This window comes from Bubalus bubalis, chromosome 1 (assembly GCF_019923935.1).
Source record: "Bubalus bubalis isolate 160015118507 breed Murrah chromosome 1, NDDB_SH_1, whole genome shotgun sequence".
NCBI classification, from domain to species: domain Eukaryota; kingdom Metazoa; phylum Chordata; class Mammalia; order Artiodactyla; family Bovidae; genus Bubalus; species Bubalus bubalis.
The window spans coordinates 89173165-89234112 of record NC_059157.1 but is presented as its reverse complement, the minus strand read 5'-3'; the positions used below and the strand labels follow the sequence as shown (position 1 = coordinate 89234112).

Here is a 60948-nt window from a genome sequence, read left to right as displayed (position 1 = left end):
CTCTGGATTCTGTTAACACTTCCTCCCTTTTATCCTCAGTCTCACTGGTGAGACTGTCCCAGCTGCTTTCAAGTTATCACACTCGCCTTTGTGGCTCTCCTAAACCCACGCGTTTGTTAACCTTGCCTCTGGAATACAGCCTTGCTCTGAATTACTCTATTTTGGATATGTCTCCATTTGTTTGTGGGGACCGCCAACTTATTTTAGTCCCTCTTTCTTCAACCTTATACCTTTCCTCTGTGAAATATGAGCACTTTATGTTATTTTAATTAAAAAACAAGCTTTTAAATGGCAGTGGTAGTTTAGTCGCTAAGTCATATCCGACTCTTGTGATCCCTTGGACTGTAGCCTGCCAGGCTCCTCTGTCCATGGAGATTCTCCAGGCAAGAATACTGGAGTCAGTTGCCATTTCCTGCTCAAGGGGATCTTCCCGACCCAGGAATTGAACCCAAGTCTCCTGCATTGCAGGCAGATTCTTTACTGCCTGAGCTACAAGGGAAGCCCTCTTTAGGGAAGATGAAAAAAAAAGGTGGTGAAGTAGTCCTATATTTGGAATCTGGCACCGAGATAGTTGGTTTGATTTAAGAAAAACATACAAGCTCTTTTGAAGAAAACTGTGTTTGTAAACAACCATGCTGAGCCTTATTATTAAGGACAAGATATCCCTAATGACTGAAGCCCTGGCTGGCTTAGGGTGTATCCCTTACTCTCTCTGACCTTTAAATCAGAATGTAGGCAAATGTGTGGCTGGGATTATTTTGGCTGTAGTAATACTGGCCAACAAAACATTGTCTATGAAGGGAGATTTCATCTTTTGATCTTGGAAGAATGCTTTCAAATTCTTGGTCAAAGGACAAATGTATTGGGGCACATAATTTTGCTTCAATGTGAACTTGAATTTCACTTGGAAGGATCATCTAGCTGTGGGCATTGCCGGGCAAGATCATAGTCATTGCTGTTGATCCCATGGTGGGTGGTGGGTGGGTGGGTGGGTGGGGGAAGCCTGGTGTCCGGGGGGGGGGGGGGGAGGGTTTCCTGTTTTACCAGCTGGTATGGTATGTAGGGATGTGAGAGTTGGACTGTGAAGAAGGCTGAGTGCCGAAGAATTGATGCTTTTGAACTGTGGTGTTGGAGAAGACTCTTGAGAGTCCCTTGGACTGCAAGGAGATCCAATCATGCAAAAAGTTGACTCATTGGAAAGACTCTGATGCTGGGAGGGATTGGGGGCAGGAGGAGAAGGGGACGACAGAGGATGAGATGGCTGGATGGCATCACTGACTCGATGGATGTGAGTCTGAGTGAACTCCAGGAGTTGGTGATGGACAGGTAGGCCTGGCGTGATGCGATTCATGGGGTTGCAAAGAGTCGGACACGACTGAGCGACTGATCTGATCTGATCTGATCTGATGAGTCTTTACAGCTCTAGAATAAAATAATTTGAAATCAACAGCCCCAGGTAGAAAAACATAATTAAAGAAAAGAATGGAAAATCAGACACCACTGGTGTGAATGTGAAAATAGACAATTTCAAACAGATTCAGCCAATAGACAATTTCAAACAGATTCACAGAGGATTTTTCAAGAGCTACTTAGATGAAATTCTGTGTGTTCTTGGACTTCAAAGACCAGACATGGGTTTTATGTGATATCTATGGATTTAAGTCAAATGACCTGTTCGCGTTCTGCTTTCTGGCATTGAGAACAAGCAAAGGGAGCTTTCTTTTTCTCCCTGAGAGACAGAAGTTTTCCTAATGGTTACAGGGAAAGTTTTGGCCCCAGGTTAGATGGGGTATGACCACACACCACCCTGATTAATTATATTTTAAAGGATGTGAGTGAAACTATGTAACTGAAGAGAAATTGGATTGGCCTTGCTTTTTTTTTCTTAGGGAAGACCCTCAAAAGTGCTCAGCAGCTGAAACAATAGATGCCAGGAATTAGAGAAGCAAAGCCTAACAATATAACCTAACCCTTAGAGCCCTGAATGCAATGAGGTCTTCCTTACTTCTTTATACACCCCTGGCCTGCTTCATCCCCTGCTGTCTTTACTTCATGCTGCTATTGGTCTCCTTTTTGAAAGAAAAGACAAGCAATAAATGCTGGAGAGGGTGTGGAGAAAAGGGAACCCTCTTACACTGTTGGTGGGAATGCAAACTAGTACAGCCACTATGGAGAACAGTGTGGAGATTCCTTAAAAAACTGGAAATAGAACTGCCTTATGATCCAGCAATCCCACTGCTGGACATACACACTGAGGAAACCAGAAGGGAAAGAGACACGTGTACCCCAATGTTCATCGCAGCACTGTTTATAATAGCCAGGACATGGAAGCAACCTAGATGTCCATCAGCAGATGAATGGATAAGAAAGCTATGGTACATATACACAATGGAGTATTACTCAGCCATTAAAAAGAATACATTTGAATCAGTTCTAATGAGATGGATGAAACTGGAGCCTATTATACAGAGTGCAGTAAGCCAGAAAGAAAAACACCAATACAATATACTAACGCATATATATGGAATTTAGAAAGATGGTAACAATAACCCTGGGTACGAGACAGCAAAAGAGACACTGATGTATAGAACAGTCTTATGGACTCCGTGGGAGAGGGAAAGGGTGGGAAGATTTGGGAGAATGGCATTGAAACATGTAAAATATCATGTATGAAACGAGTTGCCAGTCCAGGTTCAGTGCACAATACTGGATGCTTGGGGCTGGTGCACTGGGACGACCCAGAGGGATGGTATGGGGAGGGAGGAGGGAGGAGGGTTCAGGATGGGGAACACATGTATACCTGTGGCGGATTCATTTTGATATTTGGCAAAACTAATACAATTTTGTAAAGTTTAAAAATAAAATAAAATTTTTAAAAAAATTAAAAAAAAAAAAAAAAGAAAAGACAGATTGCCAGAGCACAGCACACTTCCTCATTACCAGTCTCTCTCTTTAATCTCAGGCTCCAAAAACATTTTCCAGATAAATAAGAGACCAAGTAGGGAGGGGACCCACCTTTTCAAGGAGGTTGTGTTCAGAAGAAGAAGAAATAGAGAACTTAGATCAAATATTCTTGTTCAGTGAGTACTAGCCATACTGTTTTGGGTAAGAGTCTACCTCTCAGAGGCTCATCTGTAAAATGGGGCTGTTGCTAACTTATTTTGCATGATCGTTTTAATAAGGAAATGAAATGATATATGCAGACATACTTTGTAAACTGTAACTTACAATGTAAATATTAGTTGTAATTAAAATAATCCATATAAGCAAAACACTTCTATTCATTTTCAATCTGTCTGTTTCCACTTTGTCTTTTAAATAGTAAGCACTTGTGGGGGGTGGGGGTGGGGGGTTGGGACTACTTTTGTGAAATCACCCCTCAGGTTGTTAAACATCTGTGTTGTGCAAGGCCTTGCACTATGTGCTATGGAAGATATAAAGGTGACTAGAGCAGAGTTCTTGCTCTCCTGGATCATACAAACTAGTCAAGGATTTAAGACACTCAAAAGTAACCACTTTTCCCATCACAACCATTTTCTCTACTCCATGTGGCTTCCCAGGTGGGGCTAGTGTTAAAGAGCTGATCTGCCAATGCAGGAGAAATGAGACATGAATCCAAATCCCAGATTGAGAAGATCCCCTTGAAGAGAAAATGGCAACTCACTCTAGTGTTCTTGTCTGCAGAATCCCATGGACAGAGGAGCCTGGCGGGCTACAGTCCATGGGGTCGTACAGAGTTGGACATGACTGAAGCCACTTAGCACTTGTGGCTTTAGTGGGGTTGTCATTGTGAAACTCTCCCCTTTCCTCTTCATCTTTTCTCAGAATAGTAGTTGGAGTTCCTGGATTTTAAGCAAAAGGAATGAATTCTGAGGGGAAGAAAAACTGGACTTTGGGTGGGACATTAGGCAATCAGCAGAGTTAACAGGAAGTATCTTAGTATCTACTTCCCTAAAAGCAGAGTCCAAGACAGAGATTGTGGAGCCCATGTTTCACTGAGGGTTTGCTCTTCAGGAAAATTTGTAAGGAAGGAGAGAATCAGTACAGGTAGGAGCAAGGAACTAAGTGAGGATGTGGTCTCAGATGTCTCCTCTTTGGAGCTGTGTATTTTAAGGCAAAGAGGATGAAATTTCATACCTCCCTTAACTCGTACAATCAGTGCAATCACTTGTTTGTTGCCTTGGGGTAGGGGAGACTGAAACCTCCCAGACATCTCTGAGTGAGGTGTCCCAGTCAGCCGTAGGTGATGTTCTGGAGAAAGATGCAGATATCCATATAAGCTGCTAGATGCAGTACACACAGCAGCTGGGTAATGAATACACTGGCTGGTAAAGAGGGAATGGTTAGGGGACCACAACATCTACTAGGGAAGGTAAGGAGGTAAGACTCAGAAAAGATCAAAACCCAGACTGCTGTAGAGGACATAGTGGGTCTCAGTGTCAAAGATGAATTATTATGGTATTTGAATGAATGAGCACGAATCATTCCCCCATTATTGGAACACTCTGCTCACAACCAAAATCCAAAAAGAGGGGCTCTACTTGGACATTGAAATAGAGAAGTTCCCTTTTTCTGCAGGTCAGTAATCTGAGGACATACAAAATTAGAACTGAAGAAGATCAATCTGCAGTGGGAGAGAATGAAGCCACACTTGAGAGGGTATACAGCTGAGAGATGGAGTCAGAGGTCCAATATCTTCAGGCATGGTTTATCTATGATGAAGATCACATCACTTCTAACTTCCCAGTTAGCCAATAACTTTCCTTTTGGCTTAAACTACTTGGGACAAATTCATGCAATCAAATGAATTGTGCTAGGCAGACTCTTGGTCCTCTGATGGCACTGCTATTAGTATGTGATATTACATGGCACGATGGGTTTTGCACATGTATAATATTAAGGCTACTCATCAGTTGACCTTAAAATAAGATCATCTTCAATTATGTTGTCAGACCTAATCAAATTATGTAACTCCTGAAAAAGTGGAGATCTTTCTCCAGCTGGTAGCAGAAGGGGAAAACAGAGATTAGAGGTATGTTGTTGGATTGAAGGGCTTCCCTGGTGACTCAGATGGTAAAGAATCTGCCTGAAATGTGGGAGACTTGGGTTTGATCCCTGGGTTGGGAAGATACCCTGGAGAAGGGAATGGCAACTCACTCTAGTATTCTTGCCTGCAGAATCCTATGGATAGAAGAGCCTGGTGAGCTAGAGTCCACGGGGTTGCATAGAGTCCAACACTACTGAGTGACTGATGAAGGGGCCACATGCCAAGAAAAATGGGAACTGAATTTGACTATGAAGTGGGGATCTTCCCCAGGCTTCCAGATAAGATCCCAGCCCAGTTAACACCATGATTTCTGTTTTGTGATCCCTGAGTAGAAATTCCTTGAGACATGTAGTGCCCAATTTTTGACCCACAGAACTGTGAGATAGTAAGTGGGTATTTTTATAAGCCACTAAATTTGTCATTATTTAAGAAGCTAATACATGAATCAGATTAATGGTACTTTTTCATTCAATAACACTTATTGAGCTCTTGCCTTGTGTCCAAATATCTAGAGTCACATGCACACAAACACTACATAAATACTAAAAATAAATGACTATACAATGTTCCTCTGGAGACTTTATGGCCTCTGTATAAAGAATGTTTGCTCCAATGACTGGACCGTGTCTTATTTATCTCTCTGCCTCATGAAACCTTCCTGGCAGACAATTGGTACCAATTCCTATTTGTCCTACTAAACTGAATAGCTTTAAAATACACTTGGCTCAACAATACACAGTGCTAGGTAGCAAAGACTAGAGATTTAAGTGCAGGCTGGAAGTTATGCTTTAGGGAATACTTTCTGATTCTTGGTTTGACCTTCAATTTATATTATAAATGAAGATTTAAAAATCCTTTAAATGTCTAGGGTTTTTTTCTTCATTACCTTAAAATATAGAGCCCCTATTTTGGTTCTAGAACTAAGATTAATTATGAATCTTTATGGCTCATGGTTCAAATACCCCAACCATCAGCAGATGCTCGAGGTGTAAGGCTTGGAGTAGATTCAAAAATCAGCAGACTCAGCAGTTATTTTATATTTGTTTCTCCAAAATTTAATGCAATCATTCTTAACTAGTGCTTTTTTTCCTTATGTGTATGTATGTGTGTATATATATATTTAATACTCTGGGTTATATACATATGTATGTATGTATATATTTATGTTTAATACTCTGGGGTGTATGTATATATATGTGTGAGTGTGTGTGTGTGTATGTGCGTGTGTATTTTTGATACTCTGGGATGAAGTCCCACCATATGCCAGGCAGGTGTCTAAAGCCTGCCTCCTCACTCCTTTGATCCCCACTGGTCTCAGTTATCAGTTTCTCTCCTGGGACTAGTGCTAGAACTTTCCAAATGGTCCTGTACACTTTGCACTGACTCTAAACTGTCTCCTGACTGGCTTACTTCCCTTCCTCTTACTACTTATCTCTAGGTTGGGGATGAGCATTCACCTTAAATGACCCCAAGCTTCGCTTCCCTTATGAATCCTATACTTGTGAGGAAATATCCAAGTACTCTTAAATTTTGATAGTCTTTATTGGTTAGCTAATGACCATTCCACATGTCAGAACTAGGAGAATTTAGGGTTTAGTAACCTTGATCCATATAACATATTTGTGTGTTAAGTTGCTTCAGTTGTGTCCAACTCTTTGCGACTCTATGAATCATAGCCTGTCAGGCTCCTCTATGTAGGGGATTATCCAGGTGAGAATACTGGAATAGGTTGCCATTTCCTCCTCCAGGGGATCTTCCTAACTCAGGGATCAAACCTGAGTCTCATGTCTCCTTCACTGGCGGGCGGATTCTTTACCACTAGCCACCTTGGAACCACTGCTTCATATCTGAAAGAGGACAATGGTATTAAGTAACAGCTTGGGTCTCTCTTAGACTTCTTCCTTTGAGAAGTGTTAAATGTTGCCATTATTCTGACAGTTCAAAAGCTAGTTCTGTGGTTGATAGTTTATCAATGAGATAAATGTGGAAAAATGTCACTTTCCCTCTAACTAGTTCTGTCAGTACAAACTTGGCAAGAGATAATAAGTAAGGAGATATTGGCATTCAGGCATGTTCATATTTACTTTTTGTGATTTAGGATTATGACGACTTTCATGTATCCTTACAGTGACCCTGTCTGGTTTAGAAGTTCTGAAAAATTGTAATGTCAAACCTCTTTCCTATTCCTGCAGACAAAGGCAGTAACATTCACTAAACACTGGAGATTTGATCAGAGGCAGCCACACAGCAATGAAAAACATTTTATTTTATATTAACCAGTTGATGTTTGTGATTTATGTAGAAAAATGCCTGTTTCATTTTCTTTTTCTGGAAAAGATTTTGATGCATAATTTGATCTGCTTTTTTTTTTTTTTTTTTACTAATTCTTCATTGTATTTTGCATGATCAAAGATATTGTTTTCAAACCTAAATAAATAGAGCTTGTTCTCTTTTCCTGTCTTATGATTAGAGAGCCCTGGAACACATGTATGGCCATGGCTTTTTACTTTTCTGGTTCATATTACTAGAATTCAGGACTTAGCCTTGGCATTCTATTAATAGAAAAAAACAATGAACAGTTAGTTTCTTACTGATTTAAAAACATCTACTTTTTTTTTTTTTAATATATGATGCTTCCATGAGGGAAACAAGATAACAGACATACTGGTTAGGCTAGGAGAATAAACTGTAACAATAATTAATAATAGCTACTATTTATTGAGTGCCTAGTCTATGCCTGATAATTACATGAACAATATCTCCTTCTATTTCTGATAATATGGTGGGCCAGGTACACAGTCCAACCCTTCTATTGAAAACTACTAAAAATGCTATGTAAGGGTACTTAAAAGCATCTGTGAATAAGCAACAAAGGAAGGAATTATCAGGCTAAAATCTTGGTAAGTGAAGACAGAGACCCAGAGAGCTAAGCTAGCTCTAAATTTCACTTTCATTCTGAAGACAGTCATTGAACCTAGTAACCTTCAGCTTCAATTTCCTCATTGAGTTATGAGACAGGAAACAAAACTCAGGTGTGGAATCTAATAACGGGGCCTCCTTCCCAAAGCTGAGACAAGAGCACTGTACTCTCATCATAAAGATGAACTGTAGATGCTACCCCTTTACTTGGAGAGACAAATATAGGGAACATATGAAAAAGATTAAGAGACACAAAGGAGTGAGATATCACACATAAAAGTATTTTAGTTTCATAAAGAAATAATAAAGAGAATGAGAAGCAGTATCCAAAGAGATGATGGCTGAGAATTTTCCAGAATTATTGAAAGACATAAATCTTCAGATGCATAAACCCCAAAGAATCCAAGGCAGATATTAAAAAAGAAATCCTAACCAAAACACCTGAAACTAGAGAGCATGAAAGATGAAAAAAAAAAAAAAATCTTTAAAGCAGTCAGAAGGAATAAACTGGCCACCTACAAAGGAATAGTTGACAGCTGGTTTCTTACAGCAGTAATGGAAGCCAGAAGCCAGTATAGTGATATCTTTAGCACAGTAAGCAAAAATAGCTGCTAATTAGGAATTCTTAACTTAGTGAAAATATCCTATAAAATCAAAGGAAAAATGACATTTTCAGGCAGGCCTGAACTGAGTTTACTTTCAAAATATTATCATAAACTAAAATGTAAAGGACATATTTCTAAACAGTATATTTCAGAAAGGATGAAAGTGATCCTAGATGAAAAAAATCTGAGCTTCAATAAGAAATGGTTATCAAAGATAATGGTAAATTTAAATAAAAAGGGGAATGTGGAGTAGGTTAAAATACTGAAAGGGCAAAACTAAAATATTGGAACTCAATAGAACTTACATTGGGAAGAAAGTAACTGAAGTTGAAATTGTGCTCTTTGTAGCAGGTGAAAACCAGCCTGGCACACAACTTTTGGCGTGAATATTTTTTTTTACAACTTTATTAAAATATACCTTCAGCAAAATAAAACAAAAAGAAATTATTTTGTTTGAGAGGGAGGGAAAGATGCTGATTTTTATGGTATACATGCTATAGTTTATAGGAAGACCACTATAAGTATAAAAATAGATTATATAACTTCAAAACTTGCAAAGGAAAATGAAAGTGAAAAAAATAATTTTAAAAAGTCAAGAAATGAGAAGAAAAAGAGTACAGAAAAGGCAGAATAAATAGAAAATGCCAATCAAGATAGTAGATGTAAGTATAAATGTCAGTAATTACAAAAGATGTAAATGGAATAAATGCTTTAGCTGAAATATAAAGATTGTTAAACTGAATGACAATACAAAGGGAGGATTGAAAAATGTATCAGGCAAGTGTAGTCAAGAGAAAAATGCTGTAACTATTTTAATATCAGACAAATTATGCTTTAAAACAAAAAGTATAATTAGATAATCTCTTCTGAGTGATAGAATATTTAATTCACCAGGAAAATATAATTTAACATTTGTGTGTGTAAATATCTCAAAACAAATAAAAGTTGACAAAACTAAGAGAAATGAGTCCACAATTATAAAAGGAAGTTTTAAGATACCTCTCAGAAACTGAGTAATGGGACAAAAAGAAATCAGTAAGGAAAGTGAAGAATTAATGATCAATAATCATGCCCTAACGGGCATGTATAGTAACATGCCTCCACAACAGAATATGCATTCTATGTAAGAACACAAAGGATATTTGAAAAATTGACCGTACAGCAGTCTCAATAACTTTTAAAGTCCTGTATTGTTCTTTGAGCACAGTCCAGTTTAGCTAGAAATCAATAATCAAAAGGTAATCAACAAAACTCCACATATTGAAAAATGAAGAAATATATTCCTAAGAAAATTATGAATCAAATATAATAAAAGTAGAAAATATTTAGAATGGAACAATTCTAAAACACTACTATCAAAACTTACGCAAATAGAGCAGCATTTAGAAATTTTAGGTTTTAGTGATTGTATCAAAACAGAAACAAAGATTGAAAATCAATGAGTGATACATTCAACTTCAGAGGATAGGGAAAGAACAACAAAGTAAACCTTAAGAATATGGAAGGAGGGAAATAATAAAAACGGGCTAAAATTACATAATAGAAAATGAGCATTGAGTAAAAAGAATGAACAAAAACAAAATTTGGTTGTTTGTAAAGACTAATAAAATTGAAAAATCTTAGGCAAGATTAATCAAGAAAAATGAGCTGTCCCAAGTAAACAATATGAGGAATGAAAAGGGGGATAAAGCTGTAAGCATTAAGGAAATAAAGGTTGGTATGAACATCTTCATGCCAGTTAATTTGGAAATTTGTTTGAAGTGAACAAATTCCTAGCAAAATATAGCTTAAGCAAAACTGATTCAAGAAGAAATAGAACACATGCTACATCATCTAACCTTTAAGAAAACTTGTCAAAAAAATGTCAAAGATCTTTCCACAGAGAAAACTCTAGGCCTTACGTGGTTTTACCACAGAGTCCAACCAAACATAGAAGGAAAAATGCTTTCAATTTTATGGAAACTATTCCAAAGCAGAGTAAAAGAGGGAATATTTCTCAACTCATTTTATGAAGCCTGTATAACTTTGCTACCAAAAACCTGATATGGACAAAACAAGAAAGGAAAATTGTGGGTGAACCTCATTCAGGAGCACATGTAAAATGGGGCTTCCTTGGTAGCTCAGACGGTAAAGCATCTGCCTGCAATGTGGGAGACCCAGGTAGTCTTGGACAAATACTAGCAGAGCTAATCCAGCAAAGTCTTTAAAAAAATTACATCATATCCAAGTTTTGTTTATCTCAGAAAGCGCAGTATTTTAAAAGCAGTACGGAAATGGCAAACCTCTCCAGCATTCTGGTGGTCTACAGTTCATGGGGTCACAAAGAGTCAGACACAACTGAGTGACGGAGCACAGAAAAATCAACCTTATTTTCCACATGAACAAACAGATCAAGAAAAAAATATTATTGTCAATAGATACCAAAAAATTATTTGATAGAACTCAATATCTGTTGATGAAAAAATTTTAGCACACTAGAAGTAAAAGAGAGTTCGTTAACTTGATAAAGAATAACTAAAAAGGCCTACTGCTGCTACTGCTGCTGCTAGGTTGCTTCAGTTGTGTCCGACTCTGTGCGACCCCATAGACGGCAGCCCACCAGGCTGCCCCGTCCCTGGGATTCTCCAGGCAAGAACACTGGAGTGGGTTGCCATTTCCTTCTCCAGTGCTTGAAAGTGAAAAGTGAAAGGGAAGTCGCTCAGTTGACAGAAGATACCAAATTTAAAGATGAAACAATGTTTTCTCTTCAATATTAAGAGTAAGACAAGAGTGCCCATTTTTACAATTCTAGTCAATGTTATATTGAAGACTCTAAAGGAAATCAGTCCTGAATATTAGTTTGAAGGACTGATGTTGAAGCTGAAACTCCAATACTTTGGCCACTTGATGCAAAAGACTGACTCATTTGAAAAGACCCTGATGCTGGGAAAGATTGAAGGCAGGAGGAGAAGGGGACGACAGAGGATGAGATGGTTGGATGGCATCACCGACTCAATGAACATCAGTTTGAGTAAACTCTGGGAGTTGGCGATGAACAGGGAGGCCTGGTGTGCTGCAGTCCATGGGGTCGCAAAGAGTCAGACACAACTGAGCGACTGAACTGAACTGAACTGAAAAAAGTATAGTTGGGAAAAAAGTGAAATGTATTAGGATTAAAAAGTAAGTACTTTTAACAGTAAGTAGAAAAGTATAAAGAGCACATATGATTCTTTGGATAGAGGATTTTAAAAACTACAGATAAAATATTAGCATTAATGAAAACTTAGCAGGTTTGCTGTATTTTTCAGCTGCACTAATCAACAAAAATAAAGTTTAAAGATACCATTTATAGTATCATCCAAAATATAATAATATCTAGGAATAAGTCTAATAAAAATGAGAAAGGTGACATTTTTAGAGGAAACTATTGTTCACTTAGGAAGGCTTTCTTATCTTTCCTTGCTATTCTTTGGAACTCTGCATTCAAATGGGTATATCTTTCCTTTTATCCTTTGCCTTTTGCTTCTCTTCTTTTCTCAGCCATTTGTAAGGCCTGCTCAGACAACCATTTTGACTTTTGGCATTTCTTTTTCTTGGGGATGGTTTTGATCACTACCTTCTATACAATGTTATGAAACCTCTGTTCATAGTTTTACAGGTACTCTGTCTATCAGATCTAATCCCTTGAATCTATTTGTCACTTCCACTGTATAATGGTAAGGCATCTGATTTAGGTCATACCTGAATGGCTTAGTAGTTTTCCCTACTTCAATTTCAGTCTGAATTTGGCAATAAGGAGTTCAGTTCGTGATCTGAGTCACAGTCAGCTCCCAGTCTTGTTTTTGCTGACTGTATAGAGCTTCTCCATCTTTGGCTGCAAAGAACACAATCAATCTGATTTCAGTATTGACCATGTGGTGATGTACATGTGTAGAGTCATCTCTTGTGTTGTTTGAAGAGGGTGTTTACTATGACCAGTGCATTCTCTTGGCAAAACTCTGTTAGCCTTTGCCCTGCTTCATTTTGTACTCCAAGGCCAAACTTGCCTGTTACTCCAGGTATCTCTTGAACTTTATACTTTTGTATTCCAGTACCCTATAATGAAAAGGACATCTTTTTTTGGTGTTAGTTCTAGGAGGTCTTGTAGGTCTTCATAGAACTACTCAACTTCAGCTTCTTCAGCATTAGTGGTTGGGGCATAGACTTGGATTACTGTCATATTGAATGGTTTGCCTGGGAAACGAATAGATATCATTCTATCATTTTTGAGATTGCATCCAAGAACTACATTTAGAACTCTTTTGTTGACTATGAGGGCTACTTCATTTCTTCTGTGGGATTCTTGCCCACAGTAGTAGATATAATGGTCATCTGAATTAAATGCACCCATTCTGACCCATGTTAGTCCAATTTAGAGGAAATTCAGTTCAGTTCAGTCGCTCAGTCATGTCCGACTCTTTGCGACCCCATGAACTGCAGCACGCCAGGCCTCTCTGTCCAACACCAACTCCCGGAGCCCATCCAAACTCATGTCCATTGAGTAGGTGATACCATCCAACCATCTCATGCTCTGTCATCCCCTTCGCCTCTTCCCTCAGTCTTTCCCAACATCAGGGTTTTTTTCAAATGAGGCAGCTCTTTGCAACAGGTGGCCAAAGTATTGCAGTTTCAGCTTCAACATCAGTCCTTCCAATGAACACCCAGGACTGATCTCCTTTAGGACTGGTTGGATCTTCTTGCAGTCCAAGGGACTCTCAAGAGTCTTCTCCAACACCACAGTTCAAAAGCATCAATTCTTCAGTGCTCAGCTTTCTTTATAGTCCAACTCTCACATCCATACATGACTACTGGAAAAACCATAGCCTTGACTAGACGGACCTTTGTTGGCAAAGTAATGTTTCTGCTTTTGAATATGCTATCTAGGTTGGTCATAACTTTCCTTCCAAGGAGTAAGTGTCTTTATAAGCATGTTATTATACTTCATCAAAAAGGTAAAGCAACTTACATAGATACTATATGCTGAAAGTGGAGATGGGTATGTAGGAACCTGGGCCTTTCCCAACTCCAAGATCTGTGTTTTCCCCAACATAGTGACCCTGATTTGGGGGCATCCCAGGTGTGCTCAGTTCTACATGACTCCTGGGACTTGGTCCTACTTTCTGGCTAAACAACAGTGACAACTTGTGTCATCTCCAGGGTTAAAGACTGGTTGCCATGGCCATCTCTTCATCTCAGCTTTTCAGGTTCCCTTGGAGATGAGATACGGGCACCGGCCTTTGGACCATGGGCGGGTACCCCTTCCAGCTGCCTTAATATATGATCTTAACACTGGTTTTGCCCAGATGAACTGGACAATATAATCTAGAAATGTAAGGGAGTTGAAATGGATCTTGAAATGGGGTGAATTTTGGCCAGTGAGAGACTACATATGGGAAAGAGCTTACAGTCAATAGCTTACCTTCCTCCTTCACCCTCTACAAAGGGCTCTTCCATGTAGGAGATGTTTCTCTTCTGTTACTGAGCAACCAGCTGTGTTTTCTTATGAAGTGGTGGCCATATCAGGAATGTTCCACTTTATACGTGTTCCTCCTTTTTCACTGACTCACTGTTTTTTCCTCTCACTCTTGCTTTCCTGAGAGAAAAACTCTCAAAGCACTAATGCTTTGTCTTGGGGTCTGGTTTCCAGGGAACCTGGACTTTGATATCCACTAAAGTTGGTGTTAGTGGTAAAGAGCCTTCCTGCCAATGCAGGAGACATAAGAGACATGGATTTGATCCCTGGGTGGGAAGATCCCTTGGAGGAGGGCATGGAAACCCACTCCAACATTCTTGCCTGGAGAATCCCATGGACAGGGGAGTCAGGCAGGCTACAGTCCATAGGGTCACACAGCGTCAGACACGACTGAAGCGACTTAGCACGAACACATTGACAAGGTTCAAGCTTTCCAAAATTCAGATAGGGATCACAACCTATTAGCAGGCTATAAAATCACTTAGAGCACATGACTATTAGCAATCAAAAACACATTAAAACATAAGAGGAACAAATCATTGGAGTGTACCCTATGTAATGAGAGTAAGTACAGATTTTCTAAACCTGTTACTCCAGTTATTGTGTGTATGTTTGAGGATGTGAATGTGTGTATTGTATTGTGATGTTAAATGATGTTTTACTGGGTGCCAAAAAAGTTCAAAAGCTAGTGGTTTAGGCAGCAGTTACGTGAAGTAAAAAGCTTATAACTGTGACTTCAGTTTGCATGTTCACAAATGTTCCTATCTGTGGGAGTTTTGGGTCATCTAACTTTACTTCAACAAGTACCAAGATGTCGAAAGAACTCTCATATGATTTCCTCATTTATGGTCGACTTACACTTGTAGTTGCCATATTAGAAAAAGAGTGTTTTGAAATACTACTCTTGGAAGCTAGATGGCATGCCTTATTTAGAAAAATAAAAGGGATTATCTAGAGAGGGAAATTTTATTTAATGTTGCTAGATGTCTTTGTGAGACTATGGTTATACAGGCAGATCTATTTTTCTAGTCATTGATAATCCAAGTAACTACCACAGTATCCATTGTATTTTTCCTTAATGATGTTTTTATCTTTGAAAATTATACCCAGCCTTTCAAGTGCAATGACCTATTTGATCTCCTTGGAACATCCTGATTTGGAGAATCCAGTGGAGAAAATGCAAGTCTCAGAGCTATGCATGTGCTTTCTGACTTTAAAAGCAAACACCCAAAGCAGGTTTTCATTTGCATTGTATGTACTGACTTAATCTATTAACTGAGAACAGCTGCTGAGTTGCACTTGGTGAAGTATTCTGAGATAAAACTCCCTGGCAAGACACATAAAAGAGAAAAAGAAGAAAGTTTGTTAAGACACAGAACAGTCTCTAAGGTATGATCCAAAAATCAAAGAAATGGAAAGTGATGTCTTAAATCCTCTGTGATTCTATGAAATCTACAGAAAGGCAATTTGAATGGATTCATACTCTATTCAGAATTCAAGGATATGGTTAATTTTCAAGACCCAGTTGAGTTGCTTTTAATTTTATACTAATCCTGAGTAGCCAACTGATAGACTTAGCTTTCTCATTTGGTAGTCATAACACAATTATTTTTACAATTACTGCCAAACCTACTGAGAATTTAATTCATTTGGAAGTCTCTGAAGAGAGATTTTGAAGTTTATTCTATCCACACCCAGATGGCTGATCATTAAAGCCTGGCAAAGACAGAGAGGTTGTTTATTCCTTCTTCACAAAATTATTGTAAAATAAGTAGTGAGCCGCACTCTATGTCCAGATAATACTGACTTGTTATTCAAAGTATTAGTGATATGCTAATTCACAAGTATTAATGATATGTTACGGAGAAGGCAATGGCACCCCTCTCCAGTACTCTTGCCTAGAAAATCCCATGGACGGAGGAGCCTGGTAGGCTGCAGTCCATGGGGTCGCTAAGAGTCAGACACGACTGAGCGACTTCACTTTGACTTTTCACTTTCATGCATTGGAGAAGGAAATGGCAACCCACTCCAGTGTTCTTGCCTGGAGAATCCCAGGGACAGGAAAGCCTGATGGGCTGCCATCTATGGGGTCACACAGAGTCAGACACAACTGAAGTGACTTAGCAGCAGCAGCAGCAGCAGCAATGATATGTTGAATGAATTTATACAGTAATGTTTAAGGGGAAGAATGAACACTGGTTTCATTCTTGTAAAGCTATTTCAGGAGGTACATAATGACCAGAGGAGATATGATTCAATATTCATTATTCTTACTCTGGAGTCAGTAGTATTAATAACAAAGGTCAGGTATCATGTGAGGGGAATGCATTTTGCCGAAGAAGTCTGATCTAGGATGATAGGTCATTTGGTCACCCTCACATCTGTGCAGAAGTCCATTCATGGTCTGCTTTTCATCTGATATGCTTGTTGATCACCTTTGTGGCAGATCACATTACCTTTCATGCATTCATCTGATTTGCCATATGGCTGTTCAGTTTCTCCCATTAGTTTACTAATGTTCAGTTTACTTTCCCACCCCTTGACTTTGGAATTGGCCATGAGACTTGTTTTGGCCGATATTATCAGGTACAAATTCACTGTGCCAGTTCTGAGCTTAGGTCTTAAGAGACTTTGTGTGTATCCATTTGCTCTCTTGTATTTCTGCTATATTCATGAGAAGAACATTCCCAGACTAATCCTAGTCTCAGGAGAGGGTTGAGAGGCATGTGGAATAAACCGTCCAGCCAAGTTCAGTCTGGATTAGCTAATCCAGTCAACCTGCACTGAATGAACTAAATAAGTGCTTATTATTGCCACTGATGTTCTGTAGATGTTTTTTATGCAGCATTATTTCAGTAGGGGCTTCCCTTGTAACTCAGTCAGTAAAGAACCTGCCTGCAGTGCAGGAGACCTGGGTTCGATTCCTGGGTCAGGAAGATCCCCTGGAGAAGGAAATGGTAACCCATTCCAGTATTCTTGCCTGGAGAATCCCCATGGACAGAGGAACCTGACAGGCTACAGTCCAAGGTGTCGCAAGAGTCGGACATGACTTAGCAACTAAACCACCACCACCACATTATTGCAGTAATAGCTGACTGACAGACCTTCCAAATTTACTTGTGGTTTTTTAGTGAAATTCTTGGCTTTGTCAGATTTCATTTTTTTTCTTCGTATAATACCTATTTCTTTTATTCTAGGCTCTGTCAGATTTTAGAAGCTAATTTTTGTCCTGTGAATTAAACAAGGAATTAGGTGGAAGCTCTGGCTTTCTTCTTGAGCTCCAAATCCATGTGTACACTCTTTCTGGGGTTTACAGGAAATTCAGAGAGGCCGATTCTGGCAGAGGATCACTTTACCTTTACACACTAATAATTCTGAAGTATATGTGTTCAGCTGATTTGGCCAAGATTTGGCCTGTAGCCAATCAGTTTCTGAGGATCATACCTGTACTAGTGCTCTTCCTTCCTCATCAGGCCTGAAGTTATAGAAAGTTTCATTTAGAACCCAGGTGAGCTCGAAGAGGATTCAAAGACATCATTACCACAGGTAATTTTGACATGTGTAGAAGTTACCATTGGGTAAATGAAAAATGTTAAAATGATTAATACAGTTCTTATAGGAAAACTTTTTTTTCCCCCCTAGACATTCTTTCTGGAATTATCTGGAAGTTTCATGAGTAAAAATCTAGCATCACAATCACTGTGCTGTACAGTCCCTGCCTTGTAATAAGTTCATGACTTCTTACCAAAGGAACTCACATGTGAACGTGCCATATCTTATTCAGCCACAAATACGATACTTCAGCAAAAATGCCTGGAAAGATCCTTCTCTATCTCCTAAGATCGATGTTGCTGACAAGCTGCTCCCAACATTTTTCTAGAACATGGTTCACCTCTGCTCTCCCATCAGAGAAAGAAGTGAGTTTAGTGGTGGGATAGGATATGTCCTACAACCACAAAGGCACCTCTTGAACATTTGGAAAGCATCTACATTTCAGTTTGATTTGGTATCTTGGAGCCCAGAACAAGCTCTCATCATCTAGACAGTGTAAAGGTATGAAACCATGGTAATGTTAGTATTATGGATGTCTTGGAATTCTAGGAAAATCTGTTCCTTCAACTTAAGGTGGAAAAGGCACTGGTATACTCACCTTTCAGATGACTGCCCGAGATGGACAGGTTCATAAAAATTCACATTCCCTACCAGTACTTGAAGCCCTCCCTTGAATCTAGGCTTTCTAAGGTTTTTAGTTGTGTTCAGACAGGCTTTGGGTGTTCTCAGGAAAAGAGGTTATTCTAGAGATGGCCTAAAGAAAGCTAAGCCATGCCCTGTTCTCCTTTCCCATGGAGACCAATCTAATCATCCTCCTCACTCTAGGACTAGAGACCAGCTCAGTTATACCTCTGGAGGTTTTAGTGAAGTGGTTCTCAAACCACAGACTACAAACCACCTCACATGGTGCATGATAAAAAGAAAGTTCTAACGTGCAATTCAAAGAGATGTATTGAATCAGAATATTGGGGTAGAGGCTCTAGAACATGCATTTTAACAAACAACCAGAATGATCTTGATGCTCAGAAAATACCAAGTCACAGGTCTTATTTACCTGGGTTTCCTGAGGCTTTAAGCCTCCTTTGAACATATCTGTTAAGCTTATGGGGCCTTTGAATTGCATTCTGGATTGTCATGTCAATCATCAACAAACATTTCTGGGCATTTACTGTGTTCTGGCATATTCTACTGCTGCTGCTACTGCTAAGTCGCTTCAGTGGTGTCCGACTCTATGCAACCCCATAGACGGCAGCCCATCAGGCTCCACCGTCCCTGGGATTCTCCAGGCAAGAACACTGCCATTTCCTTCTCCAATGCATGAAAGTGAAGAGTGAAAGTAAAGTTGCTCAGTCGTGTCCGACTCTTAGCGACCCCACGGACTGCAGCCTACCAGGCTCCTCCATCCATGGGATTTTCCAGGCAAGAGTACTGGAGTGGGGTGCCATTGCCTTCTCTGCTGGCATATTCTAGGATCCAGTAAATAGCTAAGGTATACCCTCCATCCCCCAAGGAACTTTATGCACTGTCCCTGAAAAATGCCTTGATCCACCAGTAGCAGTAATTCCTAAATCCAGATCCAGAGCTTCCTTGGAATCCCTGAAACTGATAAAATGTGCCTCCTCATCTCATCTAGAGATGGCCGAATAAGGCTCCTTCTTTTAGCTGGACTCATATCACTGAGTCCAGTCCTTAAACTGTAACTACAAACTCACTTTACAGTCTTGCTCTGATAGATTCTCATTTTCTAAATTCCACTAAAAGATTCTTAACTGAATCCTGAATTCTTCTAAATGATTCTTAACTGAATCCACTATTATACTTGAGAGTAAGCATCAATTTGCCCACTTAGCACTGTCTGGCTAAGTCTCAGCTGAACACATTGGATCTGAAAAAGTCATTTGTTATTGAAAGTGTTTTTAGCCTAGGAAGTCCTACCAGCTGTTCTCTTGCTTACTTCTCCTTAAAAATACATACAAAGATGTGCTAGACCCAAACATGAGAATCTGCCAATAATCTTCAAGTGTTTTATTATTCTGGCAGCAAAGTTGAAATATACACTTATGAATCTGTTTTTATGTGTACTAAATTTCTCAGTGAGGAAGGACAGGTATTTGGAGGAATGTAGTGGCTGTTCTACAACAACATAATGTTCTGTGTTATACCTGGAGAAACCAGTGTTCCCAAATGAGAATATCTTTTGAAGCCCTTTCCAGTACCTGTAGAGTCTTAACTGTCTCCCTAAGTTTTCCCACCACACATGGACTCTGCAAAATGTAACATTCCTTGATTCTGAACCGCATTCCAACTCAGTCCTCTGGATGCCCACAAAGGACTTTTAAACCTGAGATGGTAATCCAGGACAGAGTCTAAGTATCTCAAAGAATATGGGGATATGTCCTGAAACATACTCAAATAAGCTAGAATTGCTAGCTCAAGCTTCCAAGGTCTGTCCAAATAGTGCTGGGACAGTCTGTCCTCTTGGAAGTTTCAGGAAGCTTCTACAGAACTTGCTGAGGACCTAAAGGCAGTGAGGTATTCCAGGAGTCCAGCCTAGCAAGGTCAGCTTAGATCAGCATGAGTTCTGAAATGCTGATGTGGAGTTGTTTATTCCTTCTCACTCTATGATTCTAAGTGTACTCAGCATCTGAGATTTATTAGATTAACAAATGTCAGCGAATTCAATTTACGAATGCTAAGACTGGATGTTTCCTGAGAATCTCTACTGACTTCACAACTGGGAACACGGCTGGGAAGCCCCAGGGAAAGGAGCTGTCCCAAGTGTTGGTGCTGACTGCCCATAGCTCCTTTGCCCTACAAGGAACAGGAAGAAGTATGTGGTAATAGGCTGGTGGTCTTGGTGTGTCCCATTTAGAGACATCTGAGGAGAGACGAGACCAGGAAGGGAGGGGAAGAGAGAAGAAAGAAGTGAATAGGAACAATATAAAGGTACCAATCTGACCTGGGTAAAGATGCCCAGTTTGGCTACTATTTTTTTAACTCCTTTGTAGGTAATTAGGAGAAAATCGTAAAACTTATTTGAGTATATGATGGAAATCAGATACTACCTGATTCTGGGAGGGTTTTTTTTTTTTTGGTCATTTATCCAGTAACCCATTGCAGAAAACAACCGTTTGAGAAGTCAGAACCATGGTAAAACAAGTCTAGTTACTACTCCACAACCTCAAACTACTGTCTGGTTTAAGAAGAGGAGTGAATGTTGTGCAAAAAGAGCAGGCCTTCAGCGGTCTAGAAAAAGGAAACTCCAAAGAAACATAATCTTTTGTGTCTTAATTGGAGCTACACGTCATGCTTCTAATAAGCAAACTCAGCCAAGCATAGCCAGATGAATATCTTATATCTGAAACCATCGTAAGGTGCTAATCAGTGGAAAGAAAGTATAAAATCTTCTGCTATTGATAGAGGGTAGTTTCAACAAATCCTATGGATGGTGTCCTGGAATGGATGATACCAGTCCTTACTTTGATTTCTCTTTCTTTAAGGTCTATAGCAGTCTTCTATGTATTAAGTCACTTTCCTCACCAACCAGACTTAGGATTCAGGGCAATATGGAGCCATCCCGTCCCACGCATCCAGTAATTGAAGCCTTAGCTGCCTGGCTATACCCTGCTTTGAAGCTTCACTCTATGAGCACTGGACACCAGACAGAGGTAGATCTCCCCAGAGAGTCTTCCAGTCTTTCCTGCCTCTTGACCTTCTTTCTGGTGTCTATCTTTGTATGGACACCTCACCCATAACAGCAAGTACTGCCTGTCTGGATCCTTATGTTGACTTCTGCCCGGCATCACTGTTGCTATATCCTCTTCTTTTCCCCCGCTGGCTAATTCCTGTCACAGATTTAATTCCCATTTCAAAACACCTTTCAAAATAGAGAACCACGCAAGGTAGATTTTTGTAGTGGTTAGGAGGACAGACTCCAGAGCTAGACTGCTTGGGTTTAGATTTTTGTCTCTTTCTTTGATTAGCTGTGCATCTTTGAGCAAGTTACTCAAACTCTCTGTGCTTCAATTTATTTGTCTATAAAATAGAAATGGTAATAACAGAGCTTACCTCATAAAATTGTTTTGAATATTAACTGAGATCCATATCCTTCTTATAAACTAGGCCAGCAAAAGCATAACACATGTTTTTATATGCTAATTGCCTTAGGTCTATTTGATTCTTTCTGAGGTATGGCCATTTTTATCCCCATTTCATTGTTAAGGTCAGAGAAATTGAATAGCGTTTTAAAGATTAAACATCCATCACATTGTGTAGCTAGGACTTGAACATAAGCTTGACTCCAAAGACTGAGCTTTTATCTTTGTTGCATGACTTTTATTGGCTAATTGTCCCTGTCCTGGCCCATTTTTGCATCTCAGTTGGACTCCAAGCCTTTATGTCACCTGGGTCCCGGTTTCCTCAGATTCCTGATCAGCATCCATATTGTGTGACTAACTTGGTTACAGTAGCTCTGATGCAGGGCATTGATCAAGGAAGAGTTAATTTATAGAACAATATTCCCTTTGTCTGTTTTTCCTGCTGAATTCAGCTCATTCAAAAGAGTAGTTACTTAGATGTAATCTTTGTTGTATTGGAGAATAGGGCTTCTGTTTCACCCAAAGAAATCCAAATGGGTTCAGGAAGCTGCCATCTTGAGTGTGTAATGAAATTCCTCCAGAAAGCCAATGGAAGTGTGAATCAGCAAAAAGGGTAAAAGAAATTAAGCAGGGGGGGGGGGGATGAAGGAGACTTTTTATTTTGAAAGTCAGAAAAGAGTTTTAGCTAGGTAGAATGTATTGAACCACTTTGAAAACATTCTATTAAGACCTGAATTAGCAGAATACGTGTTTTATTTTACGTTCATTCTGAATTTAGAATTAAAAAAATAATTGTGAGGACACTTCCTTGCAATAAAATCTAAAGGATAGGCAAAGACTTGTCTTAAATCCCTGTGAATTTGGAAAAAGCTGCAAAATGTGTGTGTTTGTGTGTTACAGACTGAATGACTGTGTGTCTCCTGCCCTTCCAATTCATGTGTTGAAACCCTACCCTCCAATACGGTGCTACTAGGGAGGTAGGGTCTTGGGAAGTAATTAGGATTAGTGACGAGGTCATGAGGATGGAGCCTTCATGAGTGGGATTATAATAGAGACCCCAAAGAACTCCCTTGCCCCTTCCACCGCATGGGGACCCTGCCGGGAGTCAGCAGTCTTACTAGTCCCTGGCCCTACTGCCACCCTGCTCTGAGACTTCTCAGTCTCCAGAGCGCTGAGAAATAAATGTTTGTTTTTTAAGCCCCTAGTTTAACTTTTGTAAAAGCAGCCTCAAAGGCACTACGACTGTGTGTGCCTGTGTCTGTGTGTGTGAGTGTGGTTTGTTTTTTAATCCCCTCCCTCACAAAATAGTGTGAGAAGCCAGTTTGAAAATGACAATGTGGTGGTTCCTTTACCCAAGGGAGGTCAAAAATTGCCAAGCTATTTATATTGCTTTTTTTGGACCTTACATTGGAACTTGAGTGCTTTTAAAGTGTTGAAGGAAAAAGGAAACCTTCAAGCTACTCAAAGATTTGAATTGCTCTGCTATCTAAAACTGTACTTAAGAGGGACATTTATAATACAGTAAGGGGAATTAATCAAAACCTTCCATTAAGAAAAGAAGCAGGTAGCTAAAAATATAGCTACATTGAGAATAAATAGAATTCTTCGGATTAAATGAATCTTTCTGGTTCCTACCCACTGAAGCACTCAGAGAACCTATAATTCTGTCATTATTATTGCTGCTATTATTATTATTATATTAGGTAATTGCTTCAACTTAACAAGTTATTTATCTTTTTGCCTATGTAAGATGTATTACTACATAATTAAATAGCGTAATACTCACAGATCCATGGTTGCTGGTTTGTAGTGTGGCCTTATATTACTTCATGATTCAAGTGAAAGAACTAATGCCTTTAAGTGACACATGTTTTCCTCCTAAATTCACAAAAATATACTTGTTACTTTTTAATATTTGCATCTCCACAAAGAGCAACATTGATCTATTCTATCTTGATGTTCTCTTCCAAATTTTTGAGGTAGATCACTGTCTCAGATACTCCTGCTTCCTCTTTCTGGACCTTTTTCTTATTTGGAGCTACCCCTTTCTCCTTAGCTGCCCACCCCTGGCTCCTGAAGTGTCCCTCATTGTCTGGCAACTCGGTGACTGAGTTTGATTCCTTCAAAGCTATTCTACTCTTCAGTTCCCCATCTACACTTATCCTTTGGGTGACCATATGGTGTTCAATAGTGTTATGTGCTATCTACTTCTATCTCTAACCTTAATCTCTTCCATGAGCTCTAAACATTCTATTCAACTGCTTACTCATTATTTCCCTTTGAAAGACCAGTATACAATTCAAATGTAACATGGTGAAGAGAATTTTAAAATTTTCTTCACTAAATCTGTTTCTCCCTGGGAAGTTACCACTGTCTACCTGGAGGGTTTCAGACAAAAACTTAAAAGTCATTCTTGAGTTCTTTCTTACTAAATATACTTATCCAATCTTGAAACTTTTCTTGTCACTTCTACTTTTGAAACATCACCTAAATCCATTCATTTTTCACTGTCTCTATTGCTATTATCTTAGTCCAACCCACTGTCAACTTTCTTCTTGGTCTTACCTTTCAGGCATCCATTCATTTAGCAAATACCTCTAACACTCCAACATGTGTCCATCACTATTCTTGGTACTTATTTTGTAACAATGAACAAGCCAAATAAAAGCCCCTTCTCAAGAAATTTAAGTTCTGTCTTAAGGAGATGCCTCCTTATTGGCTTCTCTGATCTTCTCTTTCTCTCTACCCTCTCTTTAGTCTATTCATCACCTAACAGCCAGAATAATCTGTTAAAAAAAAAATCTAAGATCAGCCCTCTAGTGGCCCCTTGGACCTCATCTCCGTTGTTCCCCTTCACTTAGTTCATGCATCCCCCCAACCTCTGCCAAAGCACACTAAATTCATTCCAGCTCCCTGGATTTTGTACTCACTGTTCTCTGCCTGGAAAGTTCTTCCCTCAGCTATTTGTGTGGTTTGCAACCTCACTTTATGCAGACTCTGATCAAATGTCACCCCAGAGAGCTGCCCTTATCACCCTCTGTTAAATAGTTGCCCTTTATCACTCTGTTTTTTGACCTTTGTTTATTTTCTTTGGAGCATTTACCACTACCTGACATACTCTGTATTTATTTCCTTATCTGAATTTTATTTTCTCCTCCTAGAATGTAAACTATTTAAGGTAAAGCTTTTGTTTTCTTGTTCCTTGTTTTTTTCCCAGCACTCAGAATATTCTTTGCAGTATGCTGGACGTTGAAAAAGATATTTGATGTATGAATGAATTAGTGAGTGAAAAAATTATGTGTTAACAGGGGGAGAAAACCCACTAAACTTGGAATCAAGAGAGCTGGGTTAATAACCCTGGTTCTGTCATTGACTAGTTATGAGACAGTTGGCACGCCATTTTGACCTCCTTGCCACTCAGACTCTGCATAATGAAAAGTCTGGACTGGGAGCCTGAAGATCCCAGTTCTAACATTCTCAAGTTCTGTGCGCGTGGTGTCTTCACTCTAGAGACCAACTCCCACGCCTCATTTGGCCCAAACAAGATAGAGGGCTTTTTTTTTTTTTTTCCAAGAGCTGCTGGGAAGTAGACATGGCTTTTACTTTTCCCTGTATTCTGTCAGGGTTGAGATCCCTGCCAGGAGGGAAGTCACAGCACTTGCATCTGCACAAACATTTCAGTCAAGAACCTCCCCAAGTTGCCTACTGAAGGGAAGGAGCCAGAGTGGGGAATATCACAAGGGAAGAGATTCAATGGAGCTTTGATCAGAAAATTCATTACATTTGCTCTCGATCACTATGCATACTCACTCAGGTCTGCAATCACTTACTCTGTTAGGCAAAATTCCTAGTGGGGAAAAAATAGCATGTGTGCACGACTCCATCTGTGTAAGACCCTGCCAGAAACATTTATGAATCACTCGTCTCCTGATAGACAACTTGCTTTCCTAGTTTGCAATCATATTTCCCACAGATGTTGCTTTTGAATTAACCATTGTCTCATTTTGAATGTTTTCTCCTATCGGAGACTGTCATGTGGGCAAATCTCCCCTACCGTCAAACTTGGCAACACTTACTCATCTAAAGGAAGGAAGACAAGCCAGGGAGCTGGAATCCAGAATCAGGGATAGACACTTCTTCACAAGTTCGGAGTTTGGTATTTCTCAAGTTCTGGCATCTGGGATGTTTACTCTCAGGTTATGCAAAGTCCCAGCTTGGGTTCTGGAAAAAATGAACTGACTACTTTGCCTGAAAGGAGTTTCTTTCTAGTTCCTGGGGACATCTTGCTTTTATTAGGCCGTATCTATTGTTATGTTGTCTATGCTGAGAGATGAGGATGTCACTCACTGTGGAACCCGTTGCTGTTGTGGCCTTGGTTGTCTGGTGATTTGTATTCTGTTTTACATCAGACTTGTTTATAGCCATCCTGTCTGCATCTCAAATGTTACTGAGGAAATTTGGAAGGTAAACAGGTTTTCTTTGGGGCATATTTAGAAGTTAGCCTCCTGTGTTTACAGAAACATATTAACTTCACTTTTCAGTCCCTTTGCCATTCAGCCTCTGTTGATTCTTCATAAACTTTGATCAGGTTTTCCTTCTCTTTTCTTTTTAGAGATGAAATATTAAACAAAACCCTATAAAGCAAATTTTATTCTTTTTAAAATACCATGTCTGAATGTGCCAATGGTGGGTCCAGTTTCGGATACATGAGCTTAAAGTTAAATGCAAATTTTAATTTCCTTTATAAAGGAGCTGATGAAAATCCATTGTAAAAAGGTTATGAGAAAAATCTTATCTTATAATTGCAGCCAAGATTCAAGTCATTATTTAAGACGTGAAGCATTTGGCAACAAAAAGATTGTTGTCATTAAAAAGGAAGCCTAACACATTACTCCTGGGCTGAGAAAAAAATAATTCAGCTGTCATTGTTACTGCAGGAACAACACAGGAAGATGGCAGAAATGAAAATGAGCAGCTTTACCTCAAGTAGTGTGATATATATTTTTTCACCTAAGAAGCAGAGATAAACATTTGACGATTGGTTTAAACCTCTCAGAGAGATTTACTTATTGGTTAGTATCTGACATTTAGCTAAGTCTGTATACCCCTAATGAATGTAGCTCAGAGAAAGCCAGTAGAACTTCACCACAGTGGTAGCGAGAGACAAGAAGTTCTTTTTCTCTATATTATTAGCAGCCTGAAGTCTGTAATTTAATAAAACTGTGGCCAAATTGCTAGGTGTCCTTATAAATTATTTATTTTTGGAAAGAAGGGTTAGAATGAAGCCACTGATGTCATCCTGGCTGGGCTTACCTTAGCCTGGATGAAGCAGAAAACAGGCACTGGGGATTTGCATAGGTAAGTATTTGAAAGGCTTTACTAGTTTTGGATGCTACAGAAAAGTCCAGTGTACTTCTCATCAACTCCTTCCAAATAGTTCCTCCAGACATTCTGTCCCTTGTTGGTTATCCTGAAAAACACTGTCTAAAATGATTGTCTCTTCTGTCATCTTCTCCCAATGCAGTGTTATTTCTCTGCTTGATATGAGGGAAAATTTGATGGACATAACTCCAAAGATGTTTTCAATTAGGCTTCTTGTTCTAACATACTATCTCATAAATAAACCTTTTCCTTGTCAATCATGCTTGCCCTGAGCCTGCATCGCACTTCTGTGTAACTAGACTGACTTTTTCCATTGGGGTAGTGGAGAAGAAGGAGATGGCATGTTGCACTTAGGCCATCAAGAAGCAATGAATGAAGGAGCTATTTTAGAGGTTGTGGGCAAGGTTAATGGAAACCAACCAGGGATGGAGAAGCACCTCCATCTCACTGGTCTTCCCTCCTCTGATCGTCTACACATACCTCCTATCGACCACAGTCAGTTGAAAACCCAAGGGAATGCCTTGATGCAGGTCAGCCTCTTCAGCGCAGAGAAAAGTGGAGAAGATTAATGTTTGTATCTGGATAGACATATAGAGAATATTTAGAACATGAATTACCTCTGGAAAACTGTCATTTTCCTCCTTTCCTAGTACTCTTTGAGGTGCTTTCTTATCCTGTGAGTTGGTGTCCTTAGCAATCCCAACCTAAGACTCATGTGAGTGTTAAAATAAATCAGGGAGCTAACTCATGAAGTGAAGGAAAAGAATCAAGAATTCAAGTGTAAATTCACTTTTTGTTCACAAGCTTAACAAACCTAAGCAGAACATAGGAAAGTAAATCTGTTGCACTCCATAGTCTTCTCTTGCACTATTGAGTGTGGTATAAATTGGAAATAATGAATAAGAAGCTGTGGAATTTTTAGGCCAGGTGAAGGTAACTGAAAACTCATCTAATTGAAATTTTTAATTTTCATTACTTTGATTCTATTTCATTTAGGGTACTCCTCCTATATTTACATACCTACCCAAGTCATCTTTCTTTTTTCTATTTCCTTTATCTTCTCACATCCATTTAAGTGAATACCCTATTTTTTTTACTGACTTCAATAAAACCACTATTGTAATTAGCTGGGTAACTATTAGTGTGTTTCCTTTGTCCTCCTTCCATAGTAAGGGAGTTACAGGTTAGTTTCATGAGGGTGCGGGGATTCTTGAACAAGTGAGGGAACTATTTTAAAGATGGACTATATATATTCATAAACATACTTATATATATACGTAACCTCCCTGGTGGCTCAGATGGTAAAGAATCTGCTTGAAATGCAGGATACCGAGGTTTGATCCTTGGGTTGTGAAGATCCCCTGGAGAAGGGAATGGCAACCCATTCCAGTATTCTTGCCTGGAGAAATCCATGGCTAGAGAAGCCTTGTGGGCTACAGTTCAGTTCATGGGGTAGCAAAGAGTAGGATGTGACTGAGTGACTAACACTTTTCAGTCCTATATAACCCCTCCTCTGAAACTTCACCCTGGAGTAGATTCTGGAAACCTTCATCTCATGCAGATACACTTCCAAGTTTCTGAGTGACTCCATTTCTGGTCCCTAGGTTCTCTCTTCCCTGAGTCCTCATGCCACTTCTTCATCAGATGATCTTTGACATTCCATTGAGATTCATCTAAATGTTATTTTTTTCAGGGAAGCTTCTGATGATTCCCAAGACCAGGATAAATCCTCTGTTGTGGAACTGACTACACTAGAATTAATCTCTTTTATCTGCCTTTGCCTTCAGTTCATAATTTCCTGAAATGCAGAAACAATAAATGTCCTCTTCACCACTGTATCCCTCAACATCTAACATGCAGTAGGCACTCATTAAGTGCTTGCTGAGTAGAAATCAACTCTGATGTAGCCGGCGACCAACCAAGCTGCAACTAGGGTGGTTTGGAAACTGAAGAGCTTTATCTGTCACGTAGGCCACCCCACACTGTCAGGCCTTTCAACAGTCTTCTTTATTTTCTTTTTAAATAACTTTTTTGTTTGTTTTTTGGTCAGTAGCAGGTTTAAAAGTAGAATTTTGCATTTAGCTGCTAGTATAGTGGGATTGCAACATATTGCAATTTACAAAGGCTCAAGAGTTTGGCAAATATTTTTGCCTGCTGCATTTTTGTAAGTATTTATTTTGGGAAGAGGCTGCAAATTTAACTTTCTTTTCATGGTCCCTTTCTTACTTTATTTTTGTCTGAAAGTAACTGATATGAAATGAACTGGAAACTTTAGCATTCTCTTTGTTCTTTTTAAACTCTATTATTAAAACAATGTGGAAAGAACACTGGACTTGGACTCAGAAGCCCCAGATTCCAGGCCCCAATCAACCATGTTTTATCATCTGTAAAATTGAGATGATAATAATACCAATTGCAAAGAGTTTTTGTGAGGGTTAAGTGAGATGATCCACATAAAACATTTAATGTGGATCTTGGCCAATAATAAGTGCTCACTTTACTGATAGTGGAGGTAATCATAATGATTAATAGATGCTAAATTAATATATCTAAACACTTGTTATTTTACCTACAAGGATTGGAGAGGTCACATAAGAATGAGGAAAAAAAATACGTGAGAGCACTTTGTAAACTATTTAACTCTTATGTATAACATTAATAATAGTAGGAATGGCAGTGGTAAACAATGCTTTAAATAAATGTGTATGTATTTAACCCCTATTCCAAATAACTTTCAGTTCTGTTCTAAACATACTGTACTGTTTTTCTTTCTATTTCCTTACTTAGGGAATCAGGAGTAATGATTGGGGATGGAGTTTAAATGAGCTAGCCACTCATCCAATGCTTTATTTTTCTAAAAGTCAGTGTATCCGTTTGAAAACCTGAACAGTTAATTTCAGAGGCTCTTTTACCTATGGTGTCAAGAATGCCAAGAAAATTGTTGATGCAATTTTACATTTGTGAAAAGTAACACTTAGTTGGCAAACAAATACTGAACTCTTTCTGAACTGAAGGAGATAAGATTGCTACAAACTTGCAAGTCATTGCTTCTGGTTTCTGGTTTTGCTTTTCCCAAAAAAAAAATGTATTGGTTGCTTTCATTCTTATCACAAACAGCACTAGTATCCAGATTTCTAGCTGTGTTAGAGCCCCTAACAAGAGAGGTTTATTGTATTCTCTGCCAGCATTTTCCTTCCCAAATGGATGCGCAAGGAATCTTTCAACTTAATCAAATTTTAACTATAGCTAACTCTTCAGATGCCACTGAAGAAAGAGGTATTTTCAGAGAATTTAAGTATGTTGAAAATTCTGTGGATAATCTTAGAACCTCAGTTTTTGATTTCATCAAATGTGACTTAGTGGAACTTCTCTTTCTTTCCTTTTTGAACAGCAGTATTAATGAGAATGGATACATGATAAAAAGAAAAAAGATTAAACAGAATATGGAATACTGAGAATTTGTAATCAGCCTTTGAAAGTTTTTGAACATCGTGTTATTTAGTAGATGCCTTCTAAAAGGTTTTCTGCTAATCAAAAGTCATAAAATATTAGATCTAGGAGATGCCTTGAAGTCCATGAGTTAACTTCCTTTGCCAAGGCAGAAGCAGATACTTCTGTCACTGACTGGTACCCCTTATATACAAATGATATGTTTGCTGTGTTTTTATCCATCTCCCTTGTTAGGTCTTGGTTAGCACATAAACATTTACCAGCAACAAGTATAATCAGTGTTGGCAATATATAAATGTTAATGCCTTTTAATCAGCTAGGTTTTAGAAAACTTGGGCCGAAAGCTTAGAATAATCCTACTTAGCTCTACAGCTGAATGGTGCACCAAATTTTAAGAATTTTTATTCTAACTAGTGGTGGTGATAGAAATGGCAATCCTGGTCACTGTGACAGAAGAAACTGCAACATCATGTGAATTGTGGACATGTGGGTGTGTGTGTCCTGACCTCACCACATTTCACATTCCCAATTTTCTTGTTACATTTCCCTCTAGCTGGTGTGTTATTTAGCAATAAATCTAGGTGAAAGGCAATATTGTTGTTTAGCTGCCAAGTTGTGTCCAACTCTTTTGTGACCCAACTCTTTTGTGACCCCACGGACTGTAGCCCGCCAAGCTCTTCTGTCCATGGGATTTCCTAGACAAGAAAAGTATTTGAGTGGGTTGCCATTTCTTTCTTCAGGGGATCTTCTTGACCCAGGGATTGAACCTATGTCTCCTGTACTTGCAGGTGGATTCTTTATCACTGAGCTACAAGGGAAGCCTGAAAGGCAATATGTCAGCTACCAAATGTTACCAGACCAAATAAACCATATTACTGTAGAAACTGATCATCAATATGTCATTGGTACACAGGGATCTGGGCAGCTATGCAATCTGCCTTTTCTGGATGGTCTTGTATGGATTGAAATTGACCAGTTCTCATAACCAAAGCTTTGGCTGTGGAGCTAAATCCATTCCTTGTACTTCCTTTACCACTTTCTGGTAAAAACTATGGGATTGGGCACTCTGAGGACTGAGAGAGTTAGGATACTTCTACAGATAGCAATTTAGATCAAAATAGTTTTTTTTTTTTTTTTTTAAGTTCATTTAGCCACTCAGGCTTTGATTTTACAATGAATTTGTCATGAGCAATCAAGGTGAATGTTAAAATGAATTTTAGTAAGTATAAGAAATGACTTACATTTCAAGAATTATGTTCACATAATATCTACTTTTGGGATTTTAGAGCATTACACTGGAGCACATACCGGTGATGGACCTAAAAACCTTTCCATGGACAGATCCATGTCCATGATACAACAAGCACTGTATATACCACTTTCTAGTTTCACCCACGCTCTCCTGCTCAGGCTTTTCCCCACACCTCCATAGCCTTTCTGCATGACAAGAACTCAACCAGACTCTTTTCAAGGGGAGCTTACAGTACCCCAGGCTATGGAACATAAAGAAGAATCTGTGTGGTACCTTTGGATGAGGAGCAACAAACTCCAGGTGTGGGTGAGCTTCATTTTGCAGGACATGCCCGGTGTGGCCTATGGCCAGCTCTCATGGAAGGCATCCTCTAAGACAGAAGGGTGGCAAGCATGTCTCCTCAGCTTAGGCAGCATGGAGGACTCACTCCAATAACCTTGAGATGTGAGGGAAGCTGTGACGGGTGGGCTGCTCTGGCTTCTAACAAGGTTCTCTGTACCAGACAAACAGGAAGGTCTGTTTTCTAACAAGCCTGCTCCTTCTGGCCTTCCCCTCAAGCTTGCTTACTTACTGTTCTTTGAGAAACGTTTTTATTTTTCTGAGACGGTGACCTTTTCCCATTTTTAGTGTTAAAATGCCTTTCTTTAATAAAATGATGGTGATAATAGATGGCATTTCTTGTTTTTGACAGCCTGCTTGGCGAAATCAGCACTTGGCAGCCTGCTGCCAATTTCCTACATTGTTTTCATGTTTGTTTAACTTACTGGTCACTGAACTCCCAGTCTGGAATACCAGGGCATGCAGGCTCTCAAGGGCAGTGTGGCCAGGAAAGTTCTTGGAGAAGGAGAATCTTTTAGACCCTGCAGATAGGGTGGTCAAGGGCATGGAGGGCCAAAGGCAGGCAGGAGCAAGCAGGAAAGAGGTTAAGCGAGAGGAAATGAGGTCAGGCAGCAAGGAATGGGCCTTGCAAGCCCCAGAGCATGGCAGGTGGAAGAGAAGCCAGGTTCGAGGCAGGGCTGGAGCACAAGAGCAGACTGACAGGGCTCTTTCCCTGAAGCACATGGATGGTCCTGGGTTTGGAATGGACACCACGTAGGTCAGAAGTCTAAAGATTCCCCCAGCTTTGTCACAGCGGCGAAATGAGTTTGGCAGAGAAATGAATCCTGCTGTGGATAAGAGTATGTTTCAGTAGACAAGGAACTGAGATTCAGTGTTTTCCTTCAACTTAGAAAACATGTGGCAGGGAAGCTGTGGGATTTTGTGTGTTGTCACAGTGAGGGAACATGATAGCAATATCCCAGATCTCCAGGACAAGGGGAAGCTGACACCTTTCCCAAATCTCCCATGAGTTAAGTGAAAATACGATGATTAGAGAAGAATACAGTTAGTGTGAAATAGGCACAATTTCAGCCGACTGCATCCTCATGATCTAATTCTTAGTCTGAATATTTTAAATTATTTAAGGATAATCTGACTATATTCTTATAGGAAAAGATTAAGATTACCCAGAAAGGGAAACAGTATGAGAGAAAATACAGGGCAAATGGGTACACATTTAAAAAATATTATCTTTCATACATATTTACATTTTTTCTTTCTATGCAAAATGTTAAATGTCCTTCTAAGTGGAAAGTGTCAATTTTCTCTAAAAATCTTACCTGACATCAGTCACAATAAATAGCAACGTCTTCACCTGATTTTGTGACCGTTTGTAATGCCTGCGTGCAAAAGTGATGGATGAAAAAACAGATAATACATTGCTGTTTAAATATGCATTTTCCTAATTAGTAGAGAGAAATTTAACACATTTTCTCCTGTTCAGAGTCATTTGTACTTCTTCTGAAATTTCCTATATGAAATTAACATTTCAGTTTTCTAATGTCTCATGTAGCAGTCCGCTCCTGGTAATTAAAGTTTATCAAGGAACAGAACTGAAAGATGAACTCCCCAGGTTGGTAGGTGCCTAAAATGCTACTGGAAATCAGTGGAAAAATAACTCCAGAAATAATGAAGAGATGGAGCCAAAGCAAAAACAACACCCAGTTGTGGATGTGACTGATGATGGATGCAAGGTCCAATGCTGTAAAGAGCAATATTGCATAGGAACCTGGAATGTTAGGTCCATGATTCAAGGAAAATTCAGTTCAGTTCAGTTCAGTTCAGTCGCTCAGTCGTGTCTGACTCTTTGTGACCCCATGAATCACAGCACGCCAGGCTGCCCTGTTCATCACCAACTCCTGGAGTTCACTCAAACTCACGTCCATCGAGTCGGTGATGCCATCCAGCCATCTCATCCTCTGTCATCCCCTTCTCTTCCTGCCCCCAATTCCTCCCAGCATCAGAGTCTTTTCCAATGAGTCAACTCTTCGCATGAGGTGGCCAAAGTACTGGAGTTTCAGCTTTAGCATCATTCCTTCCAAAGAAATCCCAGGGCTGATCTCCTTCAGAATGGACTGGTTGGATCTCCTTGCAGTCCAAGGGACTCTCAAGAGTCTTCTCCAACACCACAGTTCAAAAGCATCAATTCTTCAGCACTCAGCTTTCTTCACAGTCCGACTCTCACATCCATACATAACTACTGGAAAAACCATAGTCTTGACTAGACGGACCTTTGTTGGCAAAGTAATGTCTCTGCTTTTCAATATACTATCTAGGTTGGTCAAAACTTTCCTTCCAAGGAGTAAGCGTCTTTTAATTTCATGGCTGCAGTCACAATCTGCAGTGATTTGGGAGCCCCCAAAAATAAAGTATGATACTGTTTCCACTGTTTCCCCATCTATTTCCCATGAAGCGATGGGACCAGATGCCATGATCTTCATTTTCTGAATGCTGAGTTTTAAGCCAACTTTTTCACTTTCCTCTTTCACTTTCATCAAGAGGCTTTTGAGTTCCTCTTCACTTTCTGCCATAAGGGTGGTGTCATCTGCATAGCTGAGGTTATTGATATTTCTCCTGGCAATCTTGATTCTAGCTTGTGCTTCTTCCAGCCCAGTGTTTCTCATGATGTATTCTGCATATAAGTTAAATGAGCAGTGTGACAAATTGGAAGTGGTTAAACAGGAGATGGCAAGAGTGAACATCCACATTTTAGGAATCAGCGAATTAAAGTGGACTGGAATGGGTGAATTTAATTCAGATGACCATTATATCTACTACTGTGGGCAAGAATCCCTTAGAAGAAATGGAGTAGCCATCATAGTCAACAAAAGAGTCCAAAATGTAGTACTTGGATACAATCTCAAAAGCAACAGAATGATCTCTGCTCATCTCCAAGGCAAGCCATTCAATATCACAGTAATCCAAGTCTATGCCCTGACCAGTAATGCTGAAGAAGATAGGTTGAATGGTTCTATGAAGACCTACAAGACCATTTAGAACTAACGCCCAAGAAACATGTCCTTACATTATAGGGGACTGGAATGCAAAAGTAGAAAGTCAAGAAACACCTGGAGTAACAGGCAAATTTGGCCTTGGAGTACAGAATGAAGCAGGGCAAAGGCTAATAGAGTTTTGCCAAGAGAACGCACTGGTCATAGCAAACAACGTCTTCCAACAACACAAGAGAAGATGCTACACATGGACGTCACCAGATGTCAACACTGAAATCAGATTAATTATATTCTTTGCAGCCAAAGATGGAGAAGCTCTATACAGTCAGCAAAAACAAGACCGAGAGCTGACTGTGGCTCAGATCATAAACTCCTTATTGCTAAATTCAGACTGAAATTGAAGAAAGTGGGGACAACCACTAGACCATTCAGGTATGACCTAAATCATATTCCTTATTACTATGCAGTGGAAGTGAGAAATAGATTTAAGGGACTAGATCTGATAGACAGTGTGCCTGATGAGCTACGGATGGAGGTTGGTAACATTGTACAGTAGACAGGGATCAAGACCATCCCCAAGAAAAAGACATGCAAAAAAGCAAAATGGCTGTCTGAGGAGGCCTTACAAATAGCTGTTAAAGAAGAGAAGTGAAAAGCAAAGCAGAAAAGGAAATATATACCCGTTTGAATGCAGAGTTCCAAAGAATAACAAGGAGAGATAAGAAAGCCTTACTCAGTGATCAATGCAAAGAAATAGAGGAAAACAATAGAATGGGAAAGACTAGAGATCTCTTTAAGAAAGTTAGAGATACCAAGGGCAAAGGTGGTCACAATAAAGGACAGAAATGGTATGGACCTAACAGAAGCAGAAGATATTAAGAAGAGGTGGCAAGAATTCACAGAAGAAATATACAGAAAAGATCTTCACACCCAGATAACCACAATGGTATGATCACTCATCTAGAGCCAGACATCCTGGAATGTGAAGTCAAGTGGGCCTTAGGAAGCATCACTATGAACAAAGCTAGTGGAGGTAGAATTCCAGTTGAGCTATTTCAAGTCCTAAAAGATAATGCTGTGAAAGTGCTGCACTCAATATGCCAGCAAATTAGGAAAACTCAGCAGTGGCCACAGGGCTGGAAAAGGTCAGATTTTATTCCAATCCCAAAGAAAGGCAATACCAAAGAATGCTCAAACTACCACACAACTGCACTCATCTTACATGCTAGTAAAGTAATGCTCAAAATTCTCCAAGCCAGGCTTCAGCAATACATGAACTGTGAACTTCCAGATGTTCAAGGTTGTTTTAGAAAAGGCAGAGGAACCAGAGATCAAATTGCCAACATCTGCTGGATCATGGAAAAAGCAAGAGAGTTCCAGAAAACATCTATTTCTGCTTTATAACTATGCCAAAGCCTTTGACTGTGTGGATCACAATAAACTGTGGAAAATTCTGAAAGAGATGGGAATACCAGCCCACCTGACCTGCCTCTTGAGAAACCTATATGCAGGTCAGGAAGCAATAGTTAGAACTGAACATGGAATAACAGATTGATTCCAAATAGGAAAAGGAGTATGTCAAGGCTATATTTTGTCATCCTGCTTATTTAACTTATATGCAGAGTACATCATGAGAAATGTTGGGGTGGATGAAGCACAAACTGGATCGAAAACTGCCAAGAGAAATGTCAACAACCTCAGATATGCAAATGACACCACCCTTATGCAGAAAGTGAAGAGGAACTAGAAAGCCTCTTGATGAAAGTGAAAGAGGAGAGGGAAAAAGTTGGCTTAAAGCTCAACATTCAGAACACTAAGATCATGGCATCTGGCCCTATCACTTCATGGCAAACAGATGTAGAAACAGTGGAAACAGTGGCAGACTTAATTTTTTGGGGGGCGGGGGGGGGGTGGCTCCTAAATCACTGCAGATGGTGACTGAAGACATGAAATTAAAAGACACTTCTTCCTTGGATGGAAAGCTCTGACAAATCTAGACAGGACATTAAAAAAGCAGAGACATCATTTTGCCAACAAAACTCCATACTGTCAGAGTTATTTTTCTAGTAGTCATGTATGGATGTGAGAATTGGACCATAAAGAGGGCTGAGCACTGAAGAAATGATGCTTTCAAATTGTGGTGCTGGAGAAGACTCTTGAGATTCCCTTGGACTGCAGGAAGATTAAATCCTAAAGGAAATCAACCTAGAATAACAACAACAATCTACCTACTTACTTTGAGAAATTAAAGTCTTGATCTTGGATCCAGAATCACAGCAATTAATCTAGATTTTGAATTATGAGAGCCATAACTAAAGAGTATATAAAAAAAGAGAATGAAGTTTCAAACTTTTCTGCTAGAATTTTCTCAAGAATTATTTGTCATTATTGTCAATAATTTTAATCATATGGAAATAATCATATAATTAAATATTACCTTTATAGACTGGGTTATGGCTAAGGTCATTTCATAAAAATAGAAACCAGTAATTTCTCCTAAGAATTCTATTAAGAAAATATGCTACTCTGAATATTATGAGAAAATATGTGACGTTTCTTTTTTTCCCCCCTCTTATGACTGAATTATAATGTGCAAAACTGTAAAACATTACATAAAGGACTTATAATGTCACTCCAGTTTCTCTACCAATAATTTTTGGTTTATGACATTTTAATTTCTATTAAAATAGGTAGAACTAGAAACTTAAAATTGTAATCTTGATAGCTCCATGTTCCAGAGATTTTTTTTCCCATTGTTCTCAAAGCTTACATGTTATTTTTGAGAGAAAGCAGATGTTATGTTCTCTTTGTGGATATCAAGTGCATGTGATCATGAAGGGCAACTGAACTGAACTGAATCTGTGATACTATCTAACCATCTCATCCTCTGCCGCCCCCTCCTCTTTTTGCCGTCAACTATTCCCAGCATCTAGAGAAGGCAATGGCACCCCACTCCAGTACTCTTGCCTGGAAAATCCCATGGATGGAGGAGCCTGGTGGAGTGCAGTCCATGGTGTCGCCGAGGGTCAGACACGACTGAGCGACTTCACCTTCGCTTGTCACTTTCATGCATTGGAGAAGGAAATGGCAACCCACTGCAGTGTTCTTGCCTGGAGAATCCCAGGGATGGGGGAGCCTGGTGGGCTGCCGTCTATGGGGTCACACAGAGTCAGACACGACTGAAGTGACTTAGCAGCAGCAGCAGCATTCCCAGCATCAGGGTCTTTCCCAATGAGTCAGCTCTTCACATCACGTGGCCAAAGCATTGGAGCTTCAGCATCATCCTTCCAATGAATATTCTAGGTTGATTTCCTTTAGGAGGGTTGATCCTCATGGTGTGAGACTACTAAAATAAGTGTTGTCTCCACTAATTTCCTGTCCCTCTAGCCTTCAGATGCCTGGTTCCCTTAAGCACCAGCCTGATACTAGGCCCCTCTCTGTCCATGTAGAAAATAGATCGTCCTATCTAGAAAATAAATTCCTTGTAGAATAAATGTGTCCATTTATTTGATCTCCTTCATTCTACAATAATTTGAAGATTAATAGATAGTTAAATAATTTACAATAATATATGTGATTATAAAGAGCAAAGGCCCCCAAGAGTTACAAGTGAATCCCAACACTGTTGTATAATTGTTCATTTCCCTAGAGCTGATGGATGCAACATTAAGAGATGCAGGACGCTGGGTATCTGAGGTAATATTCACTCTGATTGTTTCAACCCTTGGTTTTGTTTGAGGTCCAAGTATCCAGTTCTGGGAATTGAGGGACTTAGATTATGATACCAGCCTGGCTTCTGTGTGCTTTTATGCCTGGTCTGGGGGTTGGTTATTCAGTTTGGATCACAAGATGAGGTGCATCATGGCAATCAGTAAACACCTTTATGGCTCCCTTGTTACACCAAAGTTCTGACTTTGCCTCTCATACGCATTGCTCTGTCATAGACTTAACAAGATCCGTGAAAATTAGATGAGATACTATTTATTTATTTAGTTTTTGCACATTTTAATATAAATTTATTTTAATTGGAGGCTAATTACTTTACAGTATTATAGTGGTTTTTGCCATACATTGATATGAATCAGCCACGGGTGTACATGTGTTCCCCATCCTGAACCCCCCTCCCATCTCCCTCTCATCCCATCCCTCAGGATCATCCCAGTGCACCAGCCCCAAGCCCCCTGTCTCATGCATCAAACCTGGACTGGCGATTCATTTCACATGAGATACTATTTAAAACAGACAAACAAATTCAGAATGGGGAACGCATGTATACCTGTGGCAGATTCATTTTGATATTTGGCAAAACTAATACAATTATGTAAAGTTTAAAAATAAAATTAAATTAAAAAAAAAAAAAGAAAAAGTATACAAAGGGGAGTGTGTTAAGAGAGGTTTCCTGAACAAATATAATGAATCTTGCTACTCAGAAAAAAAAATAATCCCCAAAGTTGAAATGACTTTTAGGTAAGTGTCTTAGAAAACCCTTTGTATTATATAACAGTACAAAAATGGTCATGATTTGTGTTTGACACAGGATGTCACAAGCAAATGATGCAACTGTAAGAAAACCAAACTTCCACACACTCGTTAGGGTCCGGGTGATAATGCTGGTACCAGCTATAAAGAAACTGCAGGGAACTTGGAGTCAGGTTTCCAGGCACTGCATCGCTTCTTCACTGGCAGCCCCAGAACCCTAACGAGGGGGCTGAGTACGCCCAGCCACAGAACAAATTCTCCTGAGGGTGGAACAGTACAGCACTGTAGCCAGACAGCATAGAACAATGGAACATGGAGAATGCATGGGAGACCTGGGTCTTGGACTTGGCTTTGTCCTTCAGTAGCTGTGAGACTATGGATCAATCATTATACTTTTTAGATTCCCAGTTTCCTTGCTTGTGAAACTAGAAGATGGGACTAAATTTTTTCCCAAGTTTTCTTTTAGCTCTAAAAACATTAATGATTTGCTAGTCTTGACAGGCAATGATTATCCCCTTTCTTTTTTCTGGAAAGACATCTATGCTGTTCATTTTCAACGTGAAAGGTTTCAATGTATATTGTTTTCTTTTGGTTTATTCATGTGTACTTTAATTTCAGCAAATGAAGAAACATGGTTGGCATTTAAATGTAACATTATTGCAGGTATAGTGTTCATCTTTCTTGAGGCTATGGTTCTGTAAGAATAAAGAATATTCTGATATCTGGGATATGACCAAAATTCCTCAGAAATAGGACAGAACAGTGCTTAGCCTAGTTGCCAGAAGATTGGCTTTCATTAAATGCATAATATTTCTGGTGTTTTTGATCTCAAAACTCCACCCTGCTGCAAAAATGCAATTTGGGCCAAATACCACATCCAGGGATGAGGTAAATTTAATCTGTTTTTGTTCTGGATGAAATACAACTGATATATTTTTTACTATTTTGGTGCAGTCTTCAATGGGAATCATTATCCTATTTAATTGACTATATTTTTCAAAACTGTTTTGGCAGTAAAGATGGTATCATAAAAATGGTATCTACCAAAGTAAATCTTTCTAATAAATAACTGGCAGATATAAACTATAATGAGAGCCTCTAATTTATCTTGGGCCCCTAATATATTAGAAATGCTTAAAGGGATAGCATGTATGTTATATTTTGCCATTTTCCCTTAAGTCTACAATATATGTCCGATATTTCAGTTAGATTGAAGCAGACATTCCTTCTTCCCTTAAAAATGTACTGTTTACATTCTTCTCTGCTCCCATTTCGACGTTTTACCAAGTTTAATGTTTATGTCTTCTATGAACTTACAATAACTGAAAATCCTCTTCATAATAAAATAAAGATACATGCGCATGATACGGTCGTGGATAATCATATATGACATCTGCATGAAACATAAACACACATGACTGAATTGACTCACTTATCAGATAGTAACTGCATGTCTGCTCTAGGTCAAGCATGATATTAACACTGGAGATACAGCAGTTGTGATGATGAACTTTATATGCCACCTTGGCGGCCCACAGGGTGCTTTGAATAAACCCTGCTTCTGAGTGTCTGTGACGGTGTTTCTGGGTGAGAATAGTGCTTGAATCGGTGGACTCAGTAAAGTAGCTTGCCTTCCCCAGTGTGGTGGGCATCCTCCAATCTGTGAGGATCTGAGTAGAACAACTAATGGAGGAAGAAGGAGTTGACCCCTTTTGCTTTTTGCCTGCCTGACTGGATGGGGATATCCATCTTTTCCTGTCCTCGCTTGGAGTGGGATGTACACCACTGGCCCTGGTCTGGGGGCCTTTGGATTTGTACTAGAACTACATCACCAACTTTCCTCCAGCTTGCACAAGACAGATTGCGGGACTTTACTGCCTTCATCATTGCATGAGTTGATTTCTCATAATTAATTTCCACACAAATGTATATACGTATTTCAATAGGATCTATGTATATGAACTATATGTACATGTATATATGTATATGCACACACATCTCCTGTTGGTTTTGTTTTTCTGAAGAAACTTCATACAGCAGTGAGCACAATTGCAAGCTCCGACAGCTATTATCAACAGGAGATTGGTTGTTTCAGCGGCATAGTAGCCCCTTCCTTCTCACTTTCACACAAGTCTAGAAGCACAGTGAGCATTCCTGCCGCGACTGTGGCACAGTGATGCCACGTCTGTGAAAGAGAAGGAGCCGCAAGTCGCATCCTGTACCTTTTAGCTGATCTGTGTGCCCACCTATGGAGTCCAAAAGAGAAACTGGATATTACAGACTCCTGCGGGAATGATTACCAGTATGCAAATGTCAGGAGGTTTTTAAACATATGAATTTGATGTTTATTTCTTTGTTTGGCTTTCTAGGCTTTAGTAAGCAAGAACGGTGCTGTGATCGAATGGCTAAGAATCTGAGTGCTGGAACTTGCCTAGGTGGAGTCAAGTCACAGCTCTGCTATTTTTAGTTCTGGGACCTCAGATATGTGACACACCAGTTCTCTCACCTTTAAAATAGAGATGATACTGATATCTACCATTTGATTTATTGAGGCTTCTTATGGGAATTACATAAATGAATATATGTAAATTACTTAGAGTAGTGCTTGGCACACAGCAGGCACTCAACAAATACTAGATATTACACACAATAAAAAATCCACCTCCCCTAAGATATATACATTTGGAAATTGTTTTCTTCATCCTTCATTTATAGTATGTTATTTGGAGTCTCTTTTTTTTTTCCCTTTTGGTGTTTAGAGGGACTTTTGTCAAAAATGAAAAGAATGCCCTCATTTTGGTAAATAGCAAGATGGAGGCAGTGTATTGGGTGCTTCTCTCCCTGAAGATTCTTCCTGGCTTAGTTCCTGCCTGTCACTTTTGTTCTGAGGATTTCAGTTTCCCCATGCACCAAAAACACAGAACAGATGTTAGGAGCTGAGTTAATGGTGGCCCATAACACTGAACACCTTGACTGATAGGTTCAAAAGCTTCCTCCTAGCAATTCAAAAGTGCCGAGAATGAGTGAGCCAAGAGGGAGAGTTATGGCCCTTTGCAAACCCATAAGGAGTAGCTCTCAGTCTGCGCTTGACAAGTCTGAGGGTTTAGAAGACTGTTTTGTGGTACAGCTGAATCCCCAGTGTGCTGTGTTCCCAGGGAAGAAAACCAATAACAACAGATCCCACAACTCATACCATTTGCTAAATGGGCTTCCTCGCAAGTGGGGCTCTGGGAGGAATCTCACAATTTCCTGCCGCTTTGTCTCTGAAGGGTAAGCAAGGAGAATTGTTCTCATTTCAGCTGCTTTCATTTCTTGAGACTGTGGAGAGTGTGGAAATGTCTTTCTTTTCATTTTTGCTTCCATTCCAATGCTCGCTTTTATCAGCTTTATCTTTTTTGTTGCCCAACAGCCTTCAAATTTGACATAAATTGCAAGTCAATTTCTATATTTCACTGGTTTGGGGTTTTTCGCTGGAACAATTTTCATAGCTATCTTTCAGCCTCTAAGAATACAGAAAAGTGGAGGAATCATAATGACAGTGACCAAAATAAGGCAGGACGTCTCAACAGCTGATGTGTTGCAGAAATACTGTGGATTCTTATGGTTCACGCCAGAGTCTCCAAAGAACCATTTGTTATCTGATTTTTATTAACACTAATATTTTTTTGTTGAAATGTGCTTTCCTGTGACTCTAGAATAAACAGAATTTAATAATTCTCTAGGGACTACATTCTGGTTTTTGACAAAATTTTGCAATCAAATCCTTGAAACAGATTCTGTCTGACAAACACTGGTGTTCTAAAGACCTAACTCACCACATTTCTGAAGTCTGAGATAGTCCAATTTCATCATCCAATATGCAGGAGTTGATATTCAATAAGCCCTTGACCCTAACCAGCTGATCTTTGATGTTAGTTTTAATATTTGGTGGTCTGATTCATAATTTGAATGAATCTCTGTGGCTTGTTGGTTTACCTAGCAGGGAAAATACTTGGAGCCTGAACAACGAGCTAATGACTGTCTTGGCCTTGGGTGTGTAATATTTATATCATGATTTGAGTGTCTTCACATCTCACTTCGTTGCTAAGTAGTGTCTGATGCTTTTGTGACCCCAGGGATTGCAACCTGCCAGTCTCCTCTGTCCAGGGGTTCTCCAGGCAAGAATACTGAAGTGGGTTGCCATTTAATTCTCCAAAATTTAAGGTATACAGCATATTAATTTGATGCATTTATGTACAGTAATATGATTGCCATTGTAGTGATAATTACCACCTCTAGCATCTTATATAATTAAACTTTCATTTTTAGTGATTGGAATAATTTAATTCTAGTCTCTAGGTTTGCTTATAATACAATATTGTTTATATTCACTATACTTTTCTAGGGCTTATTTACTACTCATTGTAAATTTGTAACCTTAAACACCATTTGTCCTATCTCCCCACATCACCATCCTTTGATAACCACCATTTTATTCTAAGTTCCTATGAGGCTGGCTTTTTTGGATACCACAGGTGAAATCATACAGTATTTATCTTCCTCTACTAACTTATCTCATTTGGAAAAATGTTTTTAAGGTCCATCCTGTTGTTTTAAGTGGCAGGATGTTCTTCTTTCTCATGGCTGAATTATATATATATATATCTCACATCTTTTTTATCCATTCATCATTGATGAGCTTTCAGACTGTTTCTCTATCTACACTATTGTAAACAATGCTGCAATAGATGTGGGAAGACATGTATTTCTTAACAACATTTCCTTTGAGTATATACCCAGAAGTGGAATGGCTGAATCATATGGTATATTTATTTTTCACTTTTTGAGAAATCTCCATACTGTTCTCCACAGTACTTGAACCAATTTACATTTCCACCAACAGTGTACAAGTGTGCCCCCTTTATGATTTTTCTCTTGTCTTCTTGATGTTAGTCATTCTAACTGGAGTGAGGCGATCTCTCACTGTGGTTTTGCATTTCCCTAATGATTCTCCAATACTTTGACCACCCATTGTGAAGAACCAACTCATTGGAAAAGACCCTGATGCTGGGAAAGATTGAAGGCATGAAGAGAAGGGGACAACAGAGGATGAGATGGTTGGATGGCAATACCAACTAATGGACATGCATTTGAGCAAGCTCAGGGAGATGGTGAAGGACAGGGAAGCCTGCTGTCTGCAGTCCATGGAGTCATAAACAGTCAGACACAACTGAGCAACTGAACAATACAATACATAATAATTAGTGATGTTGAGCATCTTTTCATGTACCTGCTGCCTATTTGGATTTTGTCTTTGGAAAAAATGTCTATTTCCTTTGCCCATTTTAACTCTGTTTTTGTTATTGAATTTTATAAGGTTCTTATGCATTTTGGATACTAACCTTTTATCTGATATGTATATGGTTTGCAAAAATTTTCTCCCATTTTGTAGGTTGCCTTCACTTTGCTTCTTTTGCTATACAGAAGCTTTTACATTTCATGGTCCCATTTGTTGATTTTGCTTTTGTTGTTTATGTTTTTGGTGTCATATTAAAATGCCCATTTTTATAGTGTCAGGTTTAAGTCTTTGAACCATTTTGAATTAATTTTTGCGAATGGGGTAAGGGATCCTTCTGAGTCTATTTATCCAATTTCCCAACACTATTAGCTGGAGAGACCAACCTTTCCCCATTGTGTGTTCTTGGCTACCTTGTTGAATATTAGTTGGCTGCATATGTGTGAGGGGCTTTCCTCGTGGCTCAGCTGTGAGAGTTTAATTCTGGGCTCTCTGTACAATTGTATTAGTTTATGGGTCTATTTTTATGCCAATACTGTGCTGTCTCTTACTATAGCTTGGTAGGGCAGTTTGAAATCAGAAGGTGTAACACCTCTGGTTTTGTTCTTTTTCCTCAGGATTTCTTTGGTTACTTGGAGCCTTTTGTGGTTTCATACACATTTTAGGATTCTTTTTCCTGTTTCTATGAACAGTGTCACTGTATCTTGATGATATTGCATTCAATCTATAGATGGCTTTGGATAGTATGGCCATTTTAACAGCATTAATTCTCCTGGTTCATAAACATAGGATGCCTTTTCCTTTGTTTCTGTCTTCTTCAATTTCTCCTAGCAAAAAATTTTGTAGTTTTCACTCATTTCCTTGGTTAAATTTACTTTTAGGTATTTTATTGTTTTTGATGCTACTGTGAATGGCTAGTTTTATTTTTCACATGTTTCACTCTTAGTGTACAGAAAAGCAGTTGATTCCTGAATGTTGATTTTTGTGTCCTGAAACTATACTGAATGGTTCCAACAGTTTTTCAGTTGAATCTTTGGGGTGCTTTTTAATATATAAAATCATAGCATTTGCCAATAGTGACAATTTTACTTCTTCCTTCTTGATTTGATGCCTTTTCTTTCTTTGTTGTACCAAAAGTTTTTATTATTTTTTACCCAGTGTCTGAGAAGGACTAGAGAAATGATCCTGAAAAATGTCTCCTTTTGTTAGGCAAAAAAACCAAGTCAGAAGAACTTTTCATAATGATGGTAATGATGCTATTTTTATTCCTTATTTATATGTAGGGCTTTGAGATTACCAGGGAGAATGCTGAGTTTCCCTGAGAGATAAGGAGTGTTTGAAGAAAAAAAAATTGTAAAGGAAATAAGAAAACATATGGATATTAATAAATCCAGTGAAAGCATAGTATAGAGCTAGGAGAGGAAGAAAACAGGGTTGTATGAGACAAGAAAATGACAGACCTCTGAGTCTAGACTCTAAATTAATTATCTGATAACGACTGAGCAACTGAACTGAACTACTCTACCTAGTGATTGGTGTGTTCTAGGTGTTCAATATACATTGGCTTTTGTTCTGTCTCTCAGTCATGTTCAACTCTTTGCAATCCCATGGACTGCAACATGCCAGGCTTCCCTGTCCTTCACCATCTCCCAGAGTTTGCTTAAACTCATGTCCATTGAGCTGGTAATGCCATCCAACCATCTGATCCTCTGTCATCCCCTCCTCCTCCTGCCTTCAGTCTTTCCCAGCATCAGGGTCTTTTCCAATGAGTCAGCTCTTTGCATCAGGTGGCCAAACTATTGGAGCTTCAACTTCAGCTTCAGCATTAGTCCTTTCACCCCATATACCATTTGACATTTTTCTTGCTTTTTATACATGCTCAGTAATGCTTGAACTGTGGGAGAAGAAATGGGTAAAATTCAAATGAACAGGTTGGATAAAAAACATGTTGAAGATAGTACGAGCACAGAATTGGGCCAAAACCAGGATACGTATGTATAAGAATGGATATAACAGTAGGGTAGGGAAAGGGAGAAATATATATAGAGACACTATACAGATTCTAAAAGAAATCAAAGTTGCTTTGCGGTTTCAGAAACTGAAGGGCCTTGAAACTTTGAGAGTCCTAGGATTCTCTAGGATTGTGTTATCTACATATTTCATGGGTGCACATCCATTAACCATTGTAAAGATGTAGAACTCTCCAAGACATGGATTTAGCAAAACCATTTTACCCCATTGGGCATTCGTTTTCATACAGTCTAATGCCTTTTAGATGCCAGAAAAGCTGAGGTTAAGCTTATTCTAATGTAAAGAAAGTATTCTTCCTGGCATCATCTTGCATACTGGTATTCTGAAGACTGGAATAGAGAATGTTTGAGTCATTGCCATAGCTGATGGTTTTTTTTCCAATTTCTTCTCTAGCATGTGGTCATTAATGTGCTGTGATAAAACATATGGCTCTATAGTTCAGCATGCTTTCTTGTTATTAAAGACACCATGGTGTTTGAGCATACCTCAAATTTCACAGTACGTTATGGTCCCACCCCTACATTCCTGCCTGGTTTGCTCTTACTATCCATGTATATTACATTCCAGAAATAACACTAAATTTTCCTTTTTTCCACCAAACAGGCCTCAGTGCCTTTGTACCCACCATTCTCTCCTCCTGAAAAGCCCTTTCCCTCTTTGGTGACTGGGGATTTATGTCTTATTCTTCAACATTTATTTAAAATTTATCACATTATGTGGAAACTTTCCTGACTCTCATGGGCTAATTTAATGAATTGCTTCTTTGGGATTGCCCTCTTTATATCCTTACAGTAGTTTTCTAGCTTTTCTAACTCAGTAGTACATCATTGGAACATATTTAAACTATCATATTTCCTTAATGCAGATACTTATTTAATGTGCTATGTCTAGGAAAAGCACTGTATGTAAAGTAGACACAAATTTTAAACCAACAATACTTTATTGTTAAAAGCAAATCTACATTACCACTTTTCTTCAGTGTCTCAAGGTTGAGTCTGCATTTTTCACATTCCTAGTCTAGAGATTCTTCAGGATTACCTTTGTCCTTTGGCAGTGGTGTTTAATAGCATGACAACATTGTTTTTCATCAGCCATGCTGGTAATGTAGGCAGTTTTACCATTAGAATTGATAAAATAGTTTTGAGATGTGTTGAAAAATACCAGAATTTTATCTTAATTTCCTATTTGATTAAATTTTTGGTTTATTATTAATTGAATTACATGTCAGTGGAAATTAAACAACTTCCCTCAGAGCTGTCTGAAATCTTTAAAAAGCCAAATGTTCATAATTTTCCTGATAGTCTGTTGGGATCTATGTATCCTCAATAAACTCTTAGTTTTGAAAATTCTATGATCTTTTCTGAAATTTGGCAATTTCTACTGTTTTATTTACATGGCCTGTCATGCGAATGCTATTGACTACATATAGAACTTTTATTTAAGGTCACATTATAGTTTATTCTTTTTGAAGACAATAAAAGCAACAGCAGTCCAAATTTATGATATGAAAACCTCCGTTTTACTCAGTGTGATGTGTCAAAAAAAAGAAATATTTTATGATATTGCGTATATGTAGAATCTAAAAAGTAATTATACAAATGAACTTATTTACAAAAAGAAACAGACTCACAGAAAATGAACTTATGGTTACCAGGAAGAAGGGGTGGAGGGGAGGGATAGCTAGAGAGTTTGGGGTTGACATGTACACACTGCTATGTTTGAAGTAGATAACCAGCAAGGACCTATTTATAGCCCAGGGAACTCTGCTCAATATTCTCTAACAACCTAATTGGGAAAAGAATTTGAAAAAGAACAGATACATGTATAACTGAATCACTTTGCTGTACACCTGAAAGTAATATAATATTGTTAATCAACTATACTCCAATATAAAATTTGAAAAGTTACAAAAACCGAAAACCAAATTTTTGGTATTATCCAACAGATTCAGCCTCATGCCCTGTTTTCCAATATTTTATTCTTTTAGTTTCTTTCCTGGGAGGACATTTAAAGAACCTACAGTGCTTCACAAGGATCAAAGGAAGAATAAAGGGATTACAGAAAGAGAACAATGTAAAAAACCTGAAATATTAAGGAATGTGTTCCCAAGATTTCTTCCCTTTAACTCTGAAACTTATTTTTTTAAAAAAGGAGTTTTATTTGTTGTTGTTGTTCTTTGCTCTTGAAAATATAACAGCAAGAGCTGTAATAGAAGAGTAGAGTTTTTAATTTTTTGAGAGTCGAGTAGATACCCTCATTTTAATAATGAGTAAACTGAGGGCCACAGAAATTAAGGCTTTGTCCAAGTTCATCCAACCAAACTATTTCCAAAACCTGAAAAATTTCAGAGGCAAGAGCACTGGCCTGGCCAAAACAGAGGATCAGGTTTTATTTAGTTTTGGAAGCATAAGAACATTGGTATGTGCTGTTGCCTTGAGGGTAAAGATGTGTATACTGGTTACATCTGCATGTCGCTCTAAACACTCCCATACATATGGGTGTAACTCACAAGCACATTGATTTTGACATATATATGAAATGAGCTCTGTGTTCCAGTGACAATTTTAAATCTCGTATCCCATTGAGGTTCTGTTTTTAGCCATATTGCTCCTGGCCCAACATATGCTTCCTGAATTAATTCAGATACCAGACATGAAAAGACAATAGCCAAGAAGTTTTATCAGCATTCCTTCACCTTTATAATATATTGTCCATAACAACAAAAACCTGGAAACAGCTTATTTCTTCATCAAATGGAGACTTTAAAAAATGAATTATGACAGGCTTTCCAATCTACAGTATAAAATGAAAACAGAGGAAGAATAATATGTATATTATGCTTGTGGGCATTTAAATATATTTATATATATATATGAAAAATTTTTACAAGTATATGCAAAATAACTTAAATGGCCTCTGTGGAGAGGAACTGCAGGTATGAAGCAAGCAAGAAACTCACTTTTTATTATATATTGTTCATACAATGATTTATATAATATGCTTTTTTCATATTTAAAAATAAATAAACACATGCATTGCCTATAATGTGTGTTAGTCACTCAGTCATGTCTGACTCTTTGTGACCCCATGGACTGTAGCCCACCGGGCTCCTCTGTCCATGAAACTCTCCAGGCAAGAATACTAGAGTGGGTTGCCATTTCCTTCTCCAGAACCCGGGTCTCCTGCATTGTAGGCAGACACTTTACTGTCTGAGCCACCAGAGAAGTCTCATCCTATAACATATTTCCTAGTAAAGGCCTTTAAGTGCAGTGTGGGAAATGGAGCTAATTTTCCCTTTTTCTTAATTAAAAAAATATTTTGGTTACTCTGCTTTGTCTTTTGTCTATTTGCTTTCAGATCCATTTCTTCCCCTTCCCCTGGATTTGCATTCACAGGGTAGGACTCCATGTAAACTTTGCCAGTTGGCTTCCATTTAAGTTTGGCCAATGGGAGGCATAGGAAAGATAATGAAGGGAAAGAGCAAGGAAGAAGCTGCTCCACCCCTCTGCTCCTGGTGGCTTCTTGATTATCTTCTGTGGGTCCAGCTATATCCTTAGTCCTAGCTTCCACTCGGCAGTCCTGTCAGAGTTTCAGTGTCCTTGTGGGACCCTGGTCTGGGACTCTCAGAACATCATTCCCTCCCTTTGTCCTTCCAGCCTGGGGACCTTAGCTGCTTTGTGCTATTACTGATTTTTAGGCAACATTGTTTGCTCTTTCAGCTATTCTAATACCTTCACAATTTGTTCTATTCTCTATATTTGATTATGTGATAAGACAATATTTTGCCAGCTAGACCCTGACAAAATTACTATTGAAAATGAGATTTTCTACTTCCTAACTCATATTTCAAAGGAGTTATTATTTGTACATAAGATAGCAATTAACTTCATATATAAATGTTATTATTTGTAACCTTATTTCCTTATTTTCATTTTGAAGCTATTTCTAAAGGCTTTAACCTGGTGGCCTTGCCTTGGGTATTGGAACAAGAATCCTCAAGGTCTCAGTCTCCTGATTTGTCTATATCAGTTTCTTGCCTAAGTGTGAAAATATTCATTTCTGCTTGTGTCAGCCTTAATTTATTATTAATTGAGATATAATTGACATATAGCATTGTATACATTTAAGGTATTCAACTTAGATTAATTTTTATTTTAAACTTCTAATATTAATGTATTGTGGTTACAAAACATTGCTTATGCTATTTCACATTGGGAACTTGTGAGATTTTCTTTGGGGACTATTACACTGCCAACTTTAATACCTTTTTCATGTTTCCTTAAAAATTACTTCCTTCAATTTTATTATTATTTGCATGTGTGTGAGCTTACTCAGTTGTGTCTGACTCTTTGCGACCCCTTGGCCTGTAGCCTGCCAAGCTTCTCTGTCCAACCTGTGACTCTTGTGTCTCTTGCCTGATAGGCAGATTCTTTTTTATTTTTGTACTTAAAGATTTATTTTTATTGTCTTTATTCCCAGTTGTTCCAAATTCGTATTCTTGTTGGATATTATGGTTCCATAACTTTCTCAGTGCTCATATAAATGTATTGAATATATACATTTATAGGATCTCAGAGGCTTCCCTGGTGGCGTAGATGCAAAGAATCTGCCTGCAATGCAGGAGACCTGGGTCAATCCCAGGGTCCAGAAAACCCCCTGAAGAAGGGAATGGCTACCCACTCCACTATTCCTGCCTGGAAAATTCCATGGACAGAGGAAGACAGGCAGATTCTTTACCAACTGCACCACATGGGAAGACCTTGTTGATGTTTATGCATGTATCTGTGGTCATGTATGGATGTGAGAGTTGGACTGTGAAGAGGGCTGAGGGCCGAAGAATTGATGCCTTTGAACTGTGGTGTTGGAGAAGACTCTTGAGAGTCCCTTGGACTGCAAGGAGATCCAACCAGTCCATTCTGAAGGAGATCAGCCCTGGGATTTCTTTGGAAGGAATGATGCTAAAGCTGAAATTCCAGTACTTTGGCCACGTCATGCAAAGAGTTGACTCACTGGAGAAGACCCTAATGCTGGGAGGGATTGGGGGCAGGAGGAGAAGGGGACGACAGAGGATGAGATGGCTGGATGGCATCACCGACTCGATGGACGTGAGTCTGAGTGAACTCCGGGAGTTGGTGATGGACAGGGAGGCCTGGCGTGCTGCGATTCATGGGGTCACAAAGAGTCAGACACGACTGAGTGACTGATCTGATCTGATCTGATATATATAAAACATCCACATTATCAATTTTAGTTTTTTTTTCTATATTGGTGCTTATTTTTTATCACCTGTCAAGGATTATTTTTATGTCTTTAAATTGCTATTAATTTATATCTTTTTAATATTTTTTTTCAGTTTTTGCCTTATGCATTTTGATAATAGTATTATCTGGTGCTTAAAGTTCAGAATTGTAGATCTTCATTATAGACTATGTATTTCCTATCATGAAATCCTTTCTTAGGCTAATTTAGCACTCTTTACTCTAAATTAAAATTTTATTCTTTATAAACACAACCTGAAAATGTTTTTCCTCTAATACAACTTTAATTTTTTTCTAATTTGGTTTCTTTTCTTCATAGAGAACATTATTTCATGTACTTGTGGGATCTTACTTGTCTTACATCTCTATTTTAATTTCTTTAAAATTATTTTCTCTAATTAATTTTAATTCTTTATTCTTAATCATTTTACTTAATTTTCTTAAGACTGACCTCCCTAAGTCGGTCTATATTTTTGGTGGTATCTATTATGAAAATTTCTGCTTCTAAAGTGGTCTTTATATCTGGATAAGTCACTGTTTCCTTGCTGAATCTGCCAGCTCATTTATAATATCCTTCTATTGGCTTATCTTCTTTAAGCCATTCTCTTTTATTCTAAGTACTTTCTTTTTTTTAAAGACTATTTTCTTTAATTTTTTTAATGTCATGGAAAAGTATTTGAAGAAGTCATCTATTTTTTTCTATAATTGTTACATGTGATTTTTGTGTATCTCTTTTACTTAAAATTTTTTTTTCTTAAATTGTATATGTATTGGTTTTATGCCAGTTCCTTTCTGTTATTTTTTTTCTCATCTTTAAATGGTGCCATTCTTTCAGGACTAGCTGTGTGCTGAACGCCAGTCTGAGAAGGAGCTGGGGGAGTAAGCTGGATAAGTAAGCCAGGGGAAGCATTTAGTTTCATTATGTTTATGTTGTCTCAGTCCTCTTTCTAAAATTTCTTCCAGGGATTAGAATTCTGCTTACTTCCCTCAGGGATATCCCCATTCAGTGTGCATGTTGGGCAATGAAGCAACGTTTTGGGAGTTTGTGTTCATTAATTAAACTTGATGAGTTTTTAACAGCATCCAACCGTCACCCATCATCCCTCTTTGCTATATTGCTACCCTACTAGTTGCAAACACGGATGTGGTTTTATTCCACATCCTTTATTCTATATCTTATTCCTCTTGTGGTCTTGCGTTTCTTGTCACTCTCCACAGCTTACTGTTTCAAATAAGAAATTATGGGTCAGGCGCCTTAAGGCTGTGTCTACTTCCTTTGTGGAATTCCATGCCCTGCCTGAGGTCTGTTAAGGTATGCATCTATTATGCTCAGTTGAATCCAAATCTCACTGTATTCCTCATAGTTTTTGGTTTGGTATTATCATTTAAAATGGAATTTCCTTCTTTTTGTTCCTTATTGTTCTTTTCAGCCAGTTTCAGAGAAGAGAATGGAGGTAGAAACACCCTTCCTTTGCAATCTCTAAGTGTATGTCTGTAGGACAGTGTAACACAAATTCTGGGCCTGTCTCAAAGCTTCTGATTCAGTCAATTCAGAGTGAGGCCCTAGAATTTGTATTTCTAATCAGTTCCCAGGCAGTACTGATGCTGGTGGACCAGGGACCACACTTCATTAACCCATTTCTAAGCTGTTTATTTAATAGTACAGTTATCTCTGGGCTTACCTACTAGGAGACAGATCTGAGTCCTATGTCAATTGGAATTTGCTTAACTATTTATGTAAAAAGGGAAATAGGTATTTGTTTGGTGATACTGCTGTCTAAGGATTTTCTTAAAGTTTAGGGAAAATGGTTAAGGCTATTGACTCAGTGGGAGCAGTTTTGTTCATTGTTTTTCTTTTTCAAATAACTTGTTGGTTTTACTCCAGATCGAGCAAGTTCTTTTTCCAGTTAACCTCAAGTTATCTAAATGTAATTAATGTATTGTTTTATGGCTCAAAGTCTATCTACACGAACAGGCACTTCTTGGCTCTGAACATCTATCCATAGTTTTTAGCCCTGAACTTTTCTATAGGTCTTTGACATATTGAAATGAGCTTTACCACATAGCTAAATCTATTCTGTCTGAATGCTTTTCACTCTGGCTAATGTATTGTCAAATTTGACATTTAGATGGCTTTTTCATCTCTATCTCGATTTCCCTCCCTTCCCCAACGTATGACAGAGACTAACCAAGTTACTGCCCTATTTCATATGGCAGAAAGGCCAGAAACATTTGAAACTTCATGATTTAGATTCATCTGGAGGAAACTGTAGGTTTGACAATGAATTTTTGGTTACATGTTAGTAATGAAGCCTCTGCAGGTTTAATAATCTTAATCAAATTAAAGACTCATTAAAATTTGAAAATTCAGAAACTGCCTCAGGAACATAATTTAATGTTTTGTTTGTGGTCCGTGATCATTTCTTTCAGTGATGTCATTTCTATTGCCAAATCCTAAGCTGTTGTACAGAGTTCAAACCTGGACCTGTGCTGAGAGCTAAAGGATAATTCTAGCACTTGTTAATCTACACCAGAAACACTGGTCTGTAATAATGGGAAGCTTTCGTCAAAGCTGGAAAATATTATACTGCTAAGTCGCTTCAGTCATGTCCGACTCTTTGCGACCCCATAGACCGCAGCCCACCAGGCTCCCCCGTCCCTGGGATTCTCCAGGCAAGAACACTGGAATGGGTTGCCATTTCCTTCTGCAATGCATGAAAGTTAAAAGTGAAAGTGAAGTCGTTTGGTTGTGTCCGACTCTTCGCGACCCCTTGGACTGCAGCCTACCAGGCTCCTCAGTCCATGGGATTTTCCAGGCAAGAGTACTGGAGTGGGGTGCCATTGCCTTCACTGGGAAAATAGTATAATCCCCTTCCAAAAAAAAAAAAAAAACCAAAAACTGTAATGATGGGAGGAGGGCAGAGTGGGTCTTAATTTCAGTGGAGGTTCCAGGAGCATTTATTGAGTTTAAACTGAGTTCAGAGTCATGTGCTTGGGAAAGCTATTTGAAGACGTGCACAGTTGTCAGAAAGGTTCTTACTTTTTTCCTCTTTATAATCCTTGTCTAACATACAGCCCACAACTATGTGTATCACTGTAGATAATTTACAGACATACTCATTAAGATCAAGAAGCAAAATAACTAAGGATAAAGTAGGAAGATGGCTTAAAAAATCAGCCAGAACAAATGAAAAAAAAAATGTAAATACCAAGATGAGTCATTCCAAAATATTGTTGATCTTGTGCAGCCTGACCCCTGCTTTTTAACCTAGCTGGAGTATGGATGCTGTCCTGTGCTTCCTGCCACACTTTCTCCACACCCTAGCCAGCCTTCACTCCCTCAATCAGTAACACAGGAGATTCTTATTCCTCTTATTTGATGAAAAGCTGCTGTTGCACTTGATCAGATTGGTGGCTGAAGGTATACAGTTACGTGATAGTCTTGCCTTCTTCACCTGCAGAGCCTTTAAAAATTTTTAATTGAAATACAATTGATTTATAATTTTGCATAGTTTCAGGTGTACAGCAAAGTAATTCAGTTATACATATATACATAAATAAACATATATGCTTTTTTTTACATTCTCTTCCATTATAGATTATTACAAGATATTGAATATAGTTCCCTGGGCTGTAGAGCAGGTCCTAGTTGATTGTCTTTCTTATATGTACTTTAATTACAAACCTCTTTTAAATGTGTCATTTCAACAATGTGGCCTTGCATTTCCAGGGAGGGCTAGAGATTTCCCAAAACACGGCCATAAAATTTCTGCTAGTTCTTGGGTGAAGCCTGAGCATCAAGATTGTCTGCTTTAAGTTCCTACCTACATATTTTGTTTCTCATTTGTGCCATTATCTGATAAAATTGTTTATTTTCCCACTTGAAACATAATACTATGATTAATGATAATAACAGCTATAAATAACAGCAATTGCTGTTAAATTGCTATAAATTGCTATTTATAACAGCAATACATTTATTGCTTATTTATGGTCTTTAATTTTCATAACACTTTTCATAGTATGGGTCTTCACAGGAAAAAGGGGCTTACTCATGGCCCCAGAGTAGACCCTGCTATTTTTCAAACACCCCAATCCAAGCTGCATGATGGAAGTTGAGCCCATATAAACCACCTGAATGAAAGCTGTCCAAGTTTTAGGCAGCCGGTTTTGTACAAGTAACTGACTTAGGGCTTAGGATAGGAACATCTGACTCCATCAAGGGGCTGCGCAGTTGAAAAAGTCCACTGTCCTTCAACAAATCTCAGAGATTTGACCAGGGAAGTAGAAAGCGGATTTAGCTTGGCATGTGAAGCTGCCGATTGAAAACATTTCAAGTATGCAACCTAGACTTGTTTTTCCCCCCCAAAAAAGGACTAATATGGAAATCTCAGCTCATGGAGACCCCTCCGGAAGTTCTTCACATTACTATGAATATCATTCTTTCTCATAAGCTAAATGTACATGCAGCTAAGGAATAAAGCATTCTAGCTATGTGTTTGTTAAAGATTATGCCTTCAATGGAATTTTGCAGCATCAATGGGAATAGTAATAACAAAAAAGAATTCATTGAATCAAAGTACAGCTACTAGTCTGTGAGTGCTAAATCTCACAATTAACCAACTAGTCAAAAACTAGGGCCAGTTGGCTTTACCAAGGCCTGGGTGTTCACTGTATTTAATTAAGACAGCCAGGAGAAAGTTATAAATATTGATGTCTTCATTTTAAAAAAGTGGAAAAGCCTACCAGGAAAAAGGAAATCAGAACATTTCATGAAAGCCTTGTAAAATATCAATCTAAAAATAATTGTTGAGCCCATGAATCCAGAATTAGCTTCTCTTTTCCCAGATACTCTTTCTACTTTATAGTACTTCTCACAACAAGAAATTTTGGCAGTAAGAGCATTTGTTCCCAGAAAGAATACTTAGAATTTCTCCCCAGAACTTGAGTTTTTATGAAAAATGAACACACATAAAAACAATGACAACAAAACCCCAGAAGAAAACTGAGAAAAACGAGAGTCATTGAATTCCTCTAATCCCTGTGGCTTAAGTAAATCTGATTTTTAAGTGAATATGAGATGTGCTGATCTTCTCTGAACCCTCAGAGTTTACTACAAGTCTGCTGGAGCAGAGGTGAGGATAGAGGCCTGGCCTTCCTGCCTCCTCAGCTGGCCTGGCTTCTCCATTCCGTGTGGGTTCACAGCCCTCTGTATGTAGAGCCGTGTTAGCACTTACCACATGTAGGTACACATTCATCTCTCTCGGTTTCCAGAAAGACATGGAGGTCCCATACTAGATCTTATATAACTTTACACAGCCTCCCTCTTCTCCTCAATTACTCACTGCTGCTGAGAATCTTGTTACATTTCTTGATATCCCTTGTCATTTTGGTTTCATTTTGAAGTGGGAGGAAGATGGGGTCGAGTTGAGGAAGGCAACAGGGAAGCAGCCTTGATGACAAGACCCACTCCCCTTTGATTCAGGGAACTATTTGCAATTCCTATCCTTGGAGGAGTGAGTCCTGAAGATCTGGCTGTTCAAGCTTTGGAGATTCCTGGCTGGCAGAGCTTCCTTGGAGCTCAAGGGGAAAGTGCAGAGCCGGGGAGGGATTATTTTGTGCCTTGCAGATAGAAAGCGTGGGGGCTTCTGGAGGCAGCTCCCTTGACAGGCCTGTTAGAGTGTTAGCACTGCCAGAAGTGAGGCTGCTCAGGCCTGCAGATGTACTTCCCAGGATGTCATGCTGTGATTTTAAGCAATTGAACTTCCCCCTCTTAGCCACTCCAAGATCTTCTCCATGAGGAGGGTCAGAGAGGGGATAGCTTCAGACACAGAACCCCAGGTGGATCAGCCAGCCATGGATTCCACCTGTCTTTGCTGTATTCTGGGGCACCTGGATCATTCTGATGACAGGATGATACATAGAGAATCTGCGGTGGAAGTGGGGAGCGTCATGGCCAGTATTGGGCAAACTTGCTTCCATTTTGGAGTAAGTGATGAAAAAAGAAGGTGGCCTAGAGAGTAACTCTACAGAGAACAACACTGACGCCTGTGGAGGCACATGGGGAGAGATCTCTCCTTCCTCTCTCTCCTTTCTCTTCCTTGTTCTCCCCTCTCTCTCCCCTTCCCCTCCTCTCTCCTCCTTTCCTCTCTTTTCTGTCTCCTCCTCTCCTCTCTTCTCTCCTTACTTCCTCTTAGGGTTTTGATTTCTATGAAGCCTCTGTGAGGGGTTATAGAGCACAGTGGGTTATAATTCTTGTCAGCTTTGATTTAAACTATTTGTGTTACCCAGTATCCAACCAGGGAAATAGAAACCACTCAAAGTATTTTAAAAAGTGGGAATTGAATAAGGAGACTTGGTTTTATATATATAAACAATATAAAATTGGTTATGTCAGCAAATTTCGAAAACTCAGCAGTGGCCACAGGACTGGAAAAGGTCAGTTTTCATTCCAATCCCAAAGAAAGGCAATGCCAAAGAATGCTCAAACTACTGCACAATTGCACTCATCTCACACGCTAGTAAAGTAATGCTTAAAATTCTCCAAACCAGGCTTCAGCAATATGTGAACCGTGAACTCCCTGATGTTCAAGCTGGTTTTAGAAAAGGCAGAGGAACCAGAGATCAAATTGCCAATATCCACTGGATCATGGAAAAAGCAAGAGAGTTCCAGAAAAACATCTATTTCTGCTTTATTGACTTTGCCAAAGCCTTTGACTGTGTGGATCACAATAAACTGTGGAAAATTCTGAAAGAGATGGGGATACCAGACCACCTGACCTGCCTCCTGAGAAATTTGTATACAGGTCAGGAAGCAATAGTTAGAACTGGACATGGAACAACAGACTGGTTCCAAATAGGAAAAGGAGTTCGTCAAGGCTGTATATTGTCACCCTGCTTATTTAACTTATATGCAGAGTACATCATGAGAAATGCTGGGCTGGAAGAAACAGAAGCTGGAATCAAGATTGCTGGGAGAAATATCAATAACCTCAGATATGCAGATGACACCACCCTTATGGCAGAAAGTGAAGAGGAACTAAAAAGCCTCTTGATGAAGGTGAAAGTGGAGAATGAAAAAGTTGGCTTAAAGCTCAACATTCAGAAAACGAAGATCATGGCATCCGGTCCCATCACTTCATGGGAAATAGATGGGGAAACAGTGGAAACAGTGTCAGACTTTATTTTTCTGGGCTCCAAAATCACTACAGATGGTGACTGCAGCCATGAAATTAAAAGACGCTTACTCCTTGGAAGGAAAGTTATGACCAACCTAGATAGCATATTCAAAAGCAGAGACATTACTTTCCCAACAAAGTTTCGTCTAGTCAAGGCTATGGTTTTTCCTGTGGTCATGTATGGATGTGAAAGTTGGACTGTGAAGAAGGCTGAGCGCTGAAGAATTGATGCTTTTGAACTGTGGTGTTGGAGAAGACTCTTGAGTCCCTTGGACTGCAAGGAGATCCAACCAGTCCATTCTGAAGGAGATCAGCCCTGGGATTTCTTTGGAAGGAATGATGCTAAAGCTGAAACTCCAGTACTTTGGCCACCTCATGTGAAGAGCTGACTCATTGGAAAAGACTCTGATGCTGGGAGGGATTGGGGGCAGGAGGAGAAGGGGACGCCAGAGAATGAGATGGCTGGATGGAATCACTGACTTGATGGACATGAGTCTGAGTGAAATCCGGGAGTTGGTGATGGACAGGGAGGCCTGGCATGCTGTGATTCATGGGGTCACAAAGAGTCGGACACGACTGATATATATATATATATATATACACGAACACACAAATATACATATACATACATTCATATATGTATATATACATATATATACACATATACATAGGGGCTTCATATACATATATATGTGTATGTATAGGGGCTTCATATACGTACATACATACATATATATGTATGTGTGTGTATATATATATACATATATATGTGGGCTACCCTGGTTGCTCAGCTGGTAAACAATCCGACTGCAATGCAGGAGACCCTGGTTTGATTCCTGGGATGGGAAGTCCCCCTGAAGAAGGGATAGGCTACCTACTCCAGTATTCTTGGGCTTCCTTGGTGAATCTGCCTGCAACGTGAGAGACCTGAGTTTGATCCCTGGGCTGGGAAGATTCCTTGGATGAGGGCATGGCAACCCACTCCAGTATTCTTACCTGGAGAGTCCCATGGACAGAGGAGCCTGGCGGGCTGCCATCCATGGGATTGCAAAGAGCCAGACACAACTGAGAGACTAAGCACAGCACAGAATATGTATATGATGAAAGTTTGGAGAAACCAAATAAGACATAGAGTGGAAACCCGGAGACAAGCAACAAAGGAAGCCATAACACTAGAGACAAGGGTATTTTTGAAAAAATTGAGATACTGTTAACATATAATCTGTGTAAGTTTAAGGTGTCCAATATATTGATTTGGTACATTTAAATAGTTGCATACAATTTTTATGGGATCTCAGAGGTTGGGGTCATGCAGTGGAACTTTGAACTGAATCTGGCATTTCCTTCCATGAAGCTGTGCAGGTGATGTAGACTGGAGTAGGAATGCCGAGGCTTTTCCTTTTCTCCTGCTTTCCAATTTCTCTACCTGTTCCTTCTTGGCCGAAGCCAGAAAGGCAGCTGAGAACTCTGGGAATGCAGCCTGCAGGGGGCAGCACCTCCTTGTTTCAGAGCAGCCTAGGGGCGAGGAGAATTGATCTGAGAGCAGAGACCAAGTCAGTCCACTCTTCTATAGTAAATCTTCTGGGTAATGCAATGGAGGAAA

The 60948-nt window shown here is 39.1% G+C and overlaps 1 long non-coding RNA gene across 2 annotated transcripts; it reads right to left on the bottom strand.

The window, feature by feature from the left end:
* Nucleotides 1–6478: 6478 nt before the first annotated feature.
* On the bottom strand, nucleotides 6479–24723 carry LOC112584406. 2 transcript variants are annotated; one of them, XR_003108557.2, is made up of 3 exons: nucleotides 24642–24723; nucleotides 23498–23589; nucleotides 6479–6894 (listed from the first exon to the last, which is right to left on the bottom strand). It is a non-coding gene; the product is annotated as an uncharacterized LOC112584406 (long non-coding RNA). The 2 variants fall into 2 exon arrangements; XR_003108558.2 differs by lacking the exon at nucleotides 6479–6894 and adding an exon at nucleotides 16086–16144.
* Nucleotides 24724–60948: the final 36225 nt, after the last annotated feature.